The sequence below is a fragment of the Lontra canadensis genome, unplaced genomic scaffold (genome assembly GCF_010015895.1).
Source record: "Lontra canadensis isolate GAN:19392208 unplaced genomic scaffold, GSC_riverotter_1.0 scaffold138, whole genome shotgun sequence".
NCBI lineage: Eukaryota > Metazoa > Chordata > Mammalia > Carnivora > Mustelidae > Lontra > Lontra canadensis.
In genome coordinates, this window is record NW_022631132.1 from 1,787,336 (window position 1) to 1,859,424 (window position 72,089).

At 42.6% G+C, this 72,089-nt stretch overlaps 1 protein-coding gene across 6 annotated transcripts; it reads right to left on the reverse strand.

Moving 5' to 3' along the window:
* Positions 1 to 8,648: 8,648 nt before the first annotated feature.
* Positions 8,649 to 24,322, reverse strand: RAP2C (RAP2C, member of RAS oncogene family). Of its 6 annotated transcripts, none has more exons than XM_032843387.1 (5): positions 24,229 to 24,322; positions 22,156 to 22,650; positions 21,874 to 22,019; positions 19,102 to 19,413; positions 8,649 to 11,136 (listed from the first exon to the last, which is right to left on the reverse strand). In XM_032843387.1, exons 3-4 carry the CDS (start codon positions 21,946 to 21,948, stop codon positions 19,135 to 19,137), a joined length of 354 nt encoding a protein of 117 aa, XP_032699278.1. In that variant the 5' UTR covers positions 21,949 to 22,019; positions 22,156 to 22,650; positions 24,229 to 24,322; the 3' UTR covers positions 8,649 to 11,136; positions 19,102 to 19,134. The 6 variants fall into 6 exon arrangements, with proteins under 6 accessions (XP_032699278.1, XP_032699277.1, XP_032699275.1 ...); XM_032843386.1 differs by having other exon boundaries at positions 21,874 to 22,034; XM_032843384.1 differs by having other exon boundaries at positions 21,874 to 22,650.
* Positions 24,323 to 72,089: the final 47,767 nt, after the last annotated feature.

A 72,089-nucleotide genomic window follows, 5' to 3' on the forward strand; every position in this document is an offset into this window, starting at 1 on the left:
CTGCTGGATAAAGTAAAAAATATATATAAATACATATATATCTTCTTAAAAGCATCGAAAAGCTAATAGAATAGTAAGAATTATCAGGCCCCAATCTAAGTGAAGGGGGTAACCCAAAGAGGTAAGCCAAGCACTGAAGCAAAGTTTTCATTAAGGGCATTTGCCAAAGAAGTTCAACTTGAGATTTGTTTTGTGTGTGTGTATATTATTTCTCTAGACACAAGGACAGGATATAAGGCTTAGGTCTCTACCAAGATGGGGAGTCTAATAAGCAGTCCTTGCCCTTATAAATCTAGTCTCTCAAAGGGTTACATCCTCAGTGTAAAGGTGAACCAAAGATACCCACCATCCTCAGGAAAATGTATGGAAAGTTGCTTTGTTGCCTATCTGGTAGAGGAGGAGGAGTGACCATCTCTGAGGAGTTGTAACCACAGTTGGGTTCCCCTGTGGATTTAATGCCCCAGTTTTACATTTCTTATGTAGTAAACAAACAAACAAAACAAGGTCAAGACAAGAGTGTAGCCCAATGTAGTCCCAGGCAAGAAGTGCCCCAAGGAATCTGGCAGAAATGAACACACATCCTCCCTGGAGAAATACATCCTTATCCAAGGCCACAGATAATTTTCTAAGGACCAGGAGCAGCTCAGAGCTGAAAATACCTACACACACAATGAAATAAGACACCACGAGTGAGAAACAACAGGCAAGAGGAACAGATCCATAAAAACTACAGAAACTGAGATTATCAGGTACAGGTTATAAAATAATTCTGGGGCACCTGGGTGGCTCAGTTGGTTGAGCAACTGTCTTTGGCTCAGGTCATGATCCTGGACTTCCAGGATCGAGTCCTGCCTCGGGCTCCCAGCTCCTTGGGGAGTCTGCTTCTCCCTCTGACCTTCTCCTCTCTCATGCTCTCTCTCACTCATTCTCCCTCAAATAAATAAATAAAATCTTTAAAAAAATATAAAATAAAACAATTCCGTTTAATATGTTTAATGAGATAAAATACAAATGCTAAAAAGTCTTCATAGAACAAGAAGCTATTAAAAAGAGCTAGCAAATATGATAAAGAACCAAATAGAACTTTCGGAAATTCAAATAAGAATAATAACTGAACTCTTAAAAATCACTTTATGAGTTTGACAGATTAAAAACATACTATTTTTGTAGGAGAGACAGAATGATTAGCTGACCTTTCAATAGCAAAAAGAGAACCCAGAAGATTCTGGAATGACATCACCAATGTGGTAAGAGAAAATATCTTTGATTACACTGAGTAACGTTTAAGAATTGTCAAATCACTATGTTGTACACCTGAAATTAATATCACATTTGTATGTTAACCACACTTCAATTTAAAAAAAAAAAGGACTTTTCCTCTCAGGGGAACTGATGAGTAGTCTTCTTGTTTTTTGTGTTTTTTTTTCCTATCATTCCTGTTCAGTTTTTCATATTTCTTTTTTATATCCTTCTGGATTTTATATCAGTATATGTTATGAGGTGAAGCCAAAATCATTAAGTAATTATTTGTTGCATAATTTTCACTTCCTTAGATATTTTAAAATACTTTCTTATAATGTATTAAGCTGAATGTATGAACAAGGGACATTGTTGGGGTGGGTGATGGTTGTGTTTCACTGATCTGTGATCTCATAGCTGTATTGAACTGATGCAAGTGTTGAAACTTTGTAGTATATTTTCGTGAATGCTAATGTCAAGGCTCATGCTTCCCATTACTCTTCTTTTCTTTCAAACAATGTGAAAATAACAAGGAACAGCAAATTGGTTTCCAGAAGTACATTGATTGATTTGACCCAGAGGCCACGTGAATTAATTTTAATAGATCATCGAGAAGATAGGTTACGAGGTGATCTGTGCGCCTGCACAGAGTATAGCAGAATCAGAATAAAGAATTACATCCAATTTACCTGTTTGGGGATACCCGGAAGAACCTGAGATCTGGGGAAGAGGGAAATGACCTTTCCTTCCACGTTCTAACTTTCAGGATCTTGTTCGACTATGACAGAAACAGGGATGCCTGGGTGGCTCAGTTGGTTCGACTATGACAGCAACAGACCTGCTGTGATGAGGAGTGTCCATGACCCTGGAAGTGGTAAGACGTGACGCTTGGGTGTGGAGAAAAGTCCTGCCGCAGCTAACGGCAGAACAGCGAGTGTCGGGAATACCCATTCTGTGAGTCGAAGAAGCCCTTTCAGGGGTAGTTGCTTTGTCTTGCCTATGCTATATTTCTACAATGTAAATCACTGGGTCTCCTAAGTAGACACATTTCGAGAACAATACACAGTCGGATGAATTCCCGTGCAAGACAGTACAGATGCGTTCTGTAGAATGACTGTCTTCCACAGGGTGAGTAAGCTCAGCATCTGATTGGGTAACACTGCTGAGTATTATTTCCAAATAGCAAATAAACAAACATATCAGAACCCGAATTCTTTGCCAAAGGCAATGGATATATTTGTTTCTAATGCCTCCATGGAAACCTTAATAGGAAGACAAAGCCCTTCACTCGGCTTCCATCAGTGAAAGATACACCGGTGCTGATGGACACACCTGCATAAAAGATGGAAACACATCCACTCCGCGACAGACTAAGAAGCATCTCAATCTGGGGGAGAGAGGTGGGTATTCACTCACAGAATTTGCAAGGGTTGCGGGGATACGGAAGCCTGCTATTAGCTTCTCTTGACTCTGGCTGAAACCCCGCTTGAGGCTGATAGAAGGAAACAGGCCTTTATCCTCCTCTTCCAATCCCCACCTTCAGGCACAGAGCCAGACGCAGAGAGGACTAGAAATTTGACTTGGCTGACTCTTCTGCATTGGGTGTGGATTTGATATTGATGCGAGTTGGAGGCTGACGTCACCCTGCTTAAATAGAAACAGTGGTTGGGTTTGCTTTGAGGGTGTCACTCCAGGAATGAGCCTGTGATAGAGGCTTGTCCTTGGAGATAATCACGGAAACAGCCCCCTGTACCTCCCCGCTTCTATGTCCTTAGGCATGTGCCATTCCATGTACCCCGGGGCTGAAATCACACCCCCTCCCGCACATTCCCAGCTACCCCCACAACCTCCACCCTACCCCCACCCCGCCCTCCGACAATTTTGTTAGTATCTCCATCCTACTGATCGTCTGCTTCGTGCACTGAATTACCTAGGAAATGAGCCATAATCCCTTCCTTTTCAGAGTGTCTCTCCTAGAAAAGGGAGACAAACAAGCAATTTCCACTCATAGAGTAGGAGATCGACAGAGAAGAGGAAAGGAGTCTCAGATGGAAGAAAGAATGAGCAAAAGTGTGAGAGCGCTCGGGAGAAAGTCTAAGGCCCTTAGATACGGAAAGGAAAGGTGGCGGGAAGCGAGGCCGACCACGCAGGCAGGGGCCAGAGTCCGGCTACAACATGGTGGTGATACAGGGCCGCGTGCCGAGTTCCAGGCTGGGGCAGAATCAGGATCACCTTGGCATGTTTGAGAGACGGCTCTGGCTGCGTTATAAAGGAAGGATTCGAGTGGGTCAGGAGTGGAGAGGGAGAACCTGTGTGCAAACCAGATCATTTAGGACTGTCCAATTACCCAAGCTAGAAACTACTTGGTCTTGATTTCCCCCTTTTCATCATAACCCATAATCATATTAAGTCCTGTTGGTTCTGCCGCCCTAACTCAATCACTTAGCATTTATTGAACCCCTGTATACATGGAATGCTGTGCTTGGGGATTCTTTTTATCTACTTCTCTCCTACCAGAAGCTAGAAGCTGATTGCCTTGCTGGGGAGACAGATATGTAAACAGATAATTTTGAAATAATTATCTTGATAATTGCTAAGTATTTACTGGGTGCTATCCAAGAGAGAGAGAAAGAGAGAGAGAAAGGGCGGTGGGGGAATCTCTGCCTGAAGGGAATGAGAGAGAATCAGGGATCCACGGAGATGAGGTATGAGCTGAGTCTTGAAGGATGAGGATGAATTCCCTCAAGGAGGGAGGTTGGGGGCCGGAGACTGCACGTGATGGAACTAGGTCCCACAGAGGCCTGGAAATGTGACCGACAAGGAACCAGCAGGAAGTTTGGGGTCTCGGGGACCAGCATAGGGTCCGAAGCGAGGCACTGGAGAAGCTGAGGTTGGAGAGGTAGGCCAAATGGGAACGTGAAAGTCCTTGTTTGACGCACTGGCTCTGGGAGAGGGGAGAGAGTTGAAGCCACAGAAGGTGATCGGATCATCGTGCTGACTTGGGTCTGTGTACTGGGTCACTTTGTCACCATCACTTCAGTCTCTCTCGGGTTTTGCCCCATGAAAGTTCTTGCCCTTTCTCATGTTTTAGGCCTGCAGGGGTCTCCTGACAGGTCCTCCCACCCCAGGCAAATCCCCTCCAATTTATCTTCCACTTGGGGATCTTTCTAAGACCCCTCTGTGCCCCTGCCACCCTCCCCTTGCATCCTTTCCCCTTGCTCTCAGGAAAAATCCTCCCCGGTCCGTGTGACGGGCTAGACCTTCACATTCCAGCCCCATCCCCCTCCTCCTCCTGCCCACTCTGGGTCCAGTGACCCCTTTGGCTCTCTTTGCTGTCACAAGTTCCCTGGGGCCTGCCAGGTACCTTCAGGGCTCCGCGCCTCTGCTCACACTCCTCCTTCAGAGTCTACCTGAAACACCCTTGCTGCAAATTTGCTCTTCGAAACTTCCAGAATCAACTCATGAAGCATAGAAGCAAGTTCCTTTGACCTTCCCTTGACCCTTCTGGGGAGAACAAATCTCTTCACTTCTCTGGGCTCCCTGGCATCTGGTCCTGCTGCTCTTACAGCATATGTCACATTGTGTCGTGGTGATTGCTTGCAAGGCTGTCTCCCAGGCCAGAACGTGAGAGCACTCGAGGTCAAGGCCACAGCCCGTTCCTCCTGCACAGTCAGCCTGCGGGGCGGTGCCTGGTACAGACATAGAAATTCAGTTAAATGAAGTTAAATGAAGGAACCGATCTTGTCCCTTTTTTGTCTGGAATGGTTATCCTCACCAAGCAACTATTTACTGTCAAGGGGAAATCGCTCTGTTTGGGGCCAGATTTCCATTCCTAGGTCGTGGCACCTCTTCTTTTTAGCCAGCTGCCGTGCCCAGGGCCTGTAGCGTGGACTCCTCTTAGGTTAGAGAGCAAGGCTTTGATCTCCATTCACTCGGCTTACAGGGAAGCGGCGAGAAAGTCTCACACCTGCCATGTGTTTTTAAAAAATATTTTATTTATTTAATTTGAGAGAGGGTGGGGGAGAGAGGGAGTGCAAAGAGGGTGGAGAGGGCAGACAGAGAGGGAGAAGCAGACTCCCCACTGAGCAGGGAACCTGATGCTGGGGCTCGATCCCAGGGCCCCAGGATCATGACCTGAGCTGCAGGCAGACACATAACCGACTGAGCCACACAGGCGCCCCCTCACATCTGCCATTTAAATGTCCACCCCTCCTATTTGCTTCTGTGTATCTTGGGCCCCAAGGGAAAGACCAAAAATACTTATAGGGATATCTTGAAGCATGGCATAGTATCTATAGTTCGGCTGGGATTTTTCTAAGAACAGCCATATGGGTGTCCGAGAGAGGGATGGCAGGAAACCAGGGACAACTATGTCCACTGGTGTCAGGGCTTCCGGGGACACCCCCCTTCAACAGAGGAACAATGAACCTCCAAATGAGATGTACCGAAGGGTCAGAACCTTCAGGAATCCTTGTATTCTCAACTGTAGATTTAATCCCTGTCTACTTCCAAGCCCTAGGGAAAGTTCGGGGCGGGCTTAAGTCCCTCTGCCTTCCCTTGCACGCCCCCTGCCAAACTTTAAAGCTTACAGCAGCTGGTAGGAGCTTCCAACTACTAAGACCAGGGCATTCCCTGGGGCTTACAGCATGCGGCAAAAGTAGCCAGAGCCTCAGGAGCCAATTCCTGGAGGGCTTCCTGGGGCATCTGGGAGTTTCTTATTACATGGCCGACAGCACAGGTCGCTGACATTGAAGCACGTACAGGGAGCTGCTATTTTCAAGATAACTTCATGTTGATTTAAGGCCAACCTGACAATGTCTCCGAGCTGTTGGTGTCAAAGGATTTGGAGACCGAGTGTTGGAGTAGGGGGAACAAGAGTAAAAGAAATCTTACTTCCATGAGTTTAATAACTCACAAAACTATCAAGATTCATAGAGGAAAAAAGGGAGAGAGAAGGGTAAGGAGCTGTTTCCTGCGGTAGAAGTTGGTACTTACACACACTGAGGAAATGGGGGTAAATGAGGGCACGGCCATAGGGGTGCGGGTGGGGAATTACCTGAGGTTTTGCAGTGAGAATAGAAATTACGGCCTCACTAAAGGGGAAACACTGGGGAGGTTTTTGCTTATACTCAGTATGAGCATTTCCCTGACTTACAGTGAACTTGGCTGGGAGTAGGTCTGGATCAGCCTCAGCATCTACTAGAGAGGAAATCCAGGCATGGGCAGCAAATACTCTCTTGATTATACTCTTCTCCCTAGAGTCTCGCAGGACTTAATCTTAGATGCACGGCCCTTCTGTCCACATTTACAGCGTGACTGCAAGGATGATCTCTCCATGGTATTCATTTCTCTTGGAAGTGAGTTTAGGAACGACCTCAATGGTAAACAAAACAAGAAAGCAAAACAAGCGAGCAGAAAAGCCTTTGTGCTGCAGAGGGTGAAGGAAAATAGGGGGAGAAAACACATTTCTCATGCTATGTCACTGCTATAAATGAAGAGGACCGGTAGGAGATGGCAAAACTGATTCTGAGACTGTAATTTCTTAAAATACTTACTGAGCACCTATAATGCACTAGAGGTAAGCACTGAGGACACAGAGGTGACTTAGCAAAGCTGTATTTGGAAGGAGCTCACGGTCTGTAGGAGAAGATGCATGAGCCGTAGTAATACCATGGCAGGACCGCCGAGTTTGGAAGGGGGACGGCCGGGGCCATAGAGTAACGGCTGTACGCAGGGCAGCGGGTCTCGGCTGATAAAAGACTCGTCTGGGATCAGGGGCACTTCTGGGCCTCCATTCACGTTGTAAGTTTAGATAGAGAAAGGGTGCAGCTGAGCTCTGCAATGGATCCAGGATACAGCTGCTAAATCCAACTGCAGTTCTTTTGGCATTGCTAACTGGGCTGGATTCTGCCTGGCGGCCAAAGGCTGCCAAATCCTGATTTAAGACATTGCCTTTCCAAAGAAAAATAGCCATAATGAAAATAGCTTATGTCTTACATAAACTCTTAGCAGTGTAACAAACACATTACCTTTCAATAGGACCCACAGTATTTTGTTACATATGGACTGTCACACCGGCTTCAGTTATTTCTTGCTGTCTTATCTTGTGTCCGTGATTTTAATTGCACCCATTTGACTCTACCCAATGATAAATTTATTCTAAAACTTGCCCCAAAGAAACTTTCTCAACATTTTGATTATTTGACCTTGGCTTTATAAGCTTAAGGCCCAACTTTCCTGAACCTTGATTTCAACGACAAAATAGCTCAAATGAGATAGATAGATAGAGGTGAAAGCAGCAGCCTATGTGAAAAATCGCCCCTGCTTTGAATCTGAATGGAATGTCTTAGAGCTTTGGATTTTGACCCCAAGCTGCTATATCCAGAAGGCGTGTGAAGACGGGCAGAATCTCTGTGAGTAAGAACAACATGAAGAGGGTAGGGAGGGTTAGGAGGTAAGTGACCCGGCTGCAGCTATAAGCAACCCGGAGTAGTTTACCGATTGACATCCAGTATGGATTTGATGCATCGGGCTAGAACCCCTTAGCTCTTACCCTAGTCCATCCTCTCCTCAACTCTGTTATTTACTTGGTTAAAAATGTTGACCTTGCTGGATGAAGGGATACTACTTCAGTGGGGAGTTAAAGGGGAGGGACTTGAAATTGAGAGTGCCTTCATTGTAGAAAAGGGTTTTCGGACTTCAAGGACACCATCTAGTACAGCACACACGTGTTGTGTGAGCCCAACTCCAGACCAATAACCCATTATAACAGTAAGATACTGTGTTATGACATAGGTATATAAACCTGCCCGTTTTTACAAATCAAAAAAAAAAAATCCAGTCCATATATGTTCTGAATGGAAGACCTGTCTAAAAAAACATGGCAGTTAAAAATCCGCTTAGTTCAACAACTTAAAAAACATTGAGTTAGGCAGTGAATTAAAGTGACTGGCAAAGACTTCCACTGGATAAAACAAAGTGATAACTCGACTGTGTTGAATGTTCTTAATTCATTTGTTAGTTCAAAATGTAATTATATTGCTTAATACTGTCTGAAATCTCCTACATAGGAATAATGCCCAGCCAACAGATTTGTAGTTGGACCACTCTCTCCAAATGTGACAAGTCACATATATCATTCTTTTTCACCCATTAGTTCTAATTTCTAATTTATTTGGAAGGGACTCAATTGATTAAATATTACATTTTAGGATATGGGTTAGTTTCCCTCCCCAACATATGCCGTAACTGTCACTAAGGACATAAGTGGACGTTTAATTTGTTTCAGTATTTACTACAATACAACACAATCATTTTGATAGGAATAATGGCTGTCAGTTATAAGACAGATTTATAAGTTAGCAAATCTAGAACTAGTAACATACCCAAAAATTCAAGAAACCAACCTCGGTAATACAGATGTCTATTTTATTAAAAAAGTTACAAACAGGTGGACTGCAGGGTCATCTTACAAAATGACAAGAATGAAATCTATTGGAAAAATTTTACTTTTACAAATCTTTATAGGTCATTGTTCAATGTTTGTACTTGTTACTTGAGATTTTTACTTTTCATTGATAAAGTTACAGTACATTAGATCCATTAACAGGTTACATGATTTTATTTGCAGAGCCCTACTGCAGTGATTTGAACAACTCCTAAACAGATGCCATGGTAAAGATGAGACATATATTTCATTTCATATCAATTTATTATCCTAATAAGCAACTTGACATGCAATCTAGTGAGGAAGCTAAAATAACTTTTGGTCCCTTTTCTTAAAATGTGCTGGAGAAACCACCTTTATATCACTTTCCCCTGATTCCTGTGATCCTAAGTGAATTCAGGTTAAATCTGCTGCTGAGATCAATCCTGGGGGCAGGGGGGAACTATCCATAGGAAAGAAACACTGTATATATAAAAAAATCATCTGCAGAAAATTTTTAAATCATCATGAATTATTTGATTCCTTTAGAATTTTGCACAGCTAAGAAAGATGAACCATGACCACTTAACCTACTGGGTACCAACTGTTTGGTTTTTAAGTTTGGTATTAAAGTGCAAACTTAAATTAGGTATTCATTTCAAGTGGTCTGTAAATAAGGAACAATGTTTCAACTGCCTCCACCCTTACAATCTCACTATAAAATCCAAAATCTCAGATCAAGGGTTCACCTTGAGGGAATCTGATCAGGAATCAAATGCAACACGATTTTAAAAAAGGAAATCAAAGTTTAATCAATTTCTACATAATAATTAATGGTCATGCTGACCAATAAATCACATGAATGTAGATATCACTTTATTTGAACATCACACACAATATAAATTTAAATTGCCACACCCTTCCATAAACCATCACTGCATATATTAGAGCTTTCCTTGACAAAGTTATTGAGCTATTATTATAGATCAAAAGTATAGTTTTGGTTTTTTGTTTTGTTTTATTTAGAAGCATGTTCAAATGACTAAAGCTGGGCTCCTGAAATCGAGAACTTTGGTGCAGTAGGTGAGCTGCAGTTACTAACTTCTGCAAATTAAAAGCACGCAAATAAACCAAATAAAAACCCAACGAGAAAATACTGTCAAACTTACAACATTTTTAAAGTTGTTGCTAGAAAAAGCGCTTGTTGTCAAGATGTTAAAACTGAACCAAAAGATTACAAGTTTCCTTTCTGTTTCTATACCTGTGTTATTGTTAAAATGTTCAAGTATTCAGACAAAATGTGCTGATTAGGTAAACAACATGGAAGGCAATGGCTATTAGAAGCACATTTGGAAAAAAAAAAAATCCAAAAAACAAACAAACAAAAAAGCCCAGAGACTTGGCGCTATCCTCTCCTGTTACACAGATTTTTGTCTCTACTACGAACATGCTTCTTGAGAAATAACTAAAAAGCAATTGTGATAGTGCAAGAAAACTTTAACAAATATTGCTTTAAACTATTATCCAGAAAGACAAATATTAAGAACTAGAAAGCGTATATGATTTTATTTGAATTCAATTTTACATGTGCAGAAGTCTACTAGATGTCAATTACAAGCCTGACAGGCAAAGCTGAGCGATCTCTGTTTAGGTATACAATTAATTTACCATGGATACAATATCCCTTTTCAAAGGCATTGCTAAGTAGGTCATAACTAAATTTAGAACTTCACAGAAAGGAAAATGTTACTGCTGCAATTCGATGCTGTAAATGAGATTAACACATGTGAAAACCTAATGGAATCAAATGCTTAACTCTTCAGCTAAATGCTCTACTGTCAATTTCAAATATCATTTGGAACTTTCAGAACATGTTAATTACAGAAACACATCACAAACTGCGCTTGAAGAAAAGGGATATTCCATCCATCAGGGTAAAAACGTGATCTTTAGTTTCTTTTTACAACACTGCCACACGTAAACAAAGTCTCAAAGTATTAACCAACCATTTAAAGGAGAAAGATTTTACAAATAGAATGAAGCACTGGTGCGAGGTAATATACAGAAGTAACCATTTGTTTAAGGCTCAATTTTTTTCTCCATTATAACTTTCTTTTAAAAGGCATTGAGTAGGTAATACTGAGTTTGAGTATTTAATAAATACAAGTTGAGAAACTGATTAAAGAAATCAATTAAAATATTAAAAATTAATTCTTGCATATTAGCCATCAATAAGAACTTAGAAAGCTACAAAAGGACTGATTGATAAAGAACAGATTTTAAACATATGGTAAACGTGCTAAGCATTCCCGTTTAAGGTCAATGGATCTTGAAGGCCACGGACCTTATGCACTGAATTAGATGTATGGCAACATGCTGTAATAGAGACAGGTTTACCAAGGCTCAGTTCTGCAACCCAGGTTGTAAAGTTCTCCAAAGCAGCATCTGTGCAAATTTCCTCTGAGTTTTATCTGCAATTAAGATGAAAATACCATAAAAATATAGAAACAGATTACAGGTTCAAATGAGAATGACAACAGATCTATACATACGCAGAACTGGCACCAGAAGAACTATGTTAAGGTGTAATTTTGCTGTGTTCCCCACGAGTTTAAATTAAAAAAATAATTTTATGTGGTCAAAAAGAGTCACTGAAAATTAGAAACACTAGTGATGCACTGAATATAAAATACTGTGTGTATCTAGCTACACTGGCTTATTTTTAAATATATTATTATACTTCATACTTGTTTTATACTTTATACAATACTAAACGTGTTCTTACCAGTTTACAAGATTGTACAGTACCAAAGTGGCAGATATTAACTTCTACTTTGAATCTTATTTCTTCATACTTTTAATGGGAAATGGCATTAGAATAAAATACATCTTCATTATGAGCAAACTGGACGGTATGCAAAACTTTTTCAAAATGTAGGGTTTGGGGGAAAACTTAAAATAAGAAAATGTAACACAATCAGGGTCTACGTACTGAGCACCTACTACATACCCCGACTTGGGTTAGATGCTAGGTGACAGCGGTAGTTCCCGGTCCCCATTCTGGTCTGCCCTGTTTTGGACATGCTCTCAACCACAGGGACCTCTCCTCTGATCTGGGTTTCTCAGTCTCCACTCTCACAGTTGACACACTTTTCCCCTCCTAATTAACACCACGGTGGCGGTGGGGGAACCTATCATTCAGACACAAAGTCCTTTAACTGTGCTGGATCACTATGTAGCTTCTAGGGGAGTGGAATTATGTTTGTTTTTTAACGTAAAAGATAAAAGTTGTTAAATGAAGCCAGAAACAAAGAGTAGAACAGCAACTATGAAAGAATGCCAAGCAAAACCAATTTAAGATCATCTAGAGGCTCTACCAATATTTCTACATGCATAATTTTAATTTCATTTGACAGCTACACTTCTATTAGCATCCAACCCTGAGAGAAGTCTTTATTAGCAGCTATAACATAAAAATGATTATTTTTTAAGAATGTCTCTCTGCTCATTATTGAAATTCTGCCACCTAAACATTAGGAAAAATAGAAGAATTTGCCTTAGAAATTATTATGAAACAGTTTTTTTCCAATTAAAATTAAACCTTTTTTGTATCAAAATTAACTAGGATGCTGGTTATTTAAGCTTGAGCAAGTCCAGTTTCCTCATCATTAAAATAAAGATAAAAATTCTTTCCTCAAGGGTTGTGGTAAATATCACATCATGTGTGAAAGTACTTTAGAAAGTATGCAAATGTCAGCGTTTTTTTTTTCCATTTCTCAACTATGATATAAATTCTAGAGGACCAGAATTATGTCTCTGATATCCAGACTGAGGGCCTTTATTTTTTAAGCCTTATTTGAATTTTTATACCTAAGACAACAGTATTTCTTTCTTTTTTTTAAAGATTATTTATTCATTTTTTTGACAGAGAAAGACAACGAGAGAGGAACACAAGCAGGGGGACCTGCAGAGGGAGAAGCAGGCTCCCAGCTGAGCCGAGAGCATGGCTCTGTCCGAGACACTGGGATCATGATCTGAGCCGAAGGCAGACGCTTAGGGAATGAGTCACCCAGGCGCCCCAACAGTATTTCAGTATATATGCAATTCAGTGTGAAGACTTTTCAGGAATTCAGATTAGACTTTCCTCAATTGATCTGAATTAATAAATTTGCTGTAAATTTTCATCCACATTAAAAAAATAAATTATAAAGAGTTTGGGATTTTCAAGTACGCTTCTGTCTCTTAAACAGTGAAGACTTGTAAGATACGATGTTTTAGTAGTTCCGGCATTCTCTGAAATCAAATTGAGGAAGTAGTAATTATTTGTTTCTAGCCAAAATAAACACTCAGAATACAAGCCAACTTATCAACCATAATCTACATTACATGAAGGTGATAGATGCATTATTTCCCACTCTCTAAAAATCTGCTTTAACATATGGTCCATCCACACTCCACAGGACAACACTCCAGTGAAACCAAGAGACAGATAAATCCTGGGTCAGACTCAACAACATTAACAGGAGGCATACCGCTGAACAAAGTATTAATACCAGGTCTTTTTCAGAAGAGTAATAAATTGTGACTCTCTGCACTTACAAATCCTGAAGCAAAAGTTTGCATTAAGCAAAAAAGACAGTCTCTCTCAAGATGAGTTATTTCACAGAACGCAAAATATAAACGTTATCGCTGCACACTCTGACAGCAACACTTTCGGTATACTAACAACTCTCGTTCATTTAAAAAACATTCCAGAAGCTTTAAAGGCAGCTGGTCAAACTCATACTTTTTAACTCCCAGGATAGCACATCCAGACTGCAAAAGTCTAACTTGGGCCTGTAAGACAGAATCCAAGTGATCCTTGTCCTCGACAATCAAGTTTCCAGTAAGACACCGAGCAAATCTCAAGTCTGGAAGCTTCTGCTCCAACTCTTGCTTAACTGGTTTCACTCTTTCACTTTTTTCCCAATTAGATTAGATTTTGTTAAGGAAGAGCGCATGCACACACACACACACACACACACACACACACACACGCGCGCGCGCGCACCCCCCCACCCCCCCCACCCCCGCCCCGGGTACAGTCCAAACCTTCTGCTCAGGAAATGATGAAATAGATTCTCCCAAACGGGGTAAGTTGGTACCCGAGAGTACCAAACACATAACTGAAAGAACAAAGATCATTATTTCTGGCAGCATGAAGAAAAGGGAGATCCTTGATTCCAGACCAGCACATCATTTCACGTGGCAGCAGAATGCCCGGGATGTTAACAAAGGCTCCTGAGAGGCTGAGCAGTTTATGAATGTCTTTTTAGCTTAGCTGGATTCGCCATTTCTACGTACAACGCTATGTACTAGCATTCTTTTTAGCAAACATAAATGTGCAAACATAATCAATTTTCATTTTTTTCTAGTTGTAGACATATGATATTCTGGAGATTTAACCAAAGGAATTTTTTAAAAAACGGATTTCCCTTCACAATTTTTTTACTTGGCATTTTCATATCCAAGTTAAATACTCAAACTAGGGCACTGAGCCTTGGAATGAAAGTGGGACCAGGCTGTAAGAAGTTTACGGTAAACCCGGGGTAGAAAGGAAGGGATAAACTGTTTTTCTTCTGTCCTACACCTAAAATCTCCGTAAATTTAATTAATTCAATTTTGAGATCTCCGGTAGTAGGACCGTGTCCACTGCGAAGCAGGGTATGAGCCCAATGACTGGATTCCAGCTGCTAGTTTCAGATCAGACCAGGTAGGGGACTGCTCCCCTCCACTCTAAGTCGCTTTTTTCTGAATCCCATGTTCCTAAAACTGTGGCGAATCAAAAGAATTTGGGAGTATGTTTTTTGTTTTTTTTTTTTGGTAGGGTAAGTTTTTCCAACAGCTGACAGGACTTAAGTTTTTCTTAGTGATATTATCTTCTGGATTTTCGAATTCCACTGAGAAGTAATCCCACGAGGAGAATCTTTCCTGGAGTATGGCTAGAATATTTCCTCCGTGGCAACTCTCCAACTCTATGATGCAATTTTTGTTAATTCTACTGATGGTTCATTCTAAGCCAGAGAGGTAATGGAGTAAAACTGAATGGCTCATATGCATTTCATTCTGCAATAAAAGCCTAATCTTGAGGTTAAAAGGAAGCAATTAAAGAGGGAACAGATATACAAGGAGTCATTCTAATCACAGACACCTCCACACCCACAGCAGGTCTAAGTAGGCACCTATTCACTCTCAACAGCCCCGGATCATGAAACTTTAGGCAGGGAAGGGGCGGGGATGGTGTCAGTAAAGGTCTGGGACAATCGCGGGGGTTGCAGAAAGGACCCTCTTGTGCCCCAGGTGCACTGCAGATCTTTATGGTACATAGTGCCCCCAAAGCATGCCCCCTGCTCTACCCAGGGCCACCATGCCACGGGCTCGAGTTTGGCTCACCATGGGAACTGGATGACAAACAAGCATTTAAAATAAGCTATTTCCCCTACACAAGGTGATATGCAAAATAGGGCAGGGGGGGAAAAAAAAGTATGTACACTTTAACTCCTGCATCAGAATTCCAGCCTAGTGTTTCACCCATAGGATTCATATTTAACTTGGATATGAAAATGCCAGCATTTTAAAGTACACAATGTGATTTAATTTTCATGATTTTCCCTTTTTCATTTGCTAAATCCTTAGCACGTCGTATCTAATTAAAAGCTGGGGGACAAAAGACTGGGAACAATTCTGATTCCACGTATTTATTTAAAAAAACCCTGAACATGCTAATCAATTCCGCAGTGTTTAGAAATGGTAAGGCCAGCGAGACTAAAATGACATTCATAGATGATTCAGCCTCTCAGGAGCCTTTGTTAACATCCCGGGCATTCTGCTGCCACGTGAAATGATGTGCTGGTCTGGAATCAAGGATCTCGCTTTTTCTTCAGGCTGACATACATAATGAACTGAAGCTGACATAAATAATGATCTTTGTTCTTTCAGTTTGATTGCTGGTGTTTGGTACTCTTATGCACCATTTACTCTCGTTGGGAGAAGCCGTTCCGTACTGCACGGAGAAAAATAGGATCAAATCTTTCAGGAGCCCTTCAAACCATAGTAAGAACACCTTTTTTATTCTGGTTTTCTTTTCTTTTTTTTTTAAATAACTTTCATCAATACTGGAATGAGATACAGAAATCCTTGACAAATAGTCTCTTAAAGAATTCTATTTGCCAAAAGGGTATTTACCAAACTGTCACACTTGAAGGATAACTTTACTGCACTTCCCACCTGCCTTTCAGGGCTCCAAGAGACTACTACTAATTCAGGGATATTATTTTGCTCCTTTTGGCGCTCTCTCGTTTGGAAATCACCTCTACCCCTCCCTCATCCCCTTCACATCCTACCCATTCTTCTAAGGTGGGATTCAAATGCTATTGTTCCCCCATTCCTCGAAGTCAGTGGTTCTTAGTGACCCCTAGGAGCCATCAGGCAATATCTGGAGATATCCTTGCTTGTCACAACTAAGGGTCGGGGAGACTGCTGCTGGCATCTACCTAGTAAAAGGAGGGGCCAGGAACGCTGGTCAGCACCCTCCAATGCACAGGGCAGTCCCAGCAACAAAGAACCCAGAGTCCTGACAAGTGTGCTCTAACTGGACGTGCGCTCTCCACTCCCTGAGTGTCCACAGCACTGGGATTCACTTCTTTTCAAGTATTATGAGATGGCTAACAAAACACCCATCATTCTCCACAACAGTACACCCAAAGAGCCAATTGTCAATTATTTACACCAACATACAGAGGAGCCATGATGTAGTTAGTGAAAGCAGACCAGGCTGCAGCCCCGACCTGGGTTTCCAGTATACTGTTGCTGCACAGGAAGGCAGGCTTTCTAGGCCCTCAGCGGCAGGTTCCCTGGGTCAGTAAGGAAAGCCGCCACGAGAACAGCACGTAAAGAATCTGGGCTTCGGAACTCACACTAAGACTACAGCCAGTGGGAGGGTGAACGGGGAGGCAATGATCCTGGGAGCCATGCAGATAAACAGGTGTTGGGCAACAGACCGGTGACCCACATTGAAGGGTGGTAAGAAATAAATGTGAGCAATTATCAGAAGCAATTCTTAGAACATGAAAATGTCCCCTTTCAATGAAGAGCAACCGCCTTACAACAGTCCCAACAGTTCTGACTTATCTGAATCTTATCATTTCTCACTTGGACAAAGGTACTCTTCTAAGTATTAAGGACAAGCATGGCTGAAATCACATTGTCAAAGTTTGATCTTCACTTTGGATCTGGGACTGACAGACTTCAGAGCTCCGTGGCCCAAGCTGCGGGATTCAGAATTCATCACCTATTTTTGTAGATAAATAGTAAGCCGGCATGAGCACGAGCTTTTCCAGGCATCAGGTTATAGATTGCCATACACATCAATTCCAGCTTATGTGAGGTCAGAAAAGAACAAGCATGGTGTGCTTTGTTCTAAAAGATCTCGGTCAGGAAATTTCCTTTAATATTTTCAGACATTCAGCTGCTTATTTTATTTCAGTGCTCACACCTCCAATGTGTATTCTGCTTACAACAATGAAAACCAAACAAAAAACTACACAGGCGACTTGATCTATTATTATTATAAAGAAATGACCAATTATTAAATTTAAATAATTAAAACATAAACATAGTTGGCTTGAGATATAAAGCAATTCGATTTAATCATCCCCGCAGGTAACCAAATGGATTAAAAGTCATTTAGATCCCACAAGCTGCAAAATGAAACAAATATAGCGAGAACTCAGATTTAAAAATCACTTTAGGAACTACCCATTTGCCAATCCGAATTTTATTTCGTTTACTTCCTGTGGCTGTCTACGTTAATGCTGGAGAGAAAACTGGGAACATTCTGCGGGAGCTGGTTAATTTTTTTTTATAAAGATGACAATACTAAAACATGTACATTTATGTCACTTCCCCAGTTAAAAGTGTCGGACAGAGTAAGAGAGCATAATGGTAAAGATGCAATCACCACACAGACTTGTTCCAACTTGAAGCTGGCTTCCCAGTGGGGAGAGATTTAGGGAAACACGAACACGGGGCTGGATCACCTGCAGACGCCTGTTCCTGCTTCAAACAACTACACTGCCAGCGTGACGCTATCAGCCCAACACAAGCTGGAGCGTGGTCTCGACGGTGATGCCGGAGCAGGTGTAGCCAGGAGTTAGAACGTAAGTGTGCTCTCGTCATATTCGGACGCGCTAAAAAGGAGACGTGTGAAAGCATTTTGAATAAAGCACTGTTGTCATCCTTCATTTTCGAAGGTGACAGACACTCCCTGACGGAAGATCTTGTCTGGAAAGATAAACTGGGGACTGTTAGTTTTTTCTCCAGGGAGCACGTCTAAAGCCAGACCTTTGATTAGGAACCATCTCTGCAATCTGAAATGCCTGTTGCCATTTACAACACCGCCTCGTAGACTTGAGGTCAGTCTTGGCTCCCAACAATCAATTCCATTCCTGAGATTGTCAGGCTAGTCTGCCGTTTGCTGGGGTTTTGCAGTCGTCCAGGACACCGGTTGTTTTATCTTGTTATGTAAGGGTTACTTACTGTCTAAGTGAGAGGAGACTATCTGCCCAATTATAAGCTACATTAAAAGATCACGATGTGAATAAAAGAATCCCACTTAAAATGCTCAGTAAGGCTTACACAACTTTGCTTTTTAAAAAACTCACTCATTTGAAAAAACTCTTATGAAGTTATCATTCAACTCAATGCAAGGCGTGAAGGTTTTGTTTTTGTTCTTATTAACTCCATTATTTATTAAACTGAATAGAAATGTTGCCTAGGACTGGGTATGTCTCTTCTAACACATCACAGATGATTTTACCAGATTTTCATTTGGACCATATGGTCATAATGAAGTCAAGGGATGCTGTGGCACTATAATTTGTTATTATCAGAGGTCACTGAAGTCCCTGAAGTGCAAGGTACAGACCAGCTTGATTAAATAATCATCCTGTTCAATCAAGCACTTGGATGATTAGTAAACTGATGACTTCAATTACAGCAGCTCTCTAGCCCGGGACAGAAAAGTGGAGAAAACACAAAACCCATCACCTTCTGAAATTATTGCTGGATGTGAAATCACCGGAACAGGGAAGAGGAGTATCATCCTCTAACTCACCCCACCCCAAAGGAATGTTATCGACGAAGCAGAGAGAACAGTGATTCACCTTTAAAAGATAAATCTTAGTGACAGGAATATAGGCAATTCCTTACCTTCATTTTGCTTATCTTTTTTATTTTCTTCATTGAATGTTGACTATTTTGGGCTAAGGGAAATGTTACTTTAAAAACACAAGGAAACTGAAGGTAGCAGAACGTGTATTGGCATTAACCAGCTTTTTGTTAATACTCGATCAAAACCAAAACACACTCAGACTCGTAAGGTTTCGTCAACAACTAACCTGCTCGGTATGGCCATGATTGAGGTTCTTTTTTTACTGGACAACGCAAGTTGTACAACACTGATCTTGCTTCTCGGGCAGGGATGAATAGTTCATTTGCCTGACGATCTCAGCAAAAAGTTCATCCACCATTGATTTACTTTTTGCCGATGTTTCCATGAAAGGGCAGCCCCATTCTTGAGCCAGAGCTCTGCCTTCTGAAGACATAACCTCTCTTTCTGGTTCCAGATCCACTTTATTTCCTACTAGGATTAGTGGGACTTTTTCATATCTCTTCACTCTGACAATCTGATCTCTCATGGGCTTGATATCCTATTCAAACAATCACAAAGAGAAAAAAAAATTCTGTTTGCATGACCGTAACAGGAGTATTACAATATCACGAGAAGTCATCCCTCAGGGAGTACAGAAAACTGAATCCAAAATAAAACTATACACCCAAATGGACAAAATAAACATTTTCCCCACCCAAGCAGGAACTGGATCATTTCCACATATCCCACCTGCTGGGTTTCTCTCAAGAAAATAAAATGCAGGCTGCCCACGAACCTCGGGACTCATACTTCTTTTCCCTGGTCTGCACAGATATAAAAAGTAAGTTCCCAATTAGGATGAATCCATTTGTACATAAGGATGTTTAGCTATCTCCTTAAACCTGCCAGCTTGTCAGCACTCCTGAAAACACCTGTTATCCTAGCACAGGCCTGAGGCATCTACGCATTCCTAGCCATTTAACAAGTGTGCCTGTGAAAAAGTGTTTCAGGTGGGACCAAAAACACCGTGTCATGTCTCGAAGACCAGTTCAAAACACATTTATACACTTAGATGTTTCATTTTAAGTTTAACGGTAGGCCTTCATCCCAGTGAAATGGAACACCTTAAAATACACTAGAAACGAATGCGACAATGAGCAGCTCCTAGGAAGAACAAATCGCACTGAGGAGCAGTCTGGGTGGGAAGACAGTCATATTTCCCTTTGCCTGGTTAGGTTTTACAACTTCAATTTTCTCCCAAGTGTATTAGTTTTTCTAATTACAATTAATGATAAAAGACAAGAGCCTTAGCAATTCTCAGGTGGCATCAGCTTTGGGCGAGGGGAGGAAGTGTTGCTTTAAGGCAATTATATAGATTTAATACAAAGTTTCTGATTTTTAAACGTCTCAAAACTTAAATGGTTTGAGTTAAATATCAAACGTGTTTCATTTGAATAGTTGACAGTGAATGGAACATTCGCTTGCGGGATGAAGGAAAAATAGAGGACTGAAAATTTGTGAAACCATGATTATTTGGTGTTTGCAACGATTCCGTTTGATCATGTTATCAATTCGGTCTTCTAAGTAAAGCTCTTTTTCCCTGTGTCCTTATGGAAACACAAGTTCAAACGAGAAACCAAATTTATGACAATTGGGCTTGAAAGAGTTTAAAAGTCTCCGTTGAAATAATGGCAGTTTTCCACTCCCTATTTATGCCTGTAACAGAAGCAGATATAATGGAAATCATATGAAAAACCCTTCAACAGATTTTCAGCCTCAAGAGAGTCAGCTAATAGAATAACAAATCTCTGGGGGATCCTTTAGAAAGAAAATGCCTGTCAAATAGCACCTTTGGTACTTTCTGGGGAAAAATGCTTTTATGATACTATTATTGCTTTGGAATTCAAGCCCACATAAAACGTACTTTAGTTTGGTCACTAAACTTATGATATCTTTAGGAGAAAAAAAAATCCTGAAGGTGCTATACGTGGTTACTGGAAAACTTCACTTGAGTACTGTAATTTAAATACTAAGAAAAGCGGAATTCGCACATTGTATTCGCTAAAGCACTTTATGTCTCTTAAGCAAGCAACATTAAGTGCATACCTTTAAATGCAGAAAAAACTATCCATTTCCTAAATCAATGGAGGTCAATAGAATGGGTCAATATGAGGTTATTTATTTTGGAGGAATAAATAGCAACATTTACTGCATCTCTTAAAATAATGTTAAACCTTCAGTCAGTCTCCCACTGAAGGACAGGACAGATTTTCGGAAGAAACTGGACCACCTCCAGCTTGGCCACCGAGCCAGGGTTAGAAATTTGCACTTGTCTGGTGTTCCCAGATCCACATATTTTGCATAAATACAGTTGGTGTTATCAAAAACAACTTGGATCAGCTGCAGAAGAGGAGAGTCACTGTAGCCTTCTGCCGGTTATTAATTCTGGGTACTCGTCTTTTCAATCAGTAACTTTCCTGCATACACCCCAAAGTAAGTAAAATGCCTCGAAGGCAGGTCCGGAGTTCTCCGTCTTGTAACACTAAGATTTATGAATCTGGTTGGGAAACTTGGGTGAGAGAACACAGAAGAAGAGGTGGGGAAAGCAGACACAGAGGAGTTACAGATAATCGGCTCCAAATAATTTTCTCTGCAAAGTGCTCTATTTACCTGAGATTAGCTCTTAAATGTTGTTCGGTAAGTACATTCATCAATACTTGTTGAATTGAACAAGCAACTTCAGAGGGTTCCCTTCCAGGCTAAATATACACAGACCGTTTCATCCTCACTTTTTTCTGACTCAAAAATAACTTTAAAATATTTGTTGACGGTTGTTACTGCAGACTCTCTCTATAGAAACAACCCGATACTTTTCCGTGCCAGAAGTAACCTCAAAAATGCGCCATGTCTAACTTTCAGAAGCAAAACATAGTCATTAACGCACGGTTCGAGCACACCAGAAGTAAATGTGGGATTACCACACCCCCTTTTAACAAATTACAAGACTCGGTTTGGTTACCTGGAAAGACTGTTGATTAACCAGGCTATAAACCAGGATGAAACCTTGGCCGTTTTTGATGTAGAGATCTCTCATGGAGGCAAACTGCTCAGTTCCTGCGGTGTCCAGAATTTCCAGCACGGAGGGGGAAGAGTCCACTTCGATCTCTTTGCGGTAGAAATCTTCAATGGTGGGGTCATATTTCTCAATGAAAGTCCCAGTGACAAACTGCACAGTAAGGGCAGATTTGCCAACCCCTCCGCTCCCTAACACCACTACCTTGTATTCCCTCATGAGTCTCACCTTCAGCAACTCCTACCCGAGGGAGGGAAAAGAACACCCCGCTAGCCGCGGCGGCTCGGGGAGGCGGAAGGTGGGCGGAAATCTGCGAACTGGGGAGGAGAGTGCGGAGAGGCAGAGGGCCCAACGGGGGAAGAAGAGGAAGTTAAAGGAGGGGGAGGGGAATGAGCCAAGTGTCGGGTGGGTGGGGATGAGATGGTGATGCCCTTCCTATAGGAACCGAAGCCCAGGCAGGGGGCGTGGGGAGGAGGGCAAGCCCGGAGAGGCGGGGTGGGGAGATGCGCCGCGCCCCCGAGGAAAGCGGTGGGGGCCGCGAAACGGGAGCCCCCCGCGGCCAGGGGCGGCCCGGCACCCCTCCCCCGCCCTTCACACACAAAGGGGCCCAGGGACCCCGCTTCCTGCTCGCGCCGCCGGGCCGGCCCAGGCCTGTGGGCTCGGCTCCAGTCACTGCCGCCCGGGCGGGTCTCTGGGCCGCGGCTCCCGCGGGCGTCGTCCGGCCTGTGGGGAGGGTGGGGGAGCAGAGGGGGCACGTTACCCGCCGGCCGCCACCCGCTCCGCGACCCCTTCTCCTCTCCGCCAGCTCCCGCCCGGATCCGGCTGCCTCCGCCGCCGCTTACCCCGCCGTCCGCACCCGTCCGGCCGCCCGGGAGTCTCCGTCACGCCAAGGCCATGGCCAGCGGCCGGCTCCTCCGTCTCACCGCCGCCCCAGCGCCGCTGCTCGCGGAGGGGAAAGGGGCGGGGGCCGTCCGGCGGCGGCGGCGGCGGCCACTCCGGGCGAAGCCACCTCTTTTTTTTTCCTCTCCCACCCCCCACCCCCCCACCCCAACACACACCCGGAAGGGTTTCCCTGACACACTGGCTGAGGTGCCCCAGTTCCCCGAGACTGGCCGGGATCACTTCCGGTGGGGAAAGTCCCACCTCTCCGGGGCGAGCCGGGTGGCGCTGGGGCCGCGCCCTGCAGAGCGAGACCTCGGCAGGGGACGGTCTCGGGTCGCGGCCGCGGCCTTGGCAGAGGGCCTCTGGGAGAGCCTCCGACTGCCTTCCTTTCCCCGGCCGCAGCCGCTGCTACTGACAGTCCCACGCCAAACCCGCCGAAGCCCCCAGGCGTCTCGGCGGCCCGACGACTCGCCGGCTGGTTGGCCGGTGCGGGACGGCCGCTAATCATCTGGCCTCCGGGAGAGCGCCGGACATCCCCGGGCTGCAAGGGACCCGGAAAATAAAGCAGCCAAGAAACTTTATTTTCCCCGCTGCTATTTCCGTCACTTAATGTTTCTCTAAGGAACGCGTGCGAACTACACTCAGACTTCACTGTGGCTCTGATTTCGTTTGTGATGTGTCTGACATCGCCATGCCTGACAAATAATTAAACACACACAGTACTTTTATCATTTGGCAAATCTGCTTGACTCCACCAGCAAAGGCCAAACTCACTCCTTCCTTTCTTATCGCAAGGCTCAAAAACAACAGGAGTAGAAGCAGTCTTTATCTAACAGTAACTCAGCTTTGCCCCGATTTGATTCTAACCACTACACAGAAGGAAAGGTAAGCAATACTCAGGAAGAGTCGATGGGAAACTCTTTAGGCCTAGGAGACTAACTGCTTTTAATCTTTCATTATCTGTACGGGGCAGCTTGCATGGTTGGCTCTTCCACGAAAAAGTTTGTTTTAACGGTCATCCTTCATAGTCCTTGAAATGCAAAAAGGAAAGACCGGCGTTAAACACTAAGTTTCTATTTTTAGATAAAACTGTTACTTCTTACATATCTTTCCTTCTGCTAACTTTCGATTTGTAAACTTTGTGTCAGATCCACAGGGCCCTACGGCCAGAAGGCTGGGTGACATTTTAGGCATGTCACTCCCTCTTTGATTCAAGCATGCACCCAGAAACCTGAGCAACTCGGTGGCCAGTAGAGTTAAATTGATTCCAAATTCCCTTAGTTGCAACCCCTTACAGCCAGGCTGTATAAAAAGAGATTTATTATCAAACCCTAATGAGCAGACATTAGAAAACAGGCAAATCATGGTAGCGTGAAGTCCCACCGTGTCTTTCCCCGAGCGTTCCCCAGTGTCACTTACAGTATCCAAAGGACAGTTTAGTTCAATTTCTCCTCGACTTAGGGCTGCTGCAATCCGTCCAGCGAAGTCCCCTGCTCTGGCTCCAGCTGGCCTGAGTCCCGCCTGATATCTGAGGCACTGCCCTCTGCTGGAAGAGGTTGGTCTATGAGTTATGAGTCTCCCCATAGGTCACCGCTCCTTCCACAGTGCTGTTGCCGGATTTGGAGCTCTGCTGCCCATCTCCCTGTCTAGCTGTCTCCAGACTGTCTGGTGGGATCCACAGCCCTGCACCAGCCCTGCTGGAAACGGAGTCTGGAAATTCCTCTTCTGATCCAGCAAGCAGTGTTGAGCAATAAGTAGCAGGTCTCTGGTCTACTACTAAACTACCACAGACAGGGAGCTCTTTTTGAGGTTGTCCCACCTGTTGGCAAGTTTTGTATCTTTGATTGTGTTGGCTAAAGTGTTTTGGACAGAGTTCTTTGTTTCTCCATACAGGGAAACGTGCTCCTACCCTCAGTACAAAGTCCTAATGGGTCACTCTTATCAGCTACAGAGTTGACAAATGTCACACTCCATCTGAAACTCCCTCTAAGCTTTCTTGGAACAACAGGCTTCACTGCAGCAGCAGCAGTTAGGAAAGCAAACAATTGGAAGTAGCTTAAATGTCCTTCAGTAGACAATTCAAAAAATGATTGTGAGTGTGTGTGTGTGTGTGTGTGTGTGTATACACTGGCAAAATGGATACTATGCGACTATTTATTTAAAAGAGAAAAGATTTGGGGGCGCCTGGGTGGCTCAGTGGGTTAAAGCCTCTGCCTTCGGCTCAGGTCATGATCCCAGGGCCCTGGGTTCAAGCCCCGCATCTGCTCAGCAGGGAGCCTACTTCCCTTCCTCTCTCTCTGTCTGCCTCTCTGTCAAATAAATAAGTAAAATCTTAAAAAAAAAAAAAACGAGAGAGAGAGAAAAGGTTTGTAAGTGCTGATATGAAAAGATGGTCAGGATATATGATGAGGCTGAAAGAAAGCAAGATACTGAACAAATACATAGTTGTTCCCATTGAGGTAAAATGTGGAAACGTCAGCAAAAGTAGCTACGGAGCCATTAAAATATGCAGCAAGTCATGGAGTGTCGGTGAGAGGTATTGTGAAAGGGCTTTCAGTTCTCTGCAACATTTTAATTCTTCAAAATGATCAGGTGTTAAGGGGCAGAGAGGGGGATAAGTGTTTTTTTAAAGGAGAAAGAAAAGAAAGGTGTTGATCATCACTTCCTCAAAAAGCAATATCCCGACTGTCTCGGGGCTTGCTGGGCAGGTCAGCCTGTTAAACTCCGGCTGCCTATTCTGTCCTCCCCAAACATCTCTATACTTAGAAAAGTATTTTCACATACATTATCTCATTAGACTCCAGTTGTTTGCTAGTTTACTTTTATTAGGCAACGAGAGTATAAAAACCAGTCAGGAGAGCACAGCCAGGCAGCTGAGCACCAAAGGCTCTGAACCAAGGCAGACAGGCATTTAACCGGCAGCTCGCCCACGGCCTTAGCTGTGGCACCTCAAGCAAGGGATTCACCTGTCTGAGGCTCTAACCCCTCATCTGTAAAATGCAGCTAACCATTTCATGTGAGAATACAATGCAGTGGTGTGTATCTGAGATGATTAGCTCAGTCCCTTGCTCATGACGAACCCTCAGTAAATGCTGGCTATTTGGTTTTTATGAAAAAGACTTAATAGAGTATTACTTAAAAAAAGATTTTAGAGAAGGAACACAAGCACGGGGGAGCTGGAGAAGGAGAAGCAGGCTCCTCGCTGAGCAGGCAGCCCAAAATGGGACTCCATCCCAGGATGCTGGGATCATGACATAACCTGAGCCAAAGGCAGACCCCAATGTCTGAGCCACCCAGGCGCTCCTAAAGTGTTATTCTAAAAAAAAAAAAAAAATCAGCAAATATACAGAGGAAAACAAAACTTTAACAGCTCAAATATCTCCCAATGGCACAAGAATAATAACTGAGTTACTCTTTCCAAAGATATTTACTGTTAAAAGCTTCTTGTGTTTCCGGGGGAAAATGGTATTTTTATGTTAGCATGTCTATCAATCCAACTTCTATATGTATTTTTAAAGATTATTTATAAAAGCAATCTTACTATGCACATTATTTTGCATCTTGCTTTTTTCACTTACTGTGTCTTGGTGATTGAAATCATTGAAACAAAAGGGTACTTACATTTAAAATTTTCTGGTAAATATTGCTAAATTGTCATTCAGGAAGATCATACCAGTTCACATTCCTACTTACACAGCATGACTGTATGTGATTTTTCGTAACCTCACCCTAGGTATTACTAATTTTAGTATTTTATAGCTACTCTTACTCACTTTAGGGTATTTTCAGGACTAACAAATGCAAGGTAGTATGACAGAGGAATTTGGGCTCCTGAATCAGGGAGTCCTAACCTTGCCCTTTGCCGGATAAACCTTCATCCCCTCGTTTGTTAAGCTGGACATGAGAGCCGTATCTAGTTCATAAGGCTCCTTGGAAGAATAAATGAGACAATCCATTCAAAGCATTTAGCGGTCCAAATGAACTGTTTAATAAATGTAAACCGCTCACATAACACTTTCCACTCCCAAGGTTCAAGGATGGGGGGAGGGTAACTTCTCGGGACCGTATGCCCTTGAGATTCAGAACTTTTGTTTCCAGTGGAGGCTGTTTTGTATCTATTCTGTATCTGAGGGCATAAACTATATGCAGAATATGTAAGTTATAGGTACATAATCCTGTTTAATGCAATTAGCCTGGCACAAGTTGAAAGTGCAAAAGTTTGCTTCGGGCACCAATTGTTCACTTCCATGATCCCTCCCTTTCCAGTTTATACCTCCTTCAGCTGCAATCCCTGGAGCTGTGGACGGTTCTGGATCATTTTCCCTCACTTCTACCCTCCCAGGGAGCCCTCTCACCCTCCAGGGCCTGGGAAGAAACCCAAGCCCTATACTATCCGTGTCCCAGGCACTTCCCTCTCTTTGGCTTGAACTTGCCCTTGGATTAGCAGAACCTGAGTCAGTAGTGTCCTGGGTCTTTGCCTACAGAAGTCTTCGGCAAGGCATCTCTTATTTCAGGGCTTTAGGTCGGCCTCTCTGTACAGATTGTTCTGGGTTCTTCCCAGCTCCTTCTACCCTCTGAGATGCCGATCTTCCTTTCCAAATCCGGCCTCCAGCTATACCAGCTGCTGGTTCTGCCTATCAGTCTCCCCAGCTTTAGCTTTCCTACAACCCCAACAATGATTTAATCACATTCGACCTTGTCCTTCATCCATCCAATGGGATTTCATGGAAAGGGCTGCTTACCAGAGAAGCCACTGCCCCAGCCTGGCCAGGGAAAGTCTCCTAGAGAGGCATAAAACTCGTGTTTTCCAGATGGGACAGCTGAGAAAGTTCTCTCTCTAGGAACTCAGGGGCCTACTAAATAAGAGTCTAACACAGCGATCTGAACCCCTTTATCATTCTCCCTAGCTCATCTTTTTTTTCAAATATAGGAAAGTATTTTGTAATCTATTAAGAACTAAATAAATTTGAGGGGGACACCTGGGTGGCTCGGTCAGTTAAGCATCTCCCTTCAGATGAGGTCATGATCCCAGGTCCTGGGATCGAGTCCCACATGTGGCTCCTTGCTTGGTGGGGAGCCTGCTTCTTCCTCTGCCTGCCATTCCTCCCTGCTTTGTGCTCTCTCTCTCTCTCTCTGGCCAATAAATAAATAAAATCTTCCCAAAAAAGAACCAAATCAATTTAAGGAATTAGTATTAATAATAACCATAATATTTTCCTTGTTTATATATGCATGTCTATGGGCACTTTAAATCCGTTATATAAACCTACTCTAAATTTACGTCCTTTTGAAGGTAACTGGGAGGTGTTGGTAACATACAGGTGGGTGGGGCCCTATTCCTGGTGTTTCTGATTCTGGGGCAGGGGCCAGTAATTTGCATTTCTAAGATCCCAGATGCTAAGTTCCCGGATGCTGCTGTTGTTGCTGATCCAGGGACCCTACCTTAAGCATCACTGTCCTAAAAAGTGGTGGGACTTCATATTTGGGCCTTCCCTGCTCAGTATTCACCAGTTTATCCACTCATTCATGTATTCACTCATTCAACGCCCCATTGATTAAACTCCTACTCTGTGCCAAGCACTTTGCCACATACTGGGAATAGGAAGATAGGTAAGACACAGTGCCGTAAGGAGTTCATGGCCTTTCGAAGAGTTCATAGAATTAAATTAATATTTGCACTACAGTGTGACAAGTGTCATGATAGAGATATGGCCAGGGTACTCTGGGAGACCCAGGAAGGGCATCAGGGAAGGTTTTTTTTTTTTCCTTTTTTTTTTTTTTTTTGAGGAGGCGATTGGGCTATAGGTAAGGAGGTCAGAGGGGTCAGTAGGGGCTAGAGCCAGATAAAGAAAATCCTTGTATGGTAAGTTGAGGGGCTTGACCTTTCCCCTGCAGGCTGTAGGAAGTCACAGAACGTGATTGTGTAAAGGTCGGGCTGTATGACACCGAGCAAAAGTAGGGGATCCGGCACCCAGGCCCAGATTCAAATATTGACCATACAGCTTGTATGACCTGGGGAAAGTTACTTAACCTTCTCTGAGTCTCCCTTTTGTCATGTGTAAAGGGGGAAAGAGCCTTATTTAGGTGTTGCAAAGATTAAGAAAAAGTGCCAAAATGTCTGGCATTATGGTATGTGTTTAATAAATGGTGGTTATGGTCAGGTTTGAACTTTAGAAAGCTAAAGACGTGGAAGACACGCTTCTCAGATTATGACAATTCATTCGAAACTACCAAGCCAGTTCAAATATCAAGGCCATATTTGATATAGTGGCAAGTGGGAGGATTTCATGGTATACTAATGATTTATGGATGGCAGACTCTATGACAGGCATTGTGGTTTACACATATCATTTTATTGAAAAGATTTTATTTATTTGAGAGAGAGAGAGAGAGAGAGCATGAGCACAGGGAGGAGTAGGCAGAGGGAGAAGCAGACTCCCCACTGAGCAGGGAGCCCGACACGGGGCTCCATCCCAGGACCCCAGGACCATGACCTGAGCCCAGTTGTACAACGAAGGGAGTAAGGCTCAGAGCAGTTAGGTAATTTATACAAAGTGGCACAGCTTATCAGTAGCTGAGCTTGAGTTCAGACTCAGGTCAGTCCAAGCCCGGAGCCCGGGGGATGTTTGCCACCTTGTTTCACAGTAAGCAGTTCTGTTTCTCTGGAGTATAAAGCAGTGATGGGCGATAAGACAGTGTTAAAGAATTTGGGCTTTGTTCTCCTGTTTCTCTAACCTTGAGCAAGTCTGGTTGTTCCAACTGATTTCATATCCTCTCCAAAAACAGGCCTCCATGACCCACCAGGAACCCCTTGACCTTGGATCTATTGCACCTGCTGCTGAAGCTGAGGTTGTCACGATCACCTTCCAAAATGCCTTGGAGCATTTACGACAGGTAACTTCCTTCTCTTGCCCCTGGAACCGTATTTAACTCTATGGGAGGAGGCAAGGGGTAAGCTTAATTATCTTTAATTCTGTTATTACAAAGAGCAGTTATTATTCACTGGGAGCTTGCTAGATGTCAGGAAGTTGGTGGAACACTTAAGTAACTCATGGCAAGTACTAGTATCATCATCCCTAGTGTAGAGAGGAGGAAACTAGGCTCAGGGAAGGTAAGTAACTTTCCTAAGATCACACAGCTAGCAAATACAGATCCAAGCAGAGAACTGGAACTTTCATCTTCACAAACCTTACATTTTTAATTTCTTACTTGGCCTCTGTATCTCTGGCACTTCCAAACACAAATGTCATCCTCTTGAATGCTTCTCCTGCCCACGTGATTTATTGCCACACAATAGTTCAAACCCTGTTTTTAATGATGTGTATGCAAATATACCTGTTTTCTCCAAGTTACTGCAGACCATCAGAAGTCATTCTTTGGCCATTAGCAAAACGACAAGGGATGACAAGTGTTGGTGAGGATGTGGAGAAAGAGAAACCTAGTGCACTGTTGTTGGGAATGGAAACTGGCATAGCCCGGCATGGAGGTTCCTCAAAAAATTTAAAATAGAACTACCAGTTGATTCTACAATCCAGCTTCTGGGTTTATATCCAAAGGAAATTTTTGTCACTATCTTGAAGAAGTATCTGCACCCCCATGCTCACTGCTACATTATTTATGATAGCCGAGACATGGAGATATATATAAAATATCATTCAGCCATTCAAAAAAGGAAATTCTGCTATTTGCGACAACATGGACAAAACTAGAGGACCTTATGCTAAGTGAAATAAGTCAGACAGAGAAAAACAAATATGGTGTGGTATCACGTATATGTGGAATCTGAAAAAAACAGGAAGAACCCAAACGCATAGAAACAGAGAACAGACTGGTGGTTGGCAGGGGCATGGGGTGGGTGGGGGGAGATGGGTGGAGGTGGTCAGACGGCACAAACTTCCAGTTAAAAGTTGATTAAGTTCTGGGGATGTCATGTACAGAAGAGTGACTATAGTTCACAATACTGTATTGTAACCTTGACAGTTGCTAAGAGAGTAGGTCTTAAAAGTTCTTACCACACACACTCACACGCACACACACAAACAAATAAGGTAACTATGTGAGGTGAAGGGGGCATTAACTAACTTATTGTGGTAATCATTTCCCAGAATACACACGTATGAAATCATCACACTGTACACTTCACACTTACACAATGTTATATGTCAATTACAGTCGATAAAGCTGGGGAAAAAAGTCATTCTTCCCCTCCTCCATTTACTATTTTATTCTTCTTTATAAATGGTAATTTGTGATAATCACATGCCAGGCTAAATTTCAGCTATTGTGTATGAATGCTTAATGTGAAATTGAAGATTTTTCCAAAGTTGTAAAGTATGGTTATGAGAACATTATAGACTCCAATCCCATCTGACTCAGCTTCCAAGGGGAATTTATCCCAAGTGCTTCACAGCTTACCAAAAGTGATATTCTGACCTACTTGGACCTCCATGTGTTCTTAGGAATTCCCCCAGCACGTAACCAAAGTTGAGGCTAGAAAGGAATTGCCTTAAAATTGAATTCTCAGCCATTTCAAAGGACTGGTGTCTGAATGCTGAAAAAGGCTGGTATTTAAATATGAGTACTGGGCCACTTGGCTGGCTCAGTCTGTGGAGCAGGGGACTCGACCTCAGGGTTGCGAGTTCAAGCCCCACGTACGGTGTAGAGATTACTTAAAAATAAAATCTTGAAAAATGTGAGAAATAATGTGAAAAACTCATCAAGATAGATATTGTTCGCTAAGATAGATCACTGTTATTGTCTCTTTCGAAACTGTAGCAGTGCATAAACCCTGTCAATTTTTTTATCTGGAACAGCTCGCTGAATACGCTGAGTTCTAGCACTAGGTGGCAGCAAAAGATTAAGCTAGAAACACCCCCCTTCTGATTCTTTTCCCTTATTTTCAAAGTTTTTAAAACAATAAAAGCAAAATCCACTTCCTGGATTTAAACAAAGAAGACACCACACACTTTCTTGTTGCTTGAACAGTGTCAGAGTGGGTGAGAGGGTGGGTTGCTGCTGCTCAAAGTGGGCGCCTTGGGGAGATCACCCAGACTCAAGGAGTAGTTTGACCTCCAGCTTTGAATGGTCTGGAGCTCTGTTTTGTGTCACGTGGAAAGCTGAGGGATTAGAAGTTTGAAGGTGAGGGTAGAGGGGTGTGCCCACTCCTGTGAACCAGTTCCCTAAAAGTCTGAATAATAAATCATTTTACAAGGAGAAATCTAATTTTCAAGCTGATGGCAGCACTTGGGCTACTTAACTCAGTGCATGTTCTCCCCCACCCCCCTGGGCCAAGATGAGCAAAATTAACTCAAGGGATCCCTTAGAGAGCCAAGGGAGTTTGCTGATCATAAGGGCATCTCAAGCTTACTATATTTGAGATTCAGCATATCCTTGTGTTTTTGTTTTTTTTTTTTTAAATTTTATTTATTTGATAGAGCGTGCATAAGTCGGGGGAGGGGCAGAGGGAGAAGCAGACTCTGTAGTGAGCAGGGAACCCACGAGACATGGGGCTTGATCCCAGGACCCTGGGATTATGGCCTGAGCTGAAGGCTGATGCTTAACCAACTGAGCCACCGAGGCACTGCATGTAAGTGGTTTTTAAAGCAATGTCTATAGCCAACGTGGGCTCCAACTCATGACCCAGAGATCAAGTCACATGCTCTACCGACTGAGCCAGCCAGGTGCCCTTCTTTGTTTTTTCTTTTAATCTCCAGCACTTACCCTTCTTGTGTTTTCTATCACAGTAAATGATACCACTGTCCACCAGTTATGAAAAATAGAACTTCGGGTATCATCCTCAACTCCTTCTTCATCCCAGCTCCCCATAACCAAACAACTACATCCTGCCAATTCTACCTCCTTAGTATTTCTTATATTTGTCCCATTTTATGTTTTCTCTAGTGTGTCGATGAGATTGGAGAAACATTTGTGTGACATCTCATTCCTAAACTCTGTAATAGCCTCCAAAATGGTTTATAAGTCTGTAATCCTTCCTTCATGCTTCCACCAGTGCCATGAAGCAAGTCTGTTTAAAGCAACTCTGACTGGATCTTTCCGCTGATTTCAGTGACTCCCTATCAAGAAAAGCGCAAACTCATATGCAGAGAATAGAAGGTCTTCTGTAATCTTGTCTCTGCTGTGGTATCTTGTCATTTTGATCTGCATTTCCCTGATGACTGATGATGCTGAACATCTTTCCATGTGCTTATTGGCCATTTGTATATCTTCTTTGGAGAAATGTCTATTTAGATTCTTTTCCCATTTTAAATTGGGTTATTGGTCTTTTTATTATTGAGTTGTAAGTGTTCTTTATATATTTTAGATGCAAATTTCTTTTTTTTAATTTTTAAATTTTTAAATAAACATATAATGTATTTTTAGCCCCAGGGGTACAGGTCTGTGAATCGCCAGGTTTACACACTTCACAGCACTCACCACAGCACACCCCCCCAATGTCCATAACCCCACCCCCCTTCTCCCACCCCCCCTCCCCTCAGCAACCCTCAGTTTGTTCTGCGAGATTAAGAGTCTCTTATGGTTTGTCTCCCTCCTGATCCCATCTTGTTTCATTTATTCTTTTCCTACCACCCAAACCCCCCATGTTGCATCTCCACTTCCTCATATCAGGGAGATCATATGAGAGTTGTCTTTCTCCGATTGACTTATTTCGCTAAGCATAATACCCTCTAGTTCCATCCACGTCGTCGCAAATGGCAAAATTTCATTTCTTTTGATGGCTGCATAGTATTCCATTGTGTATATATATCACATCTTCTTTATCCATTCATCTGTTGATGGACATCTAGGTTCTTTCCATAGTTTGGCTATTGTGGACATTGCTGCTATAAACATTCAGGTGCACGTGCCCCTTCGGATCACTACGTTTGTCTCTTTAGGGTAAATACCCAGTAGTGCAATTGTTGGGTCATAGGGTAGCTCTATATTCAACATTTTGAGGAACCTCCATGCTGTTTTCCAGAGTGGTTGCACCAGCTTGCATTCCCACCAACAGTGTAGGAGGGGTTCCCTTTCTCCGTAGATGCAAATTTCTTAACAGACCTGTGATTGGCGAATATGATCTCTCATTCTCTGGGTTGTCTTTCACTTTCTTGATAGTGTCTTTGGAAGCACAGAAGTTTTTAAGTTTGACTAAGTTAAATGTATCCACTTCTTATTTGGTTGCTTGTGCTTTTGGTGTCATATCTAAGAGTTCTTAGCCAAATCCAATGTCATGGAGATTTACCTTCCATTTTCTTCTAAGAGTTTTATATGTTTAGGTCTTAGATTTAGGTCTTTGACCCATTTTCAAAGAGAGAGAGTATATATACTGAATGAAATTGGTATTTCATTTTTTATATTTATATATATTTATATATAAATTTATATATATACATATATATGTGTGCATATATATGTATATATATATATATAAAATTATATCTGAGGTAAGGGTCCAATTTCATTCTTTTGCATGTGGCTAACTAGTTTTTCCACCACCACGTGTTGAAAAGAGCAAACTACGATTCTAATGGTCTATTTTCGGGAAAGGATATGACATAGTCCAGACTCCAGTGCTTCCAGAGTTTGGTCCCCAGAGCAGTAGCATTGGTATCACCTGGGAACTTGTTAGAAATGCAGTCTCAGGTCCCATCAAAGATCTACTGAACCAGAAATTCAGTGGTTGGGCCTAGTAATCTGGGTTTTAATAAGCCCACCAGGGGGTTCTGATGCAAGGGCTGGTTTAAGAACCAAGGCAAGTCAAATCAAACGATGAAGCACTTGGTCAGGCCACCAAATGCTACTGAATTCTTCCTTATGACTATTTCCTGCATCCATTGGTTACCACTTCTTCCCATTCTCAGTCTCATTATCTTAGTTCAGGTCCACATCACCTCACAATACAACTGCCTCCTAATTCCCCTCTCCACCCTTAACATTGTCTCTTCCAGGTCAGCCCAAGAGTTCTAGAATACTGCTCTGAAAAACTCCTTTGTAGACATCAGTCCATGCCACACTCAAACATGAAAGCGATGGTGCATCATTGCCTCCAAGATGAAGTATGCATTTTTCAACTGGGCTTTTAAGGATCTCCTTACTTTGGCTCCAAGCTGACTTTAAAACATTTTTCACTTGTGAATTCTCAACAGGAGCTCCCTCTCTGTATAAATAATTCCTTAATTATACCATGAGCATTTTTGCCTCTGTAGTTTGCCCTCTGCCAAATTCTTCCTCCCATATGCACCCCGTCTCTCATTGAACTCTTCCTCTATCCCCTAGATTTTAGCTTAAATGCCTTCACTTTCAGGCTGCCATCCTTGGGTGCTTCAGGGAAGGTAAGGCACCCCCTTCTCTGTGCTCTCGTAGAACACTGTACTTACAACTGGATTTTGATTGTCTGTTTTTGCCACTATTGTGTAAACTCCCCGATGACAGGAACCTTGTTCATTAAACTCAGCAAATATTTACTCACCGGTACTACGTGCCAGGCCCTGTATCTGCAGCACCTAGGAAGTATTACATAAAAAGTTTCAATGCATTAAAATGAGATTTATCCTTTGTTTATGCTCCTCCCTCCAGTCACCTCTGACACTGTAAAGCATGTTTTGGGAGGATGAATTTTTGGACATGTAAGATGACATCTGAGGGCAAGTGAAGTTGTATAAAAAATACAAGAGCTATGGACCTGATGACAAAGAAGAAGGAAAGGGAGGAAACTTGTATTCATCAAAAATGGTGTGCCGGGGTGCCTGGGTGGCTCAGTGGGTTAAAGCCTCTGCCTTTGGCTCAGGTCATAATCCCAGGATCCTGGGATCGAGTCCCGCATTGGGCTTTCTACTCAGTGGGGAGCCTGCTTCCCCCCCTCTCTCTGCCTGCCTCTCTGCCTACTTGTGATCTGTCTGTCAAATAAATAAATAAAAAAAAATGGTGTGCCAGCTACCTAATAGGAAATAAAACCTTTTGTTTTCGCCTTCTCTATCTTTTATGTAAATTTGCAAACTAAAATTAAATATATGTAAATAAGGAGAATTTAGTTGGAAAGTGAATTTTTAAAAGATTTTTAAAATTCATTTGTCAGAGAAAGAGAGAGAGAGAGAGTGAGCACAAGCAGGGGGAGAAGCAGGCAGGGGGAGAAGCAAGCTCCCCACTGAGCTGGATGTGGAACTTGATTCCAGAACCCTGGAATCATGACCTGAGCAGAAGGCAGATGCTTAACCACACCGGCATCCTGAAAAGTAAATCTTTTTAGGACATTTTTGGGTGTCAGAAAAGCTGAACATTTCATGTTAAGATTAGGAAAATGTCTTTTGAGTGTGAACTGAGTTCCACTATTCATAATTTACAGGGACAGTATGACTCGTTTTCCCCACCTCTTATCCTCTTCTTTCATTAATGAATGACATTGATTGGGAGTACATCTGGCTTAGGAAAAGATAGGAGAGAGTAAAAAGGGGGATTCCAAAAAGTTTTCAGACAGCCTGGAAGTTCAGCCTCCTTCCACAGTGATCAGGAAAGACTGGACTAGGCACAGAGTTCCAGATTCATCTAAGGTTAAAGTCAAAATTTCCAAACTATGGGCTGTGGATCATTTAAGGGCTTGCAAATCAATGTAAACAGCAAGAATCCTGTGCAGTAAGTAGATCTGGTACATATATATGATGTTTTAAATGTATGTTATTGTGCGACGCCTGGACAGCTCAGTTGGTTTAGTGTCTGCTTTTGGCTCAGGTCACGATCCCAGAGTCCTGGGATCGAGCCCTGCCCCAGACTCCCTGCTCAGCAGGGAGCCTGCTTCTCCCTCTCCCTCTGCCATTACCCCCCGCTTATGCTCTCTCTCAATGTGTGTCAAATAACTAAATAAAATCTTGAAAAAAATAAATGTATGCAGATGTTATTGTGATGAATAAAAACACATTCACATACTTTTACAAATAAATTTTTTTCCTTATTACTAATGCAATACATGTAAATTGTAGAAGACTATAAACTGTGAAAAGGAAGAACTTAAAGTTTACCTAAAATCCTACTACCCAGAGGTTACTACAGTTACATATTTTTCAATAAACTTTTATTTTACATTTGATTGAGATTTACAGAAAAATTGTGAAGTTAGTACAGAGTTCCCATATGACCCACAGGCAGTTTCCCCTATGATTAACATCTTACGTTAGTATGGTACATTTGTTATAATGAATTAATCAATATTGCTTCATTAATAGTAATGGAAATCCATACTTTATTCAGATTTCCTTAGCTATTACATAATGCCCTTTTGCTGTCCATCTGAGGTCCCGACTATTAGTTATCACATTACATTTAGTTGTCATATTTTCTTAGGCTCTGCTTAGCTGTGACATTTTCTCACACTTCCTCTGTTTTTGTTGACATCGGCAGTTTCGAGGCAGGGTGAGGGGAAGAGGAAGAAGCGGGCTTCCCGCCGAGTAGAGAGTCCCATGTGGGGCTCAAACCGGGGACCACGATCCAAGCCAAAGTCAGACGCTTAAACACTGAGCCACACAGGCGCCCCGTAAAGTACCATTCTTATCACACCATATCAACTGTACCCCATGTAAGATATACAGGTTTTCCCCACTATCCAAAAGTAGAACATCCCTATGAAGCCTTTGTTAAGCTGAAATGGCAGAAAGCTTAGAAGCAATTGCCATTCATTATATGGAAAAAATTTTGAGCATTTCCAGATCCAAAAATACCACCTCTCTTAGGCTTTTCTGGTACCTTAGTAGGTGTCTTGCTAATGGATGGACAAAATAAACCAAGATAAAGCACACACGGTTGGAAGCCCTGGTGGCTGGAGGCTGAGATGCTGAGGGTAGTTGCAGGACAGGGGACACGAGGTGCTTCTCTCGCTGCTCCCCAGGGTGCCAGCTGCCTCTAAGAGCTCGCTCCAAACCCAACACTCAACCCTCTCCTTGCTTTCCTCCTTTTCCCCTAAAAGTGAAAATCTGCTGCAGATTTCTTTCAGTTAGCAAAAACAGACATCAACTTATGTCTTCCATAAAAGTGAAGTGACGTGATGCTACCTTTCGAAAAGCAAGTCATATCTGTATATATTATTACACTGTACACACCGCTTTGTACCCCGGTGTTTTGTTTTTTTTTGTGTGTTTTGTCTTTCCATTTAAATGCCTCTATCGTGGGACCCTTCCGGGTCATTAATGGCCAGGTCTGAATATCTACAAGTTCATTTTTAATCCATGTCTGTCTTCCCAAGATGAATTCCCAGGATCCAATTCCTCCAGTGATTTGTTTATTTTATAAAAGGAACATTTTAAGAAGAACAGAAATGTTTACATTATAAAAGGGACTTTTATTTTCATGCACTCATGGAATTTTCCTTGGGGTCAGCAAGATGAGAGCAGGTAAGAGAACAATATAGAGAAAACCAGGAGACTTAGCCTTTTAGCTCCAGGTGGGGAATCCAATTCAGAGTCACTGCTTGGAACTGATGATCTCCAAAGGCTCTTCCTTACTAAACCACAACCTATTTCCAAGAGTTAAGAGAAAAAGGGTTATGGAAGATCTGTGGCAGTCGATAGTTTTATCATTTAGAAATGATATTTTTATGGATTGAAAGGTGATCCCAAAAACAAGCTAATTTGTACTTTAGTGCAGCAGTTTATTAAATATTAAAATTTAGTTCATCTGTCTGAACTTTTGCCTAATAGAATCATAGTATAATCACATCACATAATCACATCATTTAAACCAACATTGAGGTTGAACACAATGTCATATTTTGGGTGTTACTGCTAACTAGACAATATTTACTTACTGTTCTATTTGAGCTGAAGGCAAACGAACTACATTATCAGTGTTCAATCTGCTTGTATGGATCCAAACAAATATGTCATTAATATCTACTGATGTTATTCTTTGAAGAAAGTGAGATTAGGTTTTTGTATTATTATAAATAATAGGTTTTTTAGTTAAGTATTTGATGTTGAGTACCAGAGATTATAACAGAGATTCTGCCGACTTTTGCCCATACATCAACAAAAGTATCATGCTAGGAAATGAGTGGCAGGGTCTTAGACTGGTACCTTTATACCAAAATATAACATATTTGTGACAGCAAATCAGGGGTCAGAGGAGGTTACAGAAACAAGAGTGCCAACCTGTATGAGATGTCCCAGTTCATTCAGATAATAAGCAACTAGGAGAACTTGGTTTATTCATTCAAATGGGGTGTGCTGGCTACAGCAGACTAAGTATGTAACCTGGGTTCCTCACTTCCCATCTCTGAGTTTCAATCTCTAAAGCTCTCTTTAGCTCGAGCAGCCTATGAGTCTATGATTCTACTCAGCGTGAGGCACTATGCTGGGTTCTTTGTGGGCGCCAAGTTTGTGTGGGACACTGTCCATGTTCTTAAAGCTCAAAGTAAGGAGTAGAACGGTTCCATGAACATTTAGAAAACATTTGCCACCAGGACTTGAGAAAGCCCCAAGGACTGAGGTCAAGACAGAGCTTATTGGGGACAGTGACACAATTCGAACAACAAAACCAGGCTACAATGTTTGCCTCAGCTTCAACACCAATTACTCTTCTCCAAATACCTGTATGCTGCTCATATGAAGCGATAACAGTGAAAAACAAATATGCCAGAATTTACACGTGTGTAGTCTCTTTTAAATAATATCCTTGAAAGATTTTTTTGAAGACACTTGATAACTGCTTTCATAGTCTGTGGCACATGTTCACGTTTACTCAGTTAGAATAGACCCTGGTCATTGGAGAATAGAAGGTGGCTTTGGGAATAGCCATGTGCCACTTAGATGCAAGTTACATGAATAAGACAAATGATACAGCTTGGCCATACATTCTGAGTTGAAAATGAAGTATGGGGCACCTGGGTGGCTCAGTCAGTTGAGCGTTTGACTCTTGGTTTCGGCTCGGGTCATGATCTCATGGGTGGAGGGATTGAGCCCCCACTTCCAGCTCCGTGCTTGGTGGGGAGTCTGCTGGAAGATTCTTCTCCCTCTGCTCATCCTCTAATACATGTGTGCTCTATCAAATAAATAAATCTTAAAAAGAATGAAGTGTGACAATTAAGAAATGAGATTAATTTTCTTGAGGGCCCTGTAATTGACTCAGAAGGCAGTTCTCATTCCTAGAAGTAGTTTGAGCATCACAAGAATAAGTGGATATTCTCCCAAGGGGTACACTTTGAAAGACAATAACACTTATCTGGCATACTTAAGATTTCACTCTTTGTTTAGTTAGAAATATCAGCTATGTTATTCATAGATACCTATGTATATGTATTTTTTTAGGGAGGCTCCCCACCCGGCATGGAGGCTTGAACTCCCAACCCTGAGATCAAGACCTGAGCTGAGTTCAAGAGTCAGACTCTTAACCCACTGAGCCACCCAGGTGCCCCAACAGTTATACCCAACTGCTCATTGTCATTACATTTTTGGGACAAGTAACTCCTTTCAGTTCCCTCCTGAATGGCCCGTCCTCTGTGCAATGCACGCTAGAGGCTGAGTTGGCTAACTTGCACAACAACCCTCTATAAATGGGAATCATTTCCCTCATTTTATAGATGAAAAAAAACGGAGGTTCAGAAAACTCAAGTGGCCTATCAATACAAATCAGGATTTTCCTTCAAGTTTGAAGGATCCCAAAAAAAGCCTTTTCTGTAGTGTGTTTGAGAAGTTCCTGCACGGTGAACAATGTACGAAATGTTAGTACAATTTACTTTCTCTTTTTTGGTGTTGCCGCACCATTTGAACCAGCCAGCCACAGCACATCGCTCCTTCCATACCTGCCTGCCAGAGACTAACGTAATAAAATTGAAGTTTCATTTATTTGATACTTCTCCCTCAACCAAAGCCCTTTCTGATATGCCAGTTAGCTACAAAAGGGTCTCCCCTCTTTTGTGGTACGGGCTCTGAGCTTCAGGTTTTTTGACTCACAGTGCATATTCACCTTGGTTGCTGATAAAAGTTCTTTTATTTAATTAATTAATTTATTTGAGAGAGCGAAGGATGAAGAGAGATCACAAACAGGAGGGGGAGGAGCAGAAGGAGATGGGGAGAGAACCTTAAGCAGCTGGGCGTGGAGCCCATTGTGGGGCTCGATCTTGTTGACCTTGAGATCGTGACCTGAGCCAAAATCAAGAGTCAGACACTTAATCAAGATCCACCCAGATGCCCCTAAAAATTCTTGTAAATAGACTCCAGGCTTCTCAAATTTTTTCATAGCCAAGGAATTAGTAACTATCCAACCCTAGGTAATTAATCATTTTGGACTGTTATCTTTCGCCTGGGGATAAAAATGGTTACCTCACCTCTCCTCTCAGCCTTGATGGACAGTCAAATACTTAAATGTACTTGAATGGACATTGAAGAAATATAATGCGTGGTATAAAATGCACAGTACTGCTTTTTTACATCGATTGTGTGATTGACTGACCACTAAGCCAATGTGGATTTTGATGTAAGTTGATTTAGGTTCTGGGCTGACTCCAGAGAAAGATTACATTCTTTGTCCTGGGTCCAGAAAACAAAAGACAGTCAAACATTACTAAAGGCTGCCTTGAAAGATGTCCTTTTGACAATTAAGCCTGGCAGCTGCTACTACTCACTGTCAAAACATTTAATGATACTTTGCAATATATACAAATATTGAATCATTATGTTGCACACCTGAAATGAATATACTTTACATGTCAATTATATCTCATTTTAAAAGAGTAAAAAAATGTAATGTTCAATTTCGAGTTGAGAAGTTTTCTTTTTTTTTTTTTTAGGATCTTATTTATTTATTTGACAGACAGAGACCACAGTAGGCAGAGAGAGGGGGAAGCAGGCTCCTGCTGATTAGAAAACCCAATGTGGGGCCCCATCCCAGGACCCTGGGATCATGACCTGAGCCGAAGGCAGAGGCTTTAACCCACTGAGCCACCCAGGTGCCCCGAGAAGCTTCCTTAGAATGGATATTGTAGCTGCTTCACCAAAAAGATACAGAACAGTGTGCTAGGCTTCCTTTATGTTATATTGCAAGCTAATAGAAGCTGAAGTTAGTAAACAAAACACCTCAAATCCCCCCAAATTCCCAAATCCATTCAATTAAGTGCTTTACATCAATGAACCCAATGAGCACAATGTTCCAAAAAGGTAACACCTGGCATGCATGGATAGCTCAGTCCATTAAGCATCCAACTCTTGGTTTCCGCTCACGTTAGGGTCTCCAGGTTGTGAGATTGAGGACTGTCTTGGGCTCCTCGCTGAGCTTGGAGTTTGCTTTGGATTCTTTCTCCCTCTTCCCCTGTTGTCCCTGCCACTCGTGAGCGCTCATGCTCTCTCTCTCTCTCTCTCTAAAATAAATTTTTTTTTCCAAAAAGACAACACCTGCAGAGAGAAGAAGAAGAAGAAGAAGAAGAAGAAGAAGAAGAAGAAGAAGGAGAAGGAGAAGGAGAAGGAGAAGAAGAAGAAGGCGGAGCAAAAGGTCTCAGTGCATGAAGCAAGAGGCCTTTTAGCCCTGAGTCTTGCTCACTTGGAAGGTGGATTCTGATCGTCAGCTTCCTTAATTAAAACACGTGAAGGGATGAAGAGAATAATGCGTTGCTTATTTCACTGGGTTACTATGAAGAGCCTTGTCAACTATAAAGAGATATGCACAAAGTAAGGAATTAACAAGTGTTTATTGCATGCCCATTGTATACAATGCACAAAAGAAACATCCACCTGCCCTCAAGGAATTGGCAGTCTGTTAGAGAAAGAATACGTTTTTAAAAATGAGGAATGTGGGGAAGACATTCGTAAGCACTGAAGTAGAGGTAAACATCACTCTTACATTTCTGCAAATAAATGAGCTAGATGATGGCTGGGATTGATCAATAAGATGATTAAAATGGTGAAACGATTGTGTTTAGGCACACTGGTTTGGCATTGCCGTTGCTTTACTCCTTGTACTTAAAGCATTTTTCATCTGGCGAACACATATGGAGGGACTACTCTGTACTGGTTCCCAAGCTAAAGGTGACAGATACACTGGGAGTTATAAATGCTCGTGCCTGCTTTCAATAAGCCTATACTTTAGAGAAGAGAAACAAACAAGCAAAGAAGTGATAAGAAGTTTCGGGTGTAATGGTGGACATCTAGACCGGTTCCAGTAGGGGTAGCACAAAGGAAACAGTGGCTAACTCCTGGGGGGTGGGGGGGTGAAATCTGGGAAATTTCATGTAAGAGGTGCCCCTTGGGTTCTGGAGGAAGAGGACTCCTTCAAGCAGACAGGAGGCAAGGAGGGAAGGAGGCAAAGACATTCCTGGCAGATGGAAGGTATGAACCACTCTTTAATCTGTATTCCCTCTATTTCATAAAATAGTTTCAAGTCCTACCCACAAAAAGTTGGAAGTGTCCACATTGTTTCCAACTTCGTTTTACCAGCATTTTCCATGCAAAAAATGTGGTGCTGAGTGGCCCAACTGGATTTGGGGGGTGTGCTACTATCTACCGCATAGTCATCCGGGTTGGCGAAAGGCTTTCTGGGTTAACTGATTTTCTTCCTAGGTTTCTAGAACTCCAAAGCAGTTGTTAGCTTCCTAACTATTAGTATGATTCCGGAATATTTTCAACTCAAGTCTACACCTTCCATGTTTCCATTACCTCCTCTCCCCCACCCACCACCGCACTCTGTGGCTACACTTGCAACGTTGGTTACCAGACTGGTGAGAATGGTTCCTTTTCATTTTGCTGTGGAATTTATTAGCTATTGTATTTGAGCTCACAGGAATGAATGCTTGGTGCTCCTAAGGAGCTGACATGTTAGTGTTCTTTTGTGATATATTTCCCTCTCAAAATTGGAGAGTCTTTATCTGCTGTTGACTACAGGCTATCTAGCATGAGCATCATTCCTGCCTTTTCAACAGGAGCTAGTCTAGTGCAATAGCCATTTGCCATAGGGGAATTCCATTACCTCTCCTTACCAGAGGATAGATCCTGTCTGGTGTTTACACTGAAGATGGGGGAAATTTAATTAAATTCTTTCAAGTGCTAGATTTACTTACACTATCAATTTACTGCTAAGCCCACCATTCTCATTTTGGAAAAAGAGAATAGGACCATACGTCTCCAAGTTATCAACTGTCGGCACTTCCAGTAATAGTTTTCTGCTTAGAATCGAAAGAAAGATTTGGGTTTTTGAGTTCCCAAAGCCCTCTAGTGAGAACCTTATGGACTCTGTGATTTGGAACTGAATTTACTATACACTTTTGTTTGTTGGAATGAATTTTGCAATAAATCCAGCATCTTATTTGCAAAATGTCTTAGGGCAAAGTCTGGCAGATTCTCCAAAGAGGAGTTCTCTCCTCCCCTCATTGCCTGGTGAAAAAGTATGCAAGAATTAGATTAAGTGGCAATAAATCATCCACATGTTTGGCCAAGTGACAAAATAATGGCCCATGGGGGAAAGCAAGAATAAGGACACACATTCATTGACATAGAACTATTTAAATATGAAGAGAAACTTTGTAAAAAATTTCTGATGCCAGAGATAAAGATTTCATAATCCTCTCTGAAAAATGGTATTATGGGAAATCTTCTCTCCCCGAGTTTTGGTTTAGATGACCATTTAATTTAGAGATGGAACAGAGATACATGTGCATTTTCTCCTTTCTCGAATCTGTATATAAAATGTCTGATGTTTGGATAAAGGCTGAGAAGGATTCTATCCCAAATCTAATGAGACATAAGGCCTGTCCACAAGTAGCTTCTAAAGCCGTTGGAAAGATGGGACTCCCACACATGGCATCACAAAAGTCAAAGCACGTTTGTGATGAAGAGTGACATGCCCTCAACTTAGTGGAATGCTGCATGTTCCAAACTCTGCTCAGGAGCTACAGGAAGTTGGGAAGAGAAACAAAGGATTAGCAGTAGCTCCTGTCCTGGGGAAAGTTTCATGAAGTATGTGCAATTTATGCCGTGTCTCAAAGGCTAGGCACGTTTGGGATGCACAGAAGGGAGAGGGAATGAGACATTCTGATAGAAAAAGAGGGGAAGAAAAAAAGAGCAAAAGCATGAGGGAGGATTACATATGGCTGTCCAGATGGCAAATGCACCAGTTGTGAAGATTCTCCTTGCCAGTACAGTGAACAGTGAGATGACTGGAAGGAAAGATGGAAGCAAGGATCAGCCAGGATGAATTCAGACAGGGAGAAGAGTGAGTTTCAGCTGGCAATATGGAAGACTTGAAATGAAACATTCAGTTCATTCTGATACAGTGTTTCCGAAAGACTCAGGGGGGCAAAGACCCGGAGGAGAACAGGAGAGTTGGAATTGTGAAGCGCCATGATTATCTGGCTCCTGCCTCTCTCTCCAACCTCATTTTGATGCAAGTGCCGTGGTATTGAACTGCCTGTGGCTTCCTGAAATCAGTTGTTTTCTCACCTCTCGGGGCCTCATTTTTTCCTGAATAAAATTACTGTGGGCAGAATGGCTCCCCCCAAGATATCCGAGTCCTCATCCCTGGGACCTGTGACTATGTAGTAAAAGGAATTATGCAGATGTCATTAAGGTTCACTCCCCAAAACATGGAAGATGATCCTGGATTATCTGGGTGGGCCCAATCCAATCACCCAAGCCCTTGAAAGCAGAGAACTTTCTCCACCTGGAGTCAGAGGGATGTTGCAAAAGAAGTCAGAGATTTGGAATGGGAGACAAACTCAACTCAGTTTTGCCAGAGGGAAGCCTCACGGAAACCATGACAAAGAATGAGGGTGGCTTCTAGAGGCAAAAACTGGCCTTTGGCTGATAGTCAGCAAGGAAATGAAGACCTAGGTTCCGCAATTACAAGAAGCTAAATTTGACCGGCAACCTGCATGAGCTTGGAAGTGGATTCACTTCCAGAGCCCCAGAAAGGAATACAGTTGCTGACACCTTGGTGTTAACCTTATGAGACTCAAAGCCTAGGAAGCAGCCAAGCCACACTGTACCCAGACTTCTAACCTACAAAGCTGGGTGATAATAAGTGGATGTTGTGTTAAGCCAATACATGTGTTGTGACTTGTTACAGCCTTCATAGAACACTAAGACAGCACCCTTTAACATTCAGCTCAAACACCCTACTTTTGGGAAGGCTTTCCTGAGCCCCTCTTCTGGGCTCACATACCACCCTATATATTTCTTTATAATGGCAGGGAAGACAACATATTGATGTCATCTGAGTGCACAGTGGCCTCCTTCCCTAGATCACGAGGGCCTTGAAAGAAGGGACCATGTCTTACTCATTTTTGTATCCGTAGCGCCATGCACTTAGCACAGTACCTGAGAGCAGGTGCTCAGTAAACTCTGAGGTGGAAAGAGAAGGAAAATGTGGCCAAAGGGGCCAAGAGATGGAAAGGGTAAAAGAAATTGGAATGGCAGTTATGGAATGAATACAGCATGGGAAGAAAAGGCACAGCTTGGGGAATATAGTCAAAGATATTATAATAGTGTTGCAGGGTGACAGATGGCAGTTGCCCTTGTGATGAACAGAACATCACATATAGAGAAGTTGAATCACTATCTGTACACCAGAAACTAATGTAACATTCTGTGTTAAGTATACTCAGAAAATGGTCATAAATGTATGTATTTATTTATTTATATTTTCATTTACTGTAAAGATTTATTTATTTATTTATTTATTTATTTATTTTTCGAGAGAAAGAATCTCAAGCAGACTCCCCGCTGATCACGGAGCCTGACATGGGGCTCGATCCTATGGTCTGGAGATCATGACCTGAGCCAAAATCAAGAATGAGAGGCTCAGGGGTGCCTGGGTGGCTCAGTGGGTTAAAGCCTCTGCCTTAGGCTCAGGTCATGATCCCGGGGTCCTGGGATCCAGCCCCGCATCAGGCTTTCTGCTCAGCGGAGAGCCTGCTTCCCCCTCTCTCTCTCTGCCTGCCTTTCTGCCTATTTGTGATCTCTGTCCGTCAAATGAATAAATAAAATCTTAAAAAAAAATGAGAGGCTCAGCCGACTGAGCCACCTAGGTGCCCCAGCCATAAGCATTTTTTATTTAAAGGAAAATGGAATGGCAGCCAATAATGATGGACTCAGAAGAGCTTAGGAACAGTGTGGTGGCAACATTGGCTGGAGATACAAATAAACGCTAAAAGAAGACTTAAGGGTTTGGAAGGAATATCAACAAACTTAGAGGACTCTAGAAACACTTAGAAATTGTAGGCCTGAAGTTCTGCCCACACACTACTAAGCCCCACTTGGTCAGCACAGATTCTAATGTGTTTTTTTAAATTCTTCACTCTTAAACAGGAATGGCTAGGCAAAGGTCACCAGTCACTGGGAAGAAAGCTTCACCTTGAAAGAGAGAGACCAATACAAAGAAAAAAGGGATTGAGACATTTTAGAGAGTGGAAGAAAATGTCCACAAAACAATAATGTATATCCTCAAAGAAATAAGAGATATTTTATCACTAAAACAGGAACATGATTATGTAAGAGAAAGACTAATCAAAGAATGAGCATTTGAAAATTAAAAACATGGTATAAAAAAGTTAGTGAACAGGTTTGAAGATGAAGTTTAGACAATCACACAGAAAGGTCAACAAAAAGATTTATTTTCATTTACTGAAATTGCTCGAGTGTTTATAATGTACCAGTTACTGTTCTAGGCTCTTGGAATGTATCATTACATCATCATCATCCACAACAACAACAAACTGACAAAAATCCCATAGTTATGTAGCTTACATTTTGGTGGACAATATGAAATTAAGGAAAAGTAGAACAATCCAACCTATCCATCATCAAACTAATAAGAATTTCCAGAAAGAGGGGCGCTTGGGAGGGTTCAGGCCATTGAGTGTCTGACTCTTGATTTCTGCTCAAGTCATGATCTCAGAGAGCGCACGCCCTGGCTTGGGCTCCTTGTTGAGTGTGGAGCTTGCTTAAGATTCTCTCTCCCTTTCCCTCTGCCCCTCCCCCGCTTGTGCATGCATGAACTCCATGTGCCCATGCTCGCTCTCTCTCTCTTTCTCAAAAATAACTAAAAGTTTTTTTTTTTTAATAAAAGAAAACTTTAAAAGCATTTCCAGAAAGAAAACTGAAAATGGTGGGAGAAAATGATCAATGAACTAATGCACAATTGTTTTCCCGGCTCCAAAAGATACAACTTTTCAGATTTAAAGGGCCTACCTAGAACTTGGCACAAGAATGTTGTGAGATTCCAGAACACGAGGAATAAAGAGAAGAACCTGAACCCTTCCTGAGAGCAAATTACATAAGTCACATACAAAGTAGTGGGCTTCTCAACAGCAACATTGCACACAATGGAGTAATGCCTTCAGTATTCTGAGCAAATGATTCCTTTCCACTCAGCCTTCTCCCCTCCGCAAAGTCTCAAAAATGTGACTTATAAGGCACCCTTACTCAGGAAGTGATACTCAACCAAAACAAGGACATAAACCAAGAAAGAGGTTCACAAAACAGGGATTCCATCCAGGGGAGAGGTGACAGGAATTGACAGGATGACAACTGTTCAGCATTCTCAGAGCGCCATGGTTCACACTGGAGCACGACTGAGGGCTCTAGGAGGGTCCTTTGTACCGAGACAAGGTCTCAAAACCCAACCCAAACCAAGCAACAGTCACAAGCCTGAGAGAGAATGCAAAAGCTTTGCTCATGTCACCGTGTGGACCATGGACTGGGAGGCATTTTACAAGACTGTTGGAAGGTGTGGAAAGACTTGGCTACAGGTCCAGATAAACTATGCAAAGCGGGACTGTAATCATTAACTACTGAAAGAATAGAAATTGTACAAGGAAGGAGATGTGCTCATAGTATACATCTCGGCTCATCAGTGAATGCTATTCATGTAACCCTAACAAAGGTTTAGATTTTAGATTAATTAATTAAACTTTAGATTATGATACAGCTACTGGGAGAATGGGGGGGAGGGGATATGTAAGGAAACTGAATCCTCCTAGACCGTAGTGAGACTCCAACAGATTAATGATAATGAATCCAAAGACAACAATGCATGCATGTTATTGAGCAACATGGAAGTAAATATCAGGAAAAAAAGAGTTAAAAAATTGAAAGTAAGATAGGCCAAGTGGTAGGGAGGGAGGACAAAGAGAAGGAGGTCTTGCTTTTTTTTTTCTTTTTGGTAGCATAAGCCGGGTTTAGACACAGTGATGTACCACTGTAAATCAGCATATAATACTTAGATAAAAGTAATGATTTCTTTGAAAAAGAATCAGTGGGGGTTAAATATAAGGACAGCAGGTTATTTTCACCTCCCTTTTCTGAACGCTCTGCCCGTAGATCTCCTGTGGTTTCGTCCTGGCTATAATTAGAGGGGAAAGATCCAAAAACCTCTTTCACACTGAGATCCGAGGCACTTAAGGGTCCATCCTTGAGGAGGAGTGTCCTGGAGTTTGGGGTGTGCATTTTAAAAGAGGAGTTTAGAACAGTGCAAAGCAAGGAATAATTTCACAAAAAGGTAAACAGGCGTTAGCACAAGTCCTGACCAGGGTGGGGTCTGGTTACATGGATGGGTGGGTAGGTGACATACCTTGTAGTGTGGAACTTTCACTATGTTATCCAGTAGAGTCGTGCAATAAAACCAAACATTTGTGTTGCTTCTATAAAGTACTTTCAGCCAGGTCATTTTATCTGAGTCCCATGAGGTCAAGGTCATCCAGCTAATATATGAATAAAGATGGAGCAACTCAAAGATCCAGAACTGGCTGCCAGTGATCCCGGCCAGTGATCCTCGCCACTGCCCTCGAAAGACTCACTTGGCCATTGACCTAGCACTGCGCCCGCCCCAGCTCCTCCGGGATTTCTATGCCAACCTGTGCTGCCCCCTGATTCTTTTCTTTCCAACCCCTCTGTGCTCTCAAGGCTATCTCCTCGGATTCCCAGAGCCGAGCACCTCCCACGGCCTAACCCTCAAGGCAGAAGACAGGCATTTGGGATCATGTGTACCCACAGAAACACGTGAGGAAAGGCACCCTCACTGCCCTTTGATCCCCAAGCAACCCGGCATGCCAATGCAGCAGTCTTCACCGAAAGTTCATCAGCCTTCCCGGCAAGGAACCCCAAACCGCAGGCAGGGTCTGCCCTGTCAGGGCCTCTCTGTTTGCCTCCAACCGGATACCTGGTAAGTTGGATGCAGTCCCGAGCACTGTCCCAGTCAGCAACTCAAGAGAAGCCGCCCAGCCTAGCCTAGAGCCTGGGAAGTCTCCCCGCTGTGGGAACATTGGGAGGGGGCGTGCTTGGGAGGCGAACTCTATGAGAGACGAGGACTTAAGCTCCAAAAGTTCTTCAAGTGGTGGCCGCTGGGAATGCCCAGGCCCCCACTGTTTGGCCCAGTTTGGGGAATCTGGGTAGGTTAGCCTTCACCCCACTAGCAGCTGCATTTCCTCAGGGAGGCCTCTCTGTGAGGCTTGTGTGAAGACGGAGGGTGCCTGGGCCCTGAGGGCGCCTCTACCACAGTTCTTCCTGCTCCTGATGGCTCCCCCTGTGCTCTGCTCTACTTTGTGACCAGTCTAGGCTTCAGGTCCCAAATGATTGCTTCAGTCCCATCCACAAAAAATAAAGGGATCAACAGAAATACATTAGCACTGAGGTATTTGAGGTTTGATGGGACTTTGCCTGCGTGCTTTGCGTTGCAGCAGAGGAGGCATGAGAGAGTGGATCTTTACAAAGAACTTCAGGCACTGACACACAGCCTATGGCCGCATTCCAAGACAGAAAGGAGTTTAGAGCTAGCGGAATCCCTGAAATCACCCTCGCTTCAGAGAAGAGGAAACTGAGGGCTGGGCAGAGGAAGGGACTTGCTCACCGTGCTTAAAGAGTTCATAGCAGAGAACTCAAATCTTGTGGTTCCATCATCCCCTAGAATATTTTCCTTCTCTGCATCATTAAAATTGGTTCATCACCACTATGACTGTGTTTTAGCTCTTAGGAAATGGGGAAGAAAAAGCACAAGGTAAGTCATTTTGCTTTTTTAAATTCAAGTATAATTAACATACAGTATCAAATGAGTTTCAGCAATTCTATCCATTACAGTGCTCCTCATGATAACTGTACTCTTAATCCCTTCACCCTATTTCATCCATCCCCTCAGGTGTGTTCTGTATCTTGAAGATCTGGGTGTTTTTTTTGTTTGTTTGTTTTCACTTTTGTCTTTGTTTCACTTCTTAAGTTCTACATATGAGTGAAATTATATGGTATTTGTCTTTCACTGACTGACTTATTTCACTTAGCATAATACCCTCTAGTTCCATCCTCATCATTGCAAATGGCAAGAGTTCATTCTTTTTAATGGCTGAGTAATATTCCATTGTGTATGTATGTGTGTGGGTGTATACATATATATATGGAGTGTATATATATATATATATATATATATATATAACTCATCCTTTTTATTCCTTCATCTGTGAGTAAACACTTGGGTTGCTGATAACCCATTTCCTTTATTTTTAAATTTTATTTTATTTTTTCAGTGTTCCAAGATACATTGTTTATGCACCACACCCAGTGCTCCATGCAATATGTGCCCTCCATAATACCCACCACCAGGCTCACGCAACCTCCAAGCCCCTGCCCCTCCAAAACCCTCCGATTGCTTTTCAGAGTCCACAGTCTTGTATGGTTCATCCCCCACTCCAATTTTCCCCCAACCCCCTTCTCCTCTCCATCTCCCCATGTCCTCCACGTTATTTCTTATGCTCCACAAATAAGTGAAACCATATGATTATTGACTCTCTCTGGTTGACTTATTTCACTCAGTATAATCTCTTCCAGTCCCGTCCATGTTGATACAAAAGTTGGGTATTCATTCTTTCTGATGGAGGCATAATACTCCATAGTATATATGGACCACATCTTCCTTATCCATTTGTCTATTGAAGGGCATCTTGGCTCTTTCCACAGTTTGGCAACTGTGGCCATTGCTGCTACGAACACTGGGGTACAGATGGCCCTTCTTTTCACTCCATCTGTATCTTTGGGGTAAATACCAAATAGTGCAATTTTGGAGTCATAGGGAACCTCTATTTTTAATTTCTTGAGGAATCTCCACACTGTTTTCCAAAGTGGCTGCACCAACTTGCACTCCCACTAACAGTGTAAGAGGGTTCCCCTTTCTCCACATCCTCTCCGACACTTGTTGTTTACTGTCTTGTTAATTTTGGCCATTCTAACTGGTGTAAGGTGGTATCTCAATGTGGTTTTGATTTGAATCTCCCTGATGGCTAGTGATGATGAACATGTTTTTCATGTGTCTGTTAGCCATTTGTATGTCTTCTTTGGAGAAGTGTCTGTTCATGTCTTCTGCCCATTTTTTGACATGATTATTTGTTTTGTGTGTGTTGATTTGAGGTGTTCTTTATAGATCTTGGATATCAGCCCTTTGTCTATAGTGTCACTTGCGAATATCTTCTTCCATTCCGTGGGTTGCCCCTTTGTTTTGTTCACTGTTTCCTTTGCTGTGCAGAAGCTTTTGGTCTTGATGAAGTCACAAAAGTTCATTTTCGCTTTTGTTTCCTTTGCCTTTGGAGACATGTCTTGAAAGAAGTTGCTGTAAGCCATTTCCTTTTAAGAAAAGGTTCAAAGGTTGCAGGCATTATTTCAAAATGCATATTTAGTTATATGGCCACACATAGCTGCAAGGGAGGTTGAGTTTTTATTTTGAGGATCCAGGTTCACTGCTAGATCTCAGGGATCCAAAGGGGTGCCTGGCTGGCTTAGTCGGTGGAGCATGTGACTCTTGATCTCGGGGTTGTGAGTTCAAACTCCATGTTGGGTGTAAAGATTTCTTAAAAATAAAATCTTAAAAAATGTTTTCAGGGAGACGACTGGGTGGCTTAGTTGGTTAACCGTCTGCCTTGGGCTAAGATCATGATCCCAGGGTCCTGGGATCAAGCTTCACATGTGTTCCTTACTCCGCGGGGAGTCTGCTTCTCCCTCTCCCTCTGCCTGCTGCTCTGCTTACTTATGCTCTCTCTCAAACTCTCTGTCAAATAAACAAATAAAATCTTTTTAAAAAATGTTTTCAGGGATTTATGTTACGAAAAGAAATAAAGCAAGAGAACAGGCAGTGGTAAGAAAGTGGCAGTTTCTAACACATGCTAATTTGATTTCCCATGTAGGGGAAAGGTGTTTGAGCTGTGAAGTGGTTTGATGCTAGACTAGGGAGGGTCTTTAGCTGACAAAGCCAGCTAAAGAGTGGTAGTGTAGGAAGGTTGCCGGCTTGGGTAATGGGCAAGCCACAAGTATGTTTATGACCTCTAGATTAGCTACCAAAAAAATGTAGCAGGACAGGATAAAGAAATACAATCCTGGTCAGAATGCTCCCGGCAGAGTCCCTGGTCTCTTTAAGCTGTGTCACTCCGGCCTCATTACTCAGTTGCTCTTTGCCTGACCTGAGATGTTAGCTTAGTCTCTCTGTCTCACATTCTTCAAGAAGGGCATCTTCTCCACATGGACAGAGGAGCCTGAGAAGGGTGACCTGAGCATTTCTGGACTAGTTCAGGTCACTGCTATCATTCTCTGAGGTTGGCATGCCAATCACTGTGAGTCAATAACAAGGTTTTGCAATATTCTCACAACTGGACGGTGGCAGACGGCAGAGCTGGATCAGTCCATCGAGATGAGGTGTAAAGCAAACACAGGCATGTGTTCAGGCAAGTGATCAGCACCAAGAGGTCTCCAACGAGGGATCCTTGGAATAGAGGAGAACAAGTAGCAAACTGGTGCCATGAAATAAAGAAGGTGGCAACCAACTGGCCATGGAGAGAAGAGCCTAGGCTACTACAGACTGAGGCTAGCTCTCTAGCCCCCTCACAGTGGCACAGGTCTGAGCATTCCAGGATTGCAGCATTCTGAGCATTCCTGATTGAGGAGTCAGGATGGGGACCAAAACATACCCAGAGTATTATGAGCTATGGTGTTCAGATATGTTCAGAGGGGAGCTCACTCGAGGAGCAATATCCCAGGCTTTAAGCTTTATCGCAGAACGCAGGAGGGAAATGAGGTTGTGCCTGCATCTCAGAGGACAACTCTATATTCTTTATATTCTCTACTCCATACTTGAATTAGAAAAGTGAAATAAGTCAAGCAGAGAAAGATAATTATCACATGCTTTCACTCATATGTGGAACATAAGGAATAGCGTGGAGTACCACAGGGAAAGGGAGGGAAATCTGAAGGGGGAGAAATCAGAGAGGGAGACAAACCATGAGAGACTCTGGACTCCAGGAAACAAACCGAGAGTTACAGAAGGGAGGGGTGTGGGGGTTGGGGTGACCAGGTGATGAGTATTAAGGAGGGTGCGTGTTGGGATGAGCACTGGGTGTTAGACACATCTAATGGGTCATTGAACACTACAATGTATAGTATGACGTACTATATGCTGGCTAACTAAACATAATAAAAAAAAATTGGGTATCATCCTTGACTCTTCCCTCCATATCTTAACATATCCTGTTCTTAATGACCAGATCCTATCTAGTCCATTTTCTGACTCTCTCCTAAAGCTCCAGCCCCTCTGCCATTACTTGGTCTAACGTAACAAAATCTCTCTCTTTCTTTCTTTCTTTCTCTCTCTCTCTCCTGGATTATTGGAATAGCTTTCTCACCGGCCTCCCTGGTTCCACTTTTGCTGCCCTACAAGCCATCTGTTATGCACTGAATTGTATCCCCTCACCAAAGAAAATTTGTAGGTTGAAGTCCTAAACCCAGTAACTCAGAATGTGACTGTTATTTGGATATAGGTTCTTTAAAGAGGTAATTCAGTTAAAATAAGGTCATTAGGGTGAACCCTAATCTAATTTGTAACTGGTGTCCTCATAAGAAGAGGAAATTTGGACACAGGTAGTACAGAGGGAAGACAACTTGAAGACAAAAGGAGAAGGTCATCTACAAACCAAGGAGAGAGGCTTCGGAAGAAAGCACGTTTTGATTTAGGATTTCTATCCTCCTCAACTGTGAGAAAATTAATTTTTGTTGTTTCAACCACCCAGTCAGACTGATACTTTGTTACGGCAGTCCTACCAAAGCAGTCCACCATCCTCCACACTGCCTCCAGAGCGACCTTTATGAAGTGCAAGCTTGGTCATGTTAGTTCTCCCTTTAAATCTCTCAGCGAGCTCCTGCTTTCAGTCTTGCCAAGAACAGCTAAAAAATCTGGGTATGTATGTGTGTAAAAACACTGGAAGCTGCTAAAGCAATCATCATCGGAGGGGCCAAAATTTCAAAGAGGGTTGAGCCACTGAAAGAAGAGTCCCCCCCGCCCCGAGCCCAGGGGACATTTGCAAATTCTTGGCACAGAGCAAGAGATTGAGAATCTGGGCTTTGCCTTGACAGAGGGTCACTGCTGGAGGACATAGGAAAAATAGCTTTTGTCGTGTTAGGGGAAGATTTGAGGGGCCAAGACCCAGTAAAAAGAGAAAAGGAAAGAAATGAACCTGACACATATCCAGTGTTTTCCTCTAGAAATCTGATTAATTTTGAAATAGTACCTATCATTTAGCATGAGGTCCTCTAGGTTTATCTATTTAGTATTACACATCAGGATTTCCTTCTTCGTTTAAGGTGGAATAATATTCCATTATATGTGTATACCATATTTTCTTTATCTATTCATCTATCAATGGATATTTAGGTTGGCTTCCAAATCAAGGCCATTGTGAATAATACTGCAATAAACATGGGGAAGCAGATATCACTTTGAGATCTTGATTTCAATTCTTTTGAATAAATGCCCAGAAGTGGGATTGCTGGGTCATATGGTAGTTCTATTTTTAGCTTTTTCAGGAACCTATATACAGTCTCCCATAGCATCTGCACCAATTTACATTCCCACCAACAGTGTACAAGTGTTCTGATTTTTCTACACCCTCACCAACATTGTTCTCATCTTTTCTTTAATAACCATTTTAACAGTTGTGAGGTGGTATCTCATTGATGCTTTGATTAATATTTTTCTAATTATTAGCGATGAGCATTTTTCACGTAACTGTTGGCCGTTTGCATGTCTTCTTCAGAGAAATGTCTATTCAGGTCCTTTGCCCATTTTTAATCAGGTTATTTGTTTTGGTTTTGTTTTCTTTTGGTAATTAGCTGTAGGAGTTCCTTATATATTTGGGATGTTAACTTCTTATCAGATATATGGCTTGCAAATACTTTCTCCTATTCGGTAGGTTGCCTTTTCACTCTGTTGTTTCCTTTGTTGTCCGGAAGCTTTTTGTCTGGATGTAGTCCCATTTGTCTATTTTGGCTTTTGCTGCTTATGCTTTCGATATCATACTCAAGAAATCATTGCCAAGACCAATGTCAAGAAGCTTCTCCTTTGTTATCTTCTAGTTTTACAATTTCAGGTCTTACATTTAAATATCGAATCCATTTTGAGTTGATTGTTATGTATGATATAAGGGTCCAATTTTCTTCTTTTGCATGTGAATATCCCATTTTCCCAGCACCATTTATTGAAGACACTCTCCTTCCCATTGTCTATTCTTGGCACCTTTGTTGAAGATCAATTTACTGCATACATGTGGGTAATATGTTTTGAAATTAGGAAATGTGATGTCTCTAGCTTTATTCTTCTTGCTCAATATTGCTTTGGCTATTGATGGTGTTTTGTGTTTCCATATGAATTTTAGGATTGCTCTTTCTATTTCTGTAAAAAAATATCATTAGGATTTTGATAGGAATTGCACTGAATCTGTAAATAACTTCAGGCAATATGAACATTTTAATAATATTAAGTCATGTGATCCTTGAACGTGGAATGTCTTTCCATTTATTTGTGTCTTCTTTAATTTCTTCCATAAATGCTTTGTAGTTTTCAGTGTACATGTTTTTCACTCCCTTGGTTAAGCTTATTCCGCAGTATTTTATTCCTTTTGATGCTATCTTAAGTGGGATTGCTTTTTTTTTTTTTTTAAGTGGGATTGCTTCCTTAATTTCCTTTTTGGATAGTTCCTTGTTAGTGTATAGAAATTCAACTTATTTTCATGTATTGACTTTGTACTTTACTGCAACTTTACTGAAATAGTTTATTAGTTCTAAGTGGTTTTTTTTTTGGTGGTGACTTTAAAGTTTTATATGTAAAAGAACATGTCATCTAAAAACAGAGATATTTTCATTTCTTCTTTTCTGATTTAGATGACTTTTGTTTCTTTTTCTTGTCTAATTGCTCTGGCCAAGACTTCCAGTACCATGTTGAATAGAAGTGGCAAGAGTGGACATCCTTTCCTTGTTCTGATCTTAGAGGAAAGTTTTCAGGTTTTCACCATTGAGCATGAAGTTTGTTGTGGGTTTGTCCTATATTGTATTTATTACATTAAGGTAAGTTTCTTCTTTGCCTAGTTTGTCGAGAGTTTTTTTTTCATCATCAAAGTGTGTTGAGTTTTGCAACTATTGAGATGATCATACAATGTGCATCTTTCATTCTACTAATGTGATGTATCACATTTATTGATTTTCATGTGTTGATTGCATCTAGAGATTAAGAAGCTAAATAGAAAGCCTCAAAAGCAAAGTAGTGTTTTGGGCAGTATCACTGTTCTGAGTAGATAAGAATTACTGTTTAAGATCTACCAATGGTAAGGGCTTCATTAAACACAAAAGATTATCAACTGAAAGTTCTGGACAGTAATTTCTTGGAAGTTGGGGCAAAAGAAAAGTAGAAGGGCTTTACCAGCATTGAACCTGGACTGATTCAGCTTAGTCACTGATTCAGTAAAAGTGATCTGCCATTACTTGATCTACTTAACAGAGAAAAGAGTGGATTCTTTCTGAGAGAAGATAACATCATCTGGAACCTATATAATTATTTATACACAATTGGTTGACATTCATTCAAAACTTTTTAGGAATTATAAGAGAGAAGGTCTTATGATGGAAAACCTAAAAAAGAACAAAACCCCAAACCAGACAATAGATACAAACCCACAGGTGATCCAGATATATAAGTTAGCAGACAAGGAATTTCTAATAACTCTATGTTTGAAAAATAAAGGAAAAGATGGAAAAATATATAAACAGAAAAATTCAATCCAGTCATTAGGATCTATAAAGAATCAAATGGACACTTGGCACATGATTAACAATATCAATAGAATCCAGCAGAAATGAAGTTTTGCCTATTCCAAGCATATTTTTAAGAGCACTGGGAGTTTTTACTCTCTCTCTGTTAGAACACTCATTTAGAGGGAACCTTGTAAGAAGTTTGGCTCCCTTGCTGGACAGAGTATGTGGAGTGGAGAGGCCCTGAGATTTTAGGTACAGGAAGAAAGGGCCAATCATCTCAGAGACCCAGCTGAGCCTCTGGATGACTCCAGTAGCTGTCTGACTACAGCTGCATGAACAGACTCCGAGTAAGACCAGCAGAAGAGCTGCCCAGTGGAGCCAGCCAATCCACAGAACAGTGAGAGAAAATAGCTTGATGTTTTAGTCATCATGTTTCCGGGTAAGTTTGTTAGGTGAAGATAGATAATAGAAACACCGTCTTTCATAACTGCTTCATAGCCTACACAAGGAGGTAGGGTGAGAGAGATCTGATTATCTGACGATCCCTGGGCACACAAGGCCAGATTTCCTTGTTGGAAACCTGTTCAAATCTTCATGAAAAAGGCTTTGTTCCTGTATCATTGCACTTCTGTGTGAGCCAAGCCTTAGTAGGATGCCGTCCCTGAAGGGAGTATTCCAATTCTCCCATTGAGTTGGGCAAGAAAGACTTTAGTCCCAGATCTTGGCATTTCTAGCTTCAGTGCGCAGGTGGGGGAAACTCTCAGGCTGACTCATAATCAGTCATTTAGGGAGGTGGTCTCCTTCCTCCACATGCTTTCCTGTTCGGAGGCTAATAATTGCTCCACGGCATTGCCTTTCCACCCACCACCACCACATACCTCTACAAGTCCTGGTTTCACTCAAATATTCTCCCATACGAGTGCATGATGTCATCCCAAGGTTGGCATCAGATCGAGTTCAGAGGGCATTCCCCGCCACCCAAGGCAACATTCCAGTGCTGACTGAGAAGACATATTGTCGCGGGCTTTATTTCCTTATTTTCATTTTGTTGAGAGTTCCACTTCAACAGGTCCTGTGAGGACATTCATTTGCTGCCATCATAATGTCAAAGTACATTTTGGATGTAGCTGATTGGTGTATCATCCAAGACGACCGCTTGTATAAGGCAACCTACCTTGCGTTGTCTTTTTAAGAATGCACATCTTTATGTCATACATCTCATTGAGCCAACTCAATTATCCAGGCTCCTGAAAGGGCCAAGTGGTGTAAGTAATCAAAAATGTAGGAGAAAAGGTCATTTTTATTTGTTTAGGGAATGTATTATAGATTTTTCTTTCCCAGCCACAGCAGGTGTTCCTAATTATGATTTTGCTTAGGCTAATACTAGAATTAGCGTGCACGCTCTGAGCTTATACATGTCAAGAACGTGTTGGGTAGCTGAGCAGGGAGAGCTGACCCAAGACTGGTAAGAAGCTGTCTGCTACAAAATTTGCCTGCCAAGTGTTGAATCCTCTTTTCGTAACTTATCAGTTAGACTTCCCAGATGAAACAAGAGCTGTTCCTCACTTTGACAGGCTGCATACCAACTGCAAGGACGCCATCATTTCTGACGCTCTCAAAAATCTCTTTGTTTGTGACTCACCTCCCCGAACTCTGCTCTCCTTTTCTGCAGTCAAGGAAGCATCTAGGCTGCTGTATTAACCCATCCATTGCAGTGTCCATCCCTGATGGATTTGGGGGCCAGTTGGGAGGCTTGCTTCAGCCACCATCTTTATCCTGATTACTCCTAAATTTTCATCCCTCTCAAAATCTTGTACTGTGTAGAACTGCCTATTTATTTCTCCCTGAATGTCCCACAGGAATTTCACCTGAACTTCTCTTCCTCATTCCCTTCCAAATCAACTGTTCCTACTTTCTTTACATCAGTGGCAGGTACCACTCTCCACTCTCTACTCTTCTTTGTCCTTCCCCACCTTCTCCAGTTCTTGCTTTTACCTCAGTTATCACTTCTGTCCACTTACCTCTCTCCATCCAGACCAAGTCTCCACCCCCTCTCTTCTGATCTGCTCAAACATTCTCGTAACTGGCTTCCTTGCATGGAATCTTGCTCCCCACCCCCATCCATCCTCCACAGAGCGAAGACACAGAAGAGTTGTTCTAATAGACATATCTCATTAAATCACTCCTGTGCTTAATGGTTTCCCACCGCCCTTATGGCCAAGTTTAAACTCTTTGCCTCCTCTACAAAGGCCCTGCACCAAGGTGCTCTCTTTTCCTCAATCTCATGACATACTAGGTTCTCTAGTCTCGGGGCCTTTGTCAGGGTCCATGCTCTCCTCTCCTAACCCCTATGCTTCTCTGTAGCTCTCCTCCTACTGTGGGTGCCACAAGGGAATAGGATGCATGTGCACCTGTTCCCTGCTTGAGCAGTTAGCACAGTGGTTGGAACGGAATAGCAGCTCAAGAAATACTTTCTGGATGGTGGACGAAATAACAGTCCCCACCTGCTCTCCCTTCTTCCAGGGTCTCTCCCCTCCCAAACTGTCCTTTCTGCCACTACCAGAGTGATTTCTCAAGACTGGGATCTAAGGCACAGCTTCGTTCAAGTCACATTTGAGCTTAAAAAAAAAAAAAAAATCAGTTTCCCCCTTGCTTACAGAATGAAGCCCTGATGCTTTTGTATGATATGACATCCAGATCTTCTGCAACTTGGTCCTAAACTCCGTGGCCAACCTTATTTGTCTACTTTACTTTCTGCTTCGCAAAGTCTATCTAGCAGTGCAATGAAGTCGCATGCTCTTTCTTGCCCGCACCTTTCGCTCTCTGGCTCCCGTGTCTTTGATTTTGGAGATCCATCCATCGGGCAGGCACTTACTACATTTCTGCCTGAGTCATAGCTCTCCTTTATGCCCCTGCTTAAAAGCTGTGTGTCCTCTCTGAAGCTTTTGCTGTATCCCCTGCTCCCAGCCAGAAATGACCATTTGTTCCTGTGAACAGCCCCGCCCTCTTTGCCTCCCTTGCGGCCCATTACACGCACACGGGCTCATTCTCTACTAGGCTGAGAACCGCAGGAGGGAAGGACCAGGCATTTCTGTGTGTTGTTGACAGGTCTCAGGTAACGCCAGAGGTGTGGGGCCTATTTGCTGATCTACGCTTGTTTCATAACCTTGGACTCGAAGTGTGGGCCAAGGACTAGCTGCGGAAGGTGTCGTCAGGGGCTTGTTAGTAATTCACAATTTCATGTCCACCACTTACCAAATGAGAATCTGCATTTTCACAAGATCCCCAGTTGATCGATACGCACATTAAAATTTAAGAAGTAGAGCGCCTTTTTATTCCTCAAGGGAGCAGGCATCTGCAAAAAAAGACAAACAGCACGTCTTGTAATTCCGTGCTCTCAGACTTACTACCCATTTACCAATCAGGCGCCCAGTTCAGTCTCTGCTTGGGCATTACGGGTGCAATTTCATCTGGCTCTGAGTTTGGGACCCTCCTCTTCTCTGAGAAGCTGATTAGGAACCCGCTCTGAAATAAGGGAAACCCTTTCTCCCTTTAGAGGGCTGTGAATGCACAAAACTGGCCCCAGTCGGGGAGGGAAGCTGTGATTGTGTGCAGCTTGCCTTCATCCGGCCGGCCTCTGGCCAAGCTGTGAGTCAGGCCTTGTGTCCTCTGTTAATCATCAGTGAAAGGAATGCCACGGAGCGCTGTCAAGTGAGCTTTAGAGCAAACCACTCCTAGAAACATCTGGAGCCGGCAGAGGATCGTGACTGTGAATACGGATGAGGGGAACAATTGAACAATTTGAATTAATCATGGTTTTAAGCGTCTCGTACAAAATGTATTTGTATTTGATCTGGAATTGAGCCTGCATTGCTGGGGCGGGGAGGGGGCGGGTCCTCTGCTCAGCAGGAAACCTGCTTCTCCCTCTCCCTCTGTGCTCGCTCTCGCACACACTCTCTCTCAAATAAATAAAATCTTTCAAAAAAAAAAAAAGGAACTTTGTTTCCTGAACTTTCTTTCCCCAGATTGAACAAGAATAGCCTTCTCTTCTTCCCTAGGCCTTACTTAGTTATCATCACAGCTCAAGTGTTACATTCAGCGCCCACCTTGTTCGCTGATGCTGATCGGTCTTGTGGAGTGTATTGTCTCACTTCTCTGCCGTGTGCTGCCCAGAAACCTGGTAACTGGCAAGGCCCTCAAGTTCGGGCAAAGCAGCTCAAATGGGGAAGTGGCAAAACCCTCTGTCTTTGCCTCGGGCGTGTATTTGCTGCCCAGTGACTGTCCCTAAAAGCTCATCACTCTCCTTTGAGCTGCTTGGCTTACAATCAGAGCCACACCAATAGAGCTATGCTCAGCAAAGAAACAACTTTTTCGAATCAGAAATTGGCAGATGACAAACAGGCCATCAGTGGAGGCTGTCTTCTGTCTGAAAAAGTTGCCCTGGGACAAAATTGTGAAATAGAAGCATTTCACATTTTTCTCTTCGAGAGTTTCTTCTTTTGCTGGGAGTATCATTCAAGGTTCTCCAGATAAAGAGAATATATGTAGATATTCAATCTCTCTCTCTCTTTCGAGGTATTTTGTATTTTATATATATAAAACATCTCGGGAAATATTTTAGGGAATTGGCTCGTGTGTTTATGGGGGCTGGCGAGTTCGAAATACGTAGGACAGGCCAGCTCGCTGGAAACTCAGGCAGGATTTCTATGTTACAGATTTGAGGCAGATTTCCTTCTTCTATAGTATACTAAGGTGGTTTGACATTTCAGCTTCATGTAGTATAGGCCACCTTTTGGTCCATGGTTCATCCCCATCCCAGCCCCCCACCACCCCCACAAAAAGAGCAAACTGCTAGACTGGGCTAGGGCCAGCTGGCCTTATCTGGTTATTCAAGGTCGTTGGTCTGGAAATCTGGTGGGGTTCCCTGTAGGATTAGGAAGTCAGGAAGTGGGGTATTTGTGTGATGCCACCAGCATGCAAAGTGGGAATCCCTGGGGCAGTGTCGAGAGAGCCAGATTCCTAGGTTGTCGCAACTTTCAGGAGAGGCCTGTGGTAGCCGTGACTCAAGAGCTATTCTAATGTCTTCCTTTGCCTTTGAAGCCACAGTAGTTTGGCTGTCCCCATTTTGTATCGCTCTGCCCAGCGAGGCTGGCCAGCTCCTCTGAAGGAGAAGAGTACTCACTGGCTAGGGTTAAGTTAACTGGTCAGTGAGTTAGAACTCACAGCTCTAGGAAGCCCAAGACAAGATCTGATTGTGCTTGACTGCTCCCTTGCCATGACCCTGACAGGCAACCAAGACTTTTCCACTCATGTCCCAGCTATCTTGTGCCGCACTGAGCTAGGCACGGGGCTCCAGAAAAGAATCAGACATGATCCATGCCCTTGAGGAGCTCACCACCCAATGGGTCCATGATTTCAGGCGAGGGGATTAAGAGGGGACCCACCTTCCTCCCTGTGCGCTGATGTCCCCTCCCCTTGCTATTCTCTTCTTCCAAATCCAGTGAACCTCACTTCCTCCCTTCCAGCCACAAACCTCTGCGGGCCTTCTGGTCTCCCAGGGTCCTGCCCCGCAGTGTTGCTGCAAGGCTTACCGCCTTCTCCTTGCTCCTAAAATAGGTCCACCCCGCTCTTGCATGCATTCAGACTTTGTTGCCAGCTCTCCGGTCATCGGCTATCACCCTGAGAAAGTTCCATGACAACATGTTGTCACATAAAGTGGAATGAATAACTGGTAGTCTGTTTAAATCCACTCGTTCAACCAACAAATATGTATCCAGAACCTACCGTGTACCAGGCCCTGTGCTAGGTGCTGGCTATAGAGAGGCAGATCTGACATGTTTCCCGCCTGCAGGGAATTCAACATCTAGTTAAGGACAACAGATTAATATGCATAATTGCCCCACTGTGTTAAGACACACAGTGATTGGATATGTGTCGTGAACAGTTGTGACAGAGAAAGGGCAAGAGTAACCCATGTTGGCCTTGGGAAATGGAGATCAGGGAGAGAAGAGGGTTGAGTTGCTTCCACAAAGATAAGTAGCAGCTCGCCAAGTAAACAAGGGAGAGGAGACTTTCTAAAGAGAGAGAAGAGCAGGAGCAAAGCAATAGTTGGGTCATCATACGCAGCCTGCTGGGAGCCTGGACATAAGTGGCTCTAGGGTGACCAGATGTGATGCAGCTGCAGGCCAGGGACTGGTTGTGTATGTAGAAGTGAAGCCTCCGATGTTTCAGAAGACAAAACTTGGGCGTAATGCTAAGAGCAACAGGAAGCTATGGACATTTTTTGTTTGTTTCCTGATAATAGCTTTATTAAAATGTAATTCGTATACCATGCAATTCACACATTTTGAGTGTACAATCTGTGATTTGTAGCAAATTCACGAGGTTGTGCAACTATTACCACTACCTAATTCCAGAACATTTTCATCACCCTAACAAGAAACCTTGCACTCATTAGGAGTCACTCCCCATTTTCCACCCACTGGTGATCGCTAATCTATTTTTTGCATCTATCTTTGCCTATTTTGAATATTTCATATAAATGGCCTCATACAATACGTGGTCTTTTGTGACTGGCTCTTTCCACTTAGCATCATGTTTTTGAGGTTCATCCATGCTGTGACAGCTCTCAGTACTCCATTTCTTTTCATGGCCAAAGAACATTCCATTGTATAGATGTACCCTATTTTATTTATCCATTCATCAGTTGATGAACATTTGAGTTGTTTATAGTTTTTGGCTCTTATGAGTAATACTTCTGTGAACATCTGAGTGCCAGTTTTTGTATAGATATATGTTTTCAGTTCTTTTGGGTCTATACCCCTGGGTGATAAGATAAATCTTTGTTTAACCTTTGAGGCACTGCTAGACTATTTTCCAAAGTGGCTACACCCTTCTACATTCCCACCAGCAGTGTAGGAGGGGTCCGATTTCTTTACATCTTTGCCAACACATACTATCTTTCTTTTTGATTATAGCCATCCTAGTGAATGTGACATGATATCTTGTCATTTTCCTTTACATCTCCCTGATGACTAATGATATTGAACATTTTTTCATGTCCTTAGCAGCCATTTGTACATCTTTTTTGGAGAATTGTCTATTCAGATCCTTGCCCAGATTTTCACTGGATTGTCTTTTTATCATTGAATTGTAACATTTCTTTGTTCTGATACAAACCCTTATCAGATATATGATTTCCAAAAATTATCTCCCACTCTTGGGTTGTCTTTTCTTGATGGAATCCTTTGAAGCACGAAAGTTCTTATTTGGGTGAAGACCAGTTAATCACTTTTATATTTTACAGAGAGTGCTTTGGGTATTACATATGGGAACCCTACCCAACCCGAGGTCATTCAGCCATAGCTCTATGGAAGAGTTTAAAACAGGGAAGTGAAATGTGAGGTTTTGCAGGGTAAAAATATTAATCTAGCTATTGTGTGGAGGAAGGCCTTTGTAGGACAAGTCTGAAAGTAGATAGATTAGTTAAAAGGCTATTGAAGTAACACAAGTGAAAGACGATGGGATGAAAGTGAAAAAGATATGAATGAAAATGAATAAAGGTGGATGAATTGGACATCTATATCAAGGTCATTTCCATGGTCCAGTTGGGTGGTTATAAGACCAGATCTAGGATAGTCTGAATAGAAAGGGAAAATAGTATTTTAAAGAGATATTGCTTTGGAGGGAGCTGCAAAGACTTGGTGTCTAATGGGAGAACGGGAGTGTGTGAAGAGGGAGGGAGAGGACAGTTTGGATCTGGATTATGGGTTGGATGAAAGCAGCTGACACAGAAGGACCAACAAATGGGAACAGATAGTGGGGATAAAGGAGAAGGAAGAACACTCTGGAAAAATTAAGTTTTGAAAAACCATGAAGACATCCACATAAAAATGCCCACTAGGCAGGAGGAGATTTAGATCTGCAACCCAGGAGCAAGGAAGGGCTACAATGTAACAAGACAAAAGGCTTTTCACACTAATACTTGGATTTAGATGTGTTCAGAACTCTGGAGACATCTTTGGTGTTACCATTTTCAAAACTAATGGTCCTTTGTAGGCTCTAATACTTATCTGCAACCCCAACAAGAGTTTTTGTTGCTGTTTGGTATTTTTTTGTTTTTGCTCGGAGGGAGTTGGGTAGAGAATGGTCATAAGGCAAGGGACATACAAGGATTAAGTGAAAGTAAGAGACAGGGAAGAAATTGAGATCACACAGGAAAAAAAAGCACATAAGGCCTACATGAAGCTTCTTCCATCACCAGCCTCCTAAAGCTGTGATGGGGGTGTTGGCCCCGAGTAAGTGACTGTGTTAATTCTTCCCATCCACTGCTCCCCAATTTTCAGTGAATGGTTCACTTAGCTTCATAAATACCTTTATCTGTCTGTGTCTCACTTATTTAGAATTGTCTTTGTCTTTCTCTGTCTTAGTCTCTCTTAGTTTCTTCATCATTCTTTCCCTCAGGGGACTTTTTCATTCTTCATCAGCTCAATATTTCAACTATGGGCTGACCCACATTCCTCCAAAAGGTTGGCCACTCCATCTGAGAATGCAAGGGCCACTTACCCCCAAGTAGCTCTGGGCTGCCACTAGATGGCAGTGTCTGGGAATGTTGCTAATCTGTCCTAGCCTTTCAGGAGTGCCCCAGGGCTGAGAGGTGGGAATTTCAATTTGGTTATTCTGCCTTTACTGTGTTGCAACCAGTTGTTAACCAAGGGCACTAGACCTCGCAGGATCCCTTTGTCTACCACCAAGGACAAGGCAATTTGTGTTTGTAAAACACTGACAGCGGGAAAAGCCTGTTCTCTAAGCAGGTCTTGTCCCCCCCACCTCAATTCTCACACAAGTTCCTAGCCACAAAACCTTCCCCTAGTTGTCCTCTTAGTCCCTCTTCAGCCGCTGTTTGGTTCTGCTTTTAAGGTAAATTCGTTTCTCCCTCCCTTCCCAGCCTGGTTAGCAAGCTGGGTTGATCCTCTTTTGTTGCTTTGAGCATGGGCTTGTAGGATCACATGCTGTCCAAGCCTAAAGGGTTCTTAGGCTTCATTGAGTCTAACCCCATCATTTGCAGATGGGGCAACTGAAACACATAAAGGAGCAGAAATTTTTTCACGGTTATATAAAGAATTTAGGGCAGAGTATATGGGTCAGAGGCTCTTGATATATTTGTACTAATCAACAAAACAACCAGAAGATCATTTTGCTCCACTAATTGTGCCATCCTGGCTGGATTTCTGGGGAGGGAGGCAAGGGACATAACAAGATACCTGTTCTCCAGGCACTTCGAATCTAGTTGGGAAGACAGACTTATATACCATAAAGAAGACATAATGCTTTCTGAGATTGGGCAGTGGAAGAGCAATGCCGATGTGTGTGAGTGGCTCAGGGATTCAGAGAAGAGAGAACTCTAAGGAGAAAGAGGGTCATGGGTGGAGGTTGAGGGGTAGAGAATCAGGTGAAGCTTGGAGATGGGAAATCTAACAATTACAATTATTCAGGAATCAAAGCCTACTAGTTGAGTAGAGGGTGATGGTCAAAGAGAAGTAGAGATAAGGCTAGACTGGTAGGCTGGCACTGGACTGTTTGACTCTTAAAATTCAGGCTCATTTTCTACTAATACTGAAGAGGAACATTCAAATACTTTTGCTCTTTAGATCTTCTATTTTCAGTGGAAACTTCCACTAACTTTGATTCCCCAAGACATTGTCTCTTCACTTCGCCCTATTTCACCCATTAGTCTCAGCCTCTCAGAAATGAAGTTGAACTACACAATTAGGCTGGTGCTTATTTCCACTGCTTCTGTTTCCTAGTGACATCACCAAGAATGACTTGAACATACTCCTGCTCTAAATCCCATTTGCTTTGTTTCCATCTCCCACCCACTCACAGGAGCCTGGGCACCTCTGCCTCCCACAGGTCCCTTTGTCTCAAGAGGACTTCCGGGAGGGTTGGAGAGTTCTTGACAGCTGAGCAGCACCTATAGGAGGTAAGCATGACTTCGTGCAAACTCCAAAAGAAGAACACTCTAAAAGCAGCTGGAACATGGGGGTAATCCGAGAGCCCTTTCTGATTGTCAAGAACACATCTGTGCCCATGCAATCTGAATAGCAACATTGCAAAGCTGGTGTGCTCTTTCCCCTTCTGAACTCCTGCTTCATATCCCCAAATGGCTTGAGGTCTGTTTTTCTACCAGGAATCTTCCAACCAGGTCTACTCCTGCCATTTGCTGCCTCCCTTTTCCCCTGAGAATCTTTTGCCTTAGATCTTGGCTTCTGCTTGGCCCAGGGCCTAGCACATAGTAGGTGCTCCACAAATGATATTCTTTTCCTTCAGAAGAGCCTTAGAGATTATTTAGGTGTTAGGCTCCATGGAGTCACTTCAGGGGCCACTGGGGGTACAAGTCACTGGGGAATAGGCAAGCTGCAGGCCCTCATGCCTCATTTAACAAAAAGAACTCTATTTGTATATGTTAATTTATAGTTTGGACTTCAGGATCAGATTTTATTTTGGAGGGAGAAAAGAATGTTCTCACTGATCCAATACCTACATTTTCTAGATGAACTCAGGGAGGCTCAGAGCCATTTTAAGTAGAATCAAGAAAACAATCCTACTTACAATAGCAATACAAATAATAAAATACATAGAAATAAATTTAACGGAGAAAGTGAAAGACATGTACACCAAGAACTATAAAACATTGAGAAAAGAAATTAAAGAAGACACAGATAAGTGGAAAGACATCCCACGTGTTCATGGATTAGATGGCCTTATATTGTTAAAATGTCCATACTACCTTAAGTGATCCACAGATTTAATGCAACCCTTATCAAAATTTCAATGGCATTTTTTAAACAAATAAGGGAAAAGTCCTAAGATTCATATGGGAACAGAAAGACTCCGAATAACCAAAGCATCCTGAGCAAAGAGAACAAAATAAAGACATCACATGTCTTTATTTCCAAACATATTACAATACTACAGTCATCAAGACAGCACGGTGCTGGCATAAAAACAGACACACAGATCAAGGGAACAGAACAGAGAACCCAGAAATACATTCACATATTTATGGTCAACTGATCTCCAACAAACGTGCCAAGAATACACAGTGGGGAAAGGAGAGTGTCTTTAATAAATGGTGTTTGGGAAACTGGATATCCATATGCAAAAAAAATGAAATTAGACCATTATCTTATATCATACATAACAATAAGCTCAAAATGGATTAAAGATTTATCTGTAGGTCCTGAAAATGTAAAACTCCTGGAAGATAACAAAGAGAAAAAGTTTCTTTTTTAAATTTTATTTATTTATTTTTATTTAGATTCGACTAATTCACATATAATGTATTATTAGCTTCAGAGGCAGAAGTCTGTGATTCATCAGTCTTATTTTTTTAAGATTTTATGTATTTATTTCAGAGAGGGAGAGAGAGAGCAAGCATGAGTGGGGGAGGGGGGCAGGGAGAAGCAGAGTCTCTGCTGAGCAGGGAGCCCGATGTGGGGCTCAATTGCAGGACCCCAAGATAATAACCTGAGCTGAAGGAAGACACTTAACTGACTGAGTGACCCAGGCACCCTCATCAGTCTTATATAACACCCAGTACTCATTACATCATGCACCCCCCTCAATGTCCATCACCCAGTTACCTCATCCCTCTACCCCTCTCCCCTCCAGCAGCCCTCAGTTTGTTTCCTATGATTGAGTCTCTTAAAATCTGTCTTCCTCTCTGATTTCATCTTGTTTTATTTTGTCCTCTCTTCCCCTATGATCCTCTGTTTTGTTTCTTAAATTCCATGTGAGTAGGATCATATGATAACAGTCTTTCTCTGATAGGCTTATTTCACTCAGCATAAGACCCTCTAGTTCCAGCCATGTTGTTGCAAATGGCAACTCTCCTTTTACTTTGTAAAAATTACATGGCAATTCTGCATAGAGTCCATTTAAACAAAGGGTTCCACCTCTAAGCATTGATTGTGGCCCTAACTAGCAGAAGGATAAATATCTATACATCAAAATGGAAAGGGAATTTCCAAAACAGGGAGCAGGCTGCAAGGAACCACTTCAGAGATGATTTCTAAGACTGATAAACCAGCCAGATACATCTGGGTTAGTAGGGAAAAGGTAAAGTACTTACAAATAAAGACATTGTGTTGGTGCTATGGCTTTACCTGTGAGGCAAAAAGGGTACAATCAAAATGGGGGAGCCAAAGATACAGGTGCAGTGATGTTAAATCAGTTGAGAATTATATTCCTGGGACATGTGAGAATCTGGGTTCCTTGTGTCTGAAAATAATCAAGGCAAGGCTGTCATGGATAGGGGCACGAGTAGCAGAAAACTGCCATTAAAATTCCTGCTTTGCCACATCCTTGGTACCGCTCAACTCTTCCAGTCATCATCTTGCTCATTTTCAACTGATAATAAAAAATCCCTATTCTGTTTGGCTTACAGATATTGAGCGAGGCTCAGGTAAGACACTAAATGTAAAAGCTAAGGGAGGCAAAGTCTGCTTGGAAGATGGCGGAGTAGGAGGACCCTGGGCTCAGCTCTTGCTGCGTGGTTGCCTAGAGAGCACCCCCATCAGCATAAATAACTCGGAAAGCAACCAGATAGCTGGGAGAAAGGACTTTCCACAGCCTGACAAAGACAAGAGGCTGCAGCAAAACAGATCTACCCTCTCCGATCGCTCTGGGCAAGATCCATCAAAGCATTGCCACAAGCCTGACAGTTTGTGAGCACCCAGAGGAGGGCCAGCACCACTCCAGAGAGAGTCCTGCTCCTGGAGAGTGGAGGACAACCATACACCAGTCTGCCTACAGGCCCTGCCCACCTCCAAAAGCTTCTCAGGGGAAAACACAGGGAAAGTGCCTGCAGTTTGGGGCTACTTCATCTCTGGTAGATGCCTGGTCTGACTCAACTCAAGTCCAAGGCGGCCCCCGACTGACCCACTAACACCACGGGGGCCAGACTCCGCCCACAACAGGCAGAGAGCCATCACAGTCGTGACTGAAGGCAAACACAGCTCTACCACAATGGTAGGACACCCCTGGGGCAAAACACATAGGAGATACCCCTGAAGTGCCAGATTCTAGGGAACAGGGGACATTGCACTGTGGGACCTCTTTGTCATAAAGCCACTACTTCCAAGTACAGGAGACATCACTGACTTTCTAACACAGAGAAACAGACACAGCAATAGACAGAATGAGGAGACAGAGGAATATGTCCCAGATGAAAGAACAGAAACAAATCACAGCAAGCGAAATGGAGATAAGAAACATGTCTGATATTGAATTTAAAGTAACGTTCATAAAGATCCTCACTGGAATTGAGAAAGGAGTGCAGAAACTCTATGAGACCCTCCACCAAGAGATGGCAGCCTTAAAGAATGAATTAGAGCTACTGGACTTACTGAATGGGAATAAAAATAGACCACCTGGAATAAATAGCAAATAAGAGGAAGTAGAATGGATCAGTCACCTGGAGGACAGGGTCTTGGGAAGTAATCAGGCCTAGCAGATGAGAGGGTTAAAAAAATACACAAAATGAGAATAGACCTAGGGAACTCAACAACACTGTCAAGCATAACAGTCGCATGATAGGGATCCCAGAAGGAGAAGAGCAAGAAAAGGGGGCAGATTTTTGTGAAGAAAGAATAGCTAAAAACTTCCTGAATCTGGGGAAGGAAAGAGAAATCCAGATCCAGGAGGTACAGAGAGCCCCCAACAAAACCAACCCAAAGAGGTCTGCACCAAGACACAAAGTAAATAAGATGGCCAAAAGTAAAGATAAGAAAGAATTTTAAAAGCAGCAAGAGAAAGGAAAGCAGTGGCATGGAAGAGAAACCCCATATGGCTATCAGTGGCTTTTTCAGCGGAAACTCTGCAGGCCAGAAAAAAGCACTATGATAAATTCCAACCACTAAAAGGAAAAAAATCTAGAGCCAAAAATACTCTATCCTGCAAGCCTTCTATTTAGAATAGAGGGAGAGGTAGAGTTTCCCAGGAAAACACAAGTTGAAAGCAAAACCAGCCATGTCCCTGTCACCCAGGATGCCATCAGCCTGTGGGTCCCAAATTCACAGTCCAGCCGCCCTCCAGCCCAAGTGAGCATGTCACTGCCTGCCACCTGCTCGGTGCCAAGTCAACACACCTTCACCACAGATTGATGAGGACTCAAACTGACAGTCTTCCCCTCAAATTCCAGCCCCTGTGCTCAAGTTTGTGCTCAAAAGTGGGCATAATTATAACAGCAGAATGGAGCATACCCAATAG

Coding starts and splice junctions, on each gene's coding strand:
- RAP2C (XM_032843382.1), bottom strand. CDS start 23,317: ATGATTAGCGGCCGTCCCGCACCGGCCAACCAGCCGGCGAGTCGTCGG. Junction 22,651..22,985: donor TGTCAGGGAAACCCTTCCGG/GTGTGTGTTGGG, acceptor CCCTCCCCACAG/GCCGGACGACGCCCGCGGGA.